The 68,650-nt window shown below is 43.2% G+C and overlaps 2 protein-coding genes across 3 annotated transcripts; both read right to left on the reverse strand.

Moving 5' to 3' along the window:
• Window positions 1-1,730: 1,730 nt before the first annotated feature.
• On the reverse strand, window positions 1,731-35,031 carry ppm1h (protein phosphatase, Mg2+/Mn2+ dependent, 1H). The gene is made up of 10 exons (XM_041938874.1): window positions 34,647-35,031; window positions 24,835-25,000; window positions 22,331-22,687; window positions 15,306-15,418; window positions 15,053-15,137; window positions 14,707-14,825; window positions 9,226-9,289; window positions 6,536-6,643; window positions 3,945-4,096; window positions 1,731-3,581 (listed from the first exon to the last, which is right to left on the reverse strand). Exons 1-10 carry the CDS (start codon window positions 34,877-34,879, stop codon window positions 3,434-3,436), a joined length of 1,545 nt encoding a protein of 514 aa, XP_041794808.1. The 5' UTR covers window positions 34,880-35,031; the 3' UTR covers window positions 1,731-3,433.
• Window positions 35,032-53,262: 18,231 nt separating this feature from the next.
• Window positions 53,263-56,459, reverse strand: avpr1aa (arginine vasopressin receptor 1Aa). Of its 2 annotated transcripts, XM_041938274.1 has the most exons (3): window positions 55,511-56,459; window positions 54,293-54,610; window positions 53,263-53,836 (listed from the first exon to the last, which is right to left on the reverse strand). In XM_041938274.1, the coding sequence occupies exons 1-2, from the start codon at window positions 56,457-56,459 to the stop codon at window positions 54,327-54,329; spliced, it is 1,233 nt and encodes a 410-aa protein (XP_041794208.1). In that variant the 3' UTR covers window positions 53,263-53,836; window positions 54,293-54,326. The 2 variants fall into 2 exon arrangements, with proteins under 2 accessions (XP_041794208.1, XP_041794207.1); XM_041938273.1 differs by having other exon boundaries at window positions 53,263-54,610.
• Window positions 56,460-68,650: the final 12,191 nt, after the last annotated feature.

Here is a 68,650-nt window from a genome sequence, read left to right on the forward strand (position 1 = left end):
GGCGCGGAAAACATGCTGACTCACACCAAACTTTTAAGCACTAGGATGTAAACAGTGTAGGTTTTCTGCTGCCAAAAAGCATCATGTTTCCTTTCAGTACCCACAATCCATGCACATTTTAATACATCAATCTTCATATGATACCTGTCATGGCACCAACTATGAAAGCTTTATCCTGTGATTTGACTTCCATCTTTTGTCTCTCAGGCATTTCAAGGCCTATTTGGTATCCTCATTGTTCCACACCCACTCGCCTTTACAGCATTTCAGCGAAAGACACGTTGAAATAGGGACGAACATCTCGCGCGCTACTTGTTTTTTTTCGGTCAAGTTATCAAGTTGTCTTTCATTGCTGCGGGGTGTGTGCGCGTCGGTGTCGAATTACGCCCCTTGCAGCAGCTTCCACCGTGAAATCTTACGTCAGGCTATTCTGTGAACTGATATCCTTCATGCACATATTGCTTTGGGGACTCACTTGACACAGTTTGTCTGAGTGGTTATTCTGTACAGTTACTGGAGTGTAAAGACAGTCTGTCCCCATTCAGGTCTAGAGTCCCTGCAACATTTCTTTTAAGATTTACGTCCCCTTATGGATTCGACAGTCAAATATTTGCATGTACAGAATTTAATTACATCTAAGAAGCAGTTTAACACTGTGCAGACAGGTGGTTGTGGATAAGGTATTAGATCTTTTAATTAAGTAAATATTAACATCCGGCATTTAAAATCTTACCTTAGTAAAAGTACGAGGGTATTAGTATAAACATTTACTTGACGTACCAAAAGTACTCAATATGCATGGCTCCTATCACTCTGCAAAGCCCCTCCCACCAAACCCCCAACTCTGACTGGCAGCAGAAGGAGGAGTCAGTTGCCCTCATGCCTCATAGGGTCTGCTCTCGACGGCGTGAGCCTGGTAATGAGCCCAAACCCTGCGTGGAGCAGCGATACGTTCACACGTTTTCTGTAATATATGTTGTCATAGGCAAAGGAGGTATTGGAAATTTATCACAAGTTTCAGGATTTTCGACCACTGAAGCAGATTTTCACCATCAGAAGGGATGAGCGTGTGCGCCCACATAGATCAGCCAATAGGAACGCCCTTTCTCTGAAATGACCTGTGATTGGCCGTTCTCCTGTCACAGGCTGTATTTTCTAAAGCGTGAAAACAGAGCCAAGAAGAGGTGCAGAAGTCTAGCTTTCTCTCAGACCACTTGGAATACAATATGCTGAAAGATTATTATTGAATATTTGCCCAGTGACACCAAAATATTACTGCCTACACTCCTTTAAGTGATGCATTAATGTGTAAACATCCCTTTAATGTGGGCTATTTTAATTACTTATACATTGTTGGGTTGCGTAACCTATTATAACGGATTATCTTATTTGTATTTTGTATTAATAATCTAAATCTGCAACTTAACAACCAGCTGTCAAAGTTTCCTCCAAAATGTTGTGGAGCGGAAATACAAAATAGCATAAAATAGAAATACTCAAAGTGCAATTACCTCAAAATTGAATATAAGTCAAGTAGTTGTGTAAATGTATTGAGTTACATCCCACCACAGCAGGCAGACTTGATTTTGGCTTTAGGTTTTAGAAACCCTGAGCTCATATCTGTTTTTTCTGTCTACTGTACAATTAGTACACCACCATCAGTGACAGCAGATTGAAAATGGTGTAAAAATGATGTGAAAAAAGGTTAAAAAGTCAGAAATGGTCTTTTTTTTTAATAGAGCAGAAAAGTGAGCATGTAAACCATTTTGTTTACATGGTTCTAGGTTTCCAAAACAGTACAAATTACGCATTTTGCTTTTGTTTCAGTAAGATGTACATCACTTACAGTAAAAGAAAGGAGAGGAGGAAAGTGTCCACTGAAAACATTATTTACATTTTTCTACAATGAAATTAAGTTACTCTGTTCCACGTTTCACCACTTTCAGCCACTCGTACAGCAGTTACAACATTTGTGCACAATTAGCAGAAGCTGAAAACTACAACTAAATGAACTAAACTGTGGAAGACTGAGTCAGGGAACGATCATGATTGTACAGAGACATAAGGTAAGTGTGTATTTAACTGTCTGCAATGATAGTCTTATTTCTACGTCCTTTTAAGTGACACATTAAAGATCGGAACGATTCTCACTATTTGAGGCACCTGCTATGCAAGAGGTTGGGTTTATCTTAATAGGGACAATACACCCAACTGATACAGAGAAAAGGTAAAAATGGGGGCATGACATTGGGGCTTTGAGCTTAATATATATAAAAAATATATTTTGTACAACAGTACGCCCTTCACACAGTTCCCTGGGAAGGTTATTTTTTGTTTCAGTGCTTTTCTGAAAAGATTTTATACAAATCTTGCAGGTAACAATGTAACCGAATAATGGCACAGGTGGCAGCTGACGATGCACCTGACGGAGCATGCAAACAGCCGAATGACAGCACGCGTGTAACACGATGAAGGGGAGAAAATCATGAGGTAGATGGCCGATGGTGAATGAGTGCAACAGAAAGACTTCTCTGTCATTCTCAAATCTGAATTTATGCAAAAAGCTGAACTAGATTTAATAGTGTAAGATGTTGGAGGAGGTGTCACATGTAGCAGACGCTGAAATCTGGAAGGTGGCTCCTCCTGGTAGTGTATTCTTCATAAATGTGTTTCCTCAGCTTCAAAAGAAGCAGCTTTCCTTAGTAGTGACCACAGTATTGGAATGCAAAGGGTACAAATGACCAAAATTAAGAACCACAGCATTAGTTGAACCAGCTGGAGAAGCTTTTCTCTCCGATAAACAGCAGATTAATGATTGCACATGACTGAACTTGTCTAATTTAAAAGCTGTACATGGGACAGAGAAGGTATGATTCAAATATGCAGGACATCAGGTTAGTGTTTTTTTTTTGTTTTTTTTTTACTCTGTACAGGAACACACTTATCAAATGTCTAACGCCTGGGAGTATTTACATTTTCACATTTATAAATATTGTGCATTAGTTAGTAACAGTGATCCTGAGATGCACGTCACCGTCTCATTTGTGAGAGTCCACGCTCCCGACACTCCCTTAAAACACGATTCAAGATGGCTTCCTCGAGATTGGAAAAAAAAAAATCAGTGGTTCAACTCTTCAACAGCTCTTTCACGTGATTCGGTTTCTTGAACAGTTTCTTTTCTATATATATATAAAAAAAGGACCAGACAAAGAGAGATCATCCAGATGAAGGTGATCAAGGGGACAACGGCCTGGACAGAGACCTCATCCCTGAACAGAAGCATCTTGGATCCCTCCAAGGAGGAGGGAGTCCACGCTAAAGCACTTTTAAAAAAAAGAGTAAAAGGGATGAGGGAAACTGCAGAAGTGACGCTGGGGGGGCGGGGGCCAAGGCAGGGTTACGTTTCCGTGGTGGCTGTAGTTTCATAGCTGGGCTAGTTCTGCTTGTTGCCGTACATGAGGGGGATGATGTAGACGGAGATGTCGTCTCCGGAGCCTAATCTGTCGTTTGATATCCTCCAGCCTCGGTCCTTCAGCACCCCTCGTGCTCTCATGACGAGGTCTTGAGCTGCCATTGTGTACCTGAAATAAGAAGAGTGATAAATGATTAATGCGCAGTCATAGCATGCTGATATATAATAATCTGTCACATCTGATACTAACTATGTGCAGTATTTGATATCTACCTGCAGCCAGATGAAAAAAAATAAGTCAGAAAATGTTGTGGTGGACTTTCAGACTACGCTAACAAGAGAAGAAGAGTCTGAGCGCCCTGTTAATAGCCTGACAAGCTTTTCCTCGACATCAGAGAAATTACTTATCTAAATGTTTGGAAATTTGCATAATTACAACAAGATAGCAACGCTCATCCTCCACAAATAAGGCAGGGGTGAGAGGAAGTTCAGGCCTGACTGGCAGCTGCAGCTGTGCGATGAGCAAACTTGCCTGTGCTGGTCGTCTGGGTCGCAGTTGGCCAGGAAACAGGTGACTGCCTCGGCTACTTCCTGGTTAGAGAGGACGTCCCACAGACCGTCAGTTCCCAGCACCAGAACGTCATCGGCTCCGTGCTCGCACTGCGCCAAAGGGTAGACTTTGACCTGAGGGTGAACGGGCGAAAAAAACAGGCAAGGGTTGAGAGATGGATGGTTTCTAGGAATTATCTGAACCCTCCACATGAATTTCTAACGAAGATATCAAATAGAAGGCTAGTGCTGCGTTCACACGTCGTCGGCAGACTGGGAAGAACGGGAAAAGCGGTGCTTTGAGCTAAATGCTAATAACCACAGGTTAACAAGCTCATAATGGCTTCCCACATCCACGCTACAAACTGAAATGGACTTCAGAAATCAAGTACTTATATTTTCGTTGTCTTTTCTGGAGTGTTCCTGTTGCTGTTTCACAAGTCTGCAATTAGCTAGACTTTTTTCCAGCCGTGAGCAGCTCTTCTGTTTCCTTTGAGCAATGCATTGTGGGAGAATAGCGTGCATCTCCTACACATTCATAAATCAAGTGATTTTTAGTGCACGTTTACTTGAATGTACTTTTCCACATGATGGAAACCTGCTTAGAATTAGCATGGACTCGGGACAAAGCTAGCCAGTTTAGCACATAATGCTGACGCCCTTAGTTTCATGCATTAGCATGTTAACATCTGCTAATCGGCATTAAACATTCAGCACACCTGAGGGTGAATGTTAGTTTCAATCATCTGGGGTACCTGAATTATCAAACAGTTATTGAGATATTTCAGCCTGAACTGAAGGGGAGGACAGACAGATGCTACGCTAGCTGATAGCATGGCTAAAGATTCAACAGCAACATCTGGATCCCCCGCAGACGTCTCTGTCACTGCGGTTTGTGTGGATTATACTGAGGAGGACCTGTTACTGTTGAATTTTCTAAGTAGAATTTTTCATTGAAGTGAGTACCACAAATAATACCTAAAAAAAAATAAATGCAGTGCTAGACACGACTTCTCTTTTGTAATTTGGATGAAATCACCCGTTAATTCCCACTTTCTCGGAACATCCTCCTCCGTATCTTCTTCTAAAAGCAGCTGAAGTAAAGAGATATGTTACTGTGGCAACTCTTGTGAGGCACAGCCTCTCAAATTACTATGCCTGAACAAAAGCACACTATAAAATAGAAAGGAAAATACACCCAGTGGCCTTGGACTCTGCAAATAAAAAAAAAGAAAAAGAAAACTGCCATAGTTTGGTTGCTTCAAGTAATTCCTGTGCTGCTGTGGGGGAGTTGCCTATTCACAGCAGGCGGATGCCAACTTGCTGCAGAGGCTACTGCGAAAAGAGCACAGCATGACCACAGCGGCTGTCAAAGCGGTTGTAATGGAATCAGAATGACCTCCGCATTGGATCATGAGCCCTCATGTTGTGGTAAACCTTGTGATTTAAGTCGAGCCTGGCGAGAGGGAGAAGGACCGAGGCTATCAACGCATGAAAGAGACGGCAGTTTGCAGAATCAATTTCAAAACAGGGATTTCAACAGCGATAAAATATCTCTGGGAGAGGAGTTATGACCAGAGCGTTTGATTTCTGACCCAACGGCGTGTTTGTTCTCATGACGAGCATCATGTGATGACTCTGAAGGGTCAAGGTTAGCTTGTTTCCGAGACTTTTTTTTTTGCAACCTGAGAGACATCGTGTTTACAGGCAGAGTTTTCACAATCCGTGCATGGCGCTCTCCCACCTCTCCCACACACACATGATTTCTTTATTTAGTCATTTTTCACTGCCCTAGAACATCCAGCGGGACCTCTCACGCTCAGGTCTGACATGTCTTATATACGAATAATATGTTTACGCTCAATGGTGACCACAAGCATCCGGGAGGAAAACATCAGAAAAGAAATACAGCATGAAAAAGGAAGCTGAACTATGACTGAACTCGGAGGAAAATGAATTAAAGATCAAGAGAATTTCATGGGCTTCGTGCCTGCTGCAATCACGTGCAGTGGACAACTGGGAAGGAAAGGAGTCATTTGAGAGCGACGGCCGGTGAGGAATGTTAATGTGCACGTTGACCACTTAGTTCACAGTGCAGACTCTTAATGGCTGAAGGCATTTTACACCGTTACCACTGCGCTCTCCTTTTATCAGGAGGCCGGGTTCAAATAAAAGGAAAGATCACTGTTAACACACTGCTATTAATGATGTGAGCCGCATTTCCACTATTGTATTTTGTATTTTCCATACACAGAAATGGCCAAAAATGTCCATGACATGAAGTCCTGACCCTCCAGATCTTTGAAACTTCACTTTTCGGACATTCGACAATCAAGCAGGAACAAATCCAGAGAAGAGGAAGCAAAGATTTCTTCACCAAATGCATCACATGACAGATGTGTTGTCTTCACCCCATATCTGGAAGATACTGTTTAATTTAAATAGTGGAAATGAAGGAAATCACTCACTGAAGTGACAGTTTGAGACGAGTGGATAAAAAAAATGGAAGGATCGTGTGATTTTGTACATACACGCTGTGCAGGAGGATGTCATGCAGGACAACATGGAGCCTACCTCTGGGCAGCAGGACAGGAAGGGCTTAATGTAGATGTTGGAGTCGTGCACTTTTAGATTGTGGTCTCCAAGACCTCGAGTGACCCCGATGGTCGCCAGCACACGAGCCTGCAAAAGATCAAGGGCATGTAAAGCACAACTCTGTGTGAGTCAAGCAAACAGACAACCGATTTAAATGTTCCACGTTCAGAGTGCTTCTTATTTTCTTTCTTTTCTTTTCTGAACAGAAAGACAGATGGGAGACAGTGCGACATGTTGAGTTTATTATAACTCAGGTTTTATTTGTGTAGCTTTCCGTAGGCTAACATTGTACACATCGAGGTAATATCTGAGACGTGGGCCTCAATGCTGCAACGCGTTCAACGAGATTATTATTACACCACTTTATTTGTAGGATTAAACCTGCGAGTGTGAGTGCAGCTGAAACGCACAGGAAAACTGTGCACGCACAAAAACAGCACGGCGAGCGCAGCGAGTGGAAGCCGAGCCAGGAAATTGGTCTGTGAGGACAGTTTGGATCAGAATTTTACAGTCTGCCTTTATTTTCTCTTCCAAGTAAGTTTGGCTAATCGAGGGATTCGTTTAAAGCTGCTCGTCTGATTGCTTGTGTTTATTTCCCTGCCTGACTTTTTTTTTTTTTTACTGACGTCACTGCACTCTCACATCGAAGCAATTAACTTGGTGAGTGTATTATTATTATTATTACCCTTAGGAATGATGGGCCAAAACTGAAGAAGCACAACTAAGGCCTAAATTGTGCTAAACTGGAGTTCTCTGTCCCTCCTAGAGAAGCAGACTTGTGGAAACCTGTCTGATATGTCAAGTCAGGCGTGATAAGCAGTTAAAGAACATTTTGACAGCTGTGCAGGTTCCTGTTCCCGAGCATGTAATTTAACCCCACACTGCTCTAATGACTTACTAGAGTGTGCCGCAACTGTGAAGATATTTTTGACCAAGAGCATATAATTCTCATCCTGGATGAAGGTAAGACTTAGCTCGTTAAAATACTATATGACTTCAGTGACCTTTCTGTGAGCTTCTGCATTCGTTCCTGATAATTATGAAGAATAACCTGCATGAGACATCCCTTCAGCCACATTTCACTGATGGTTACAGGCTGCTTCCAGTGGTAATCTTTACCCCGTTTTAAACACAGGTCCCACAAAACTGCCGTAAAAGACTCATCATTATGTCGGCTTTGCTTTTTTTTTTTTTAACGCTGCCCCAGTGTGTGATTTTAGATGCATGCCAGCGTGATGTGTAACATGGTAGCGTTGGCGTCTCGTCACTCTGGTTCCCCCATTTTACACGGACTGCCAGCTTAGCTGAACAACAATGGTCCCCTACTCTGTCTTCATACGCTTTATACAGAACAACAAGGCGGAATAACGGCGCAACATTCCCGCCTCGAAGAGGCTGGTTAACAGGGGCTTTTATCTGGATGGATGAGCAGCATTTAGGCAAATAAACACAAACTCGTCGTCAGCATCTTCCAGTTTTGTGAGTGCCTAACGATCGTTCCCCAATCCCCCGGCGCCATCAAACTCATTTGTAAGCTGTGCAAAACTCTTTTTGACTCCTACTGTCTGCACAGATCGTCACAGACGCTTCTAAAAATGGCTGCTGGCACAGGACCGGGGAACTGGGCTAATTGAATCTACTGTACAGCGAATGAGACGGGGCGGCACATAAGGACGGGGAGAGGAGCGCGAGAGGGCGAGTGAGGCCTGGTAGCAATGAGCCTGGATCAGTATGCAGGGCAGAGAGGTGGAGAGAGACGGAGACAGGGAGGTGGAGAGAAGGGAGAGCGTTTTAAAGTGGCGGCAAAGCTCCTCCGGCGGAGAAGGGGAAACATCCTGGGATTAATTGTTGAGCGTTGGGGCCCAGCGGGCTGCGCGCCGGGCTTTGAAGTGCTCTGGCGTTCCTCTCCCTCGCACAAAGCCCCCTCGCTCCATCTACCCATCCATCTCCGCGCCTCACTTCAAAGGGAGAGGACGCGACGTGGGCACGGCCAACTGTGCGCAGGGTAAACCCGAATGCGGTTGCCGGCAGAGAGCATGGTGGGGCGACATCTGCCCCAGTCATCAGTCAGACCTAAATCTACTGTCAGTCTGTGTTAAATAGAAAACCGGAGACGGCCAGACATGAGAATATATTCACATCTATCATGTTTCCTGTCTAACCTTTTCAGTGCAACAAGGACAAGACGCCACATGCACAGCATCACTGAAACAAAAGGAAATGTCACGAACAGTGTGCTGAGCTTTTTTGCCCTTTTCTCGTGTCAAAACAGTGACACGATTCTGCTGCGAGTCAGTGTTTCAGCCACGTTGTAATGCAATTAACACGTGGCACTTTTTTTGGACACTTTCCATCTGTCTGTCATCATCTAACGGGAGTCCCACCTTTGGCCCCCGGCTGTGTTCGTGCTACATTGTACCTGCAGAGGGACATAAAAGCACAGATCCATTAGCGCTGAGATATTTTCTGTGCCATAGGTCGGTGCAGGATGTGAATCCTTGTGGAAAAAGAGGCCAGGAATGCTTTCCACTAGCTGGCTGCTCCACACAGTGACAGGGGAGGATGGGGGGGGGCTGACTAATGGTGCCCTGGCGAGCTTTGATTACAGGCGAGGCGCACAAGGCCGTGGGAGTAACTCTGTCGGCAAGTGGCTGCCGAGCACCTCTTACCTTCTTCCCTTCGCCGTAGATCAGGGGAAACTTTAGGTCATCGTCCTCGATGGTTTTATACGCCCTGCACAGAGGAGAGAGGACACTTTAATGGGTTTTTGGTTTATGGCAGGCAGCACACACGTGCCCTGGAGAGACGCTGCCTCCGTACCCCCCCCGCAGGCCCCGCCGCCGAGGTGACTGGCACAGAGAGAAAGAGTATGCTAGGAGGGGAGAAGAGAGACGGTGAGGAAAAAAATCCACAGAGAACGGCAGAGAGCCTTAGCATATTTCTCTCTCTTTTTTTCCCTTGCTCTAACTGATCTTGTAAAAGTCTCCCTAGCGACAAAGAGTGAGATGTCTATGGATGTCTCTTGGATTACTGTTGGTTTTCTGTGACTGCCTGCTGCAGCTGTGTGTGTGTGTACGTGCATGTATGTATCTGAAAGCCTGGATGTAAAGCAGCTGAATGATGCAAGAGTATCCACGTTTACATTCCCCCGCTCTCAGAGCAGTGTTTAAACTTCCCCAACTAATGAATAATTTACAATCTTCAGACTGGAACCAGACAGATCTGCAGCACGAGGAAAAAGACTCTATCATGCTGCACGCATTCATGCCAGGTCTTCGCATACACTTTTCACCTCCACGGCTCAGACGCGTGCGGTGGAGAAACCCCTGCACTCCGGCCCACAGCGAGTGTAGCTTTGTTTCACCCATGAACACTTTTACTTCAGAGGAACAGCTGTGTCGCTTTACAGTATCAGAAACACCACAAATTTGAGCCAATTTCCAGCAGAGCTGCCAGGACAAAGTTTTCCATTCACAACTCACACCAGGTGCAACGGATAGAAAAATCAGGCTCAGAGCCCAAACCTGGATCAACTAACAGCTAGAAATACAGGTTATACTGCAAACTGGAGGGGAAAGAAGGAAGACATGCTCATTGAAGTGAATTAAGAGTGTTTTTGAGAGTAGAAAATAAAAGCTATCTAGTCTGAAAAGCTGCTTAAAACAAACCTGAAGGGTTATTTGCAAATATCATGTGACCCAGGCCTGCCCCACGCACCTTAGCCAATGTATTTCAGCTGCTGTGAAGCAGATTAGCAGGGACCGCGGTGGTTTTTACATTACTGCTGGTTCCACTCAGAGAGACCATATGTTTCCACCTTAGGCGAGCGCTATACTGCTGCACTCAGCACTTTTTTAACAGTGTGCAGAGCGAGAGCTCACGGAGAACGCAGCCCACAAACACAGAAATACAGTCTGCAGCCCGAGACTCTTCTGAGCAGAGAGCCGTGGCACAAAATAATGCTCTGTAGAAGAGTTTCCTCACTAATGTTTGCAATATTCATGGTGTGGAAAAACCTCTAAAGCAGCAGGTTGATGATGTAAGAGTTAAATTGAGCATTAATTGAACTGGGGCAGGTCTAACCCACTCTATTTTTTATTTTTCTTTAAAAAAGGAAACACCGTTTCTGCTGCCATATCACTCCAAACTTCTTTCATTTGAGAATTTCACCTTCAAAAAGCGTTGGTCTCCTCAAAAAGAAAAACACAACACAGAGAAGACACTTTATGTCATTATTTCAAAGGTGTCTTGGATGAAATCCCCAGAGCCTGCTGTCGGGGACACTCTCCCTCCCGAGACTTGTGTTTACAGCGAATCCATCCTGTCAGACTGGAGATAACAAGTGTGTGACAGAAAGAGAGAGATACACATTAATCCTGTTATAATACCTGCTTCACAATCAGGGACACAGACCCCCCCCCCCAAAAAAAAAAAAAAAAAAAAGACAAGGAGAGCTGCTCAAGGGCAGCTCTGTTTGACCACAACACTGAGCGCTTTCACATTCAAGGGCTGTTTGGACGCCTGATACGTTGCAGAGAGTGACTGAGAAGGAGAGAGCGGGGGAGGGGAGAGGAAGGGAGGTACGCAGGGAGGGAAGGAGGGGGTTGTATCATCTTCTCTGCAGGTGACGAGAGGCAGGCGGGAGAGGAGAGGAGTGATGTCATCTCTGCTCGGTGCACAGAGGGGTGACAGAGACACATTAGCAGTGTGTGCTCAGCATCCCCATCTGCGCACACACACTCTTATATACATCTCCACGCACAGAAACGCACACCCGTCGGCGCACTCCGAGGTGACATTGTGGCGGGCCTGTGTCAGCACCGGATGACTCAGACGAATTGGAGCGATTGACAGTCGGGCGCAAATAAACTTTCTGGCCAACCTTGACGGGCTCTTCGTGGCGGTGCGTTCAGGAGCAAAGCAAGGCCAAGGTAAATGGCAGCGACCCAGCTGAATGTCCAAATGTGAGCTTTAGGCCGAAGTGGCACCAGTTCAAAGGCACCAGAGAAGGAGCAGCTGGAGTGCAAATGTATGACAGTGATGAAGGTGTGCGTTAGTCTCCCTCTTCTCTCATTCATTGTCTATAGGATCAGGGGGAGGACAGACACCCCAGTGGGTGTGGGCACTAAAGAGGTACAGCTTGAGTGCCGTTCATTGTCATTTATCATTACCCTCCCATGTGGTCTGCACACCATCTTTTCTCTTCCCCAGTCTTTACATCTTAACAACCTTTTTCTTCCTCGCCTTTTCCTCTCCTCCTTTACCTCTATTTCTATCTTAGCAGCGTTCCTCACTCTTCTTACATTTCTCTTTGTCTTTGAGACAATTTCCTTCTCATTTGTTCTTTTTGTCCCCCACCCCTTCTCTCTTTTCTCTCTTTCCTCTTCAGCCTCCCACCCTCTTCCTCACCTTCCCTCCTCCTGGCTGGCTGTGTTCTGCCGCGGTGTTTGGATCTTGTCGGACATGGCCGACCGCTCCACATCCATCACTCCGGGAAGTCTCACAAACAAAACCTCCCGCCATCCTGGACGGCGTCCACCATTAGAGTTTGCGACGCCAAAGCCGGCTCACACACTCGCACTGGCCAAGGGAGGGGAGGTAAAGAAAGAACACAGAGCGAGGTGGGCTGCGGACCTGTATGCCTTCATTAGAGCGTGGCCTTGATCATGGATGCCTTTGAGGGAACTGGATGGCAGCTTACACCCACAGACACACAGCATGTGGGCACACTGGCTGCACATTGAAGTGCACATGTACAGACAGAAAGCTGCAGAGACATGACAAAAAAGGATCCTCTGTACCTATAGAACATCTGAACTGCACCTATAAAAGATGACACCCTTAAGTCACACCCACGCACATCAGAGCGATCAGCCAAGCTGGCTGACAGGTTACTAATTTAAGACCCAGACTTAGCCCGGGCGAAATGAGCAGAACTGGGTTATGGGTAGAACCTGATTAAAAATACATCACAGGCCGTCTGCACTGGTGAGACAGTAAGCAGGCAGACGGAAGGCTGAGAGTTCTGGGCCCAATAAGGAACACAGCCGCCGACTGACCTACATCTGCTGAACCGAGCGGCGCCGCAAAGCACAACCGCACGGAGGTGGTGTCAGAAAACATACTGCTCATCTCTCCTGAGTCACCGGCACCTATCACTCATTGATCTATATGCATATAAAATACTACACATGCAGAACACAGTTTCCACAGACATAATTAAAGCACTTCAAGAGCAAAGAAGTTCAATTTTAAGATAACCACAGCAAAAACCAGTGGTGGTGGTAGTACTAATACTACTGCCTCTATTTAATACAACTTTATTTCTAATCCACTGCAATTCATAGGCAATGCAATACATTTATCTGATAGCTCACCAGACATATTAAGACTTTACATACAAAACACCTTGTTAGATATATATAGTGGAACAGTGTCCAAACTATCTTCACCTTAACCAACAACAGCTGCATCAGTAATATTGGTCCGCTATGACATTCAATAATTCAGTTTGCTGCTTGAAGCACATTTTGCTGTTGATAAAATTTCACTTGGTGGTGGAAGAAATATCTAAATCAGCTACTTAGGTGAAATCAGCACTGGCCAGCGAGTAAGGCGTGCAATGAAAATAGTACTTGTATGTGGAAGTACAAAGACATCATCAGCAAAATATGTAAAAAATATTAAAGTTAGTTGAAGTGGAGCTAGTTTTAGCTGCCTGTATACTGTTTATTGACTCTGGAGCAATGCATCGCATTTTTATTTTAGGTTTTGAAAGCTTAATCCACAAAGTAAGTACTTACTACAGCTGTCAAATAAAGATGAGTAAAGGAGTAAAAAGTACAACATTTCAATGTGATATGTAGTGGAAGTAGCATAAAAGTAAATCAGACCTGTGCACAAATACATTACTTGTAATTACTAGTAAATATAGTTACTTTTTACCATTACCTTTACATACTGCAAGTAAGATTGTGAACACAGAACCTTTCCTTGTAATGGAGTATTTGTCTTATTGTGGTGCTGCTACTTTACAGCATCTGAATGCTGCTTCCACCACCAGCAGAAGCTGCTGCACAGGTGAGTTAGCTGTCTGTGTTTGGTAAATGTGTCCTAATGTAAACTCCTTACACACATTTAAAACTCATTTAAAACTATGAAAAGTGCTGATTGCCTCGGCTCTTTGATCGCTGAGATTCTCTGATTATTTTATCCGACACAGAATCCAACCAGTGCAGCGCCCGTTCATAACATGCCCGTTCCGATTGCTCTGATCGCTCGGCCTCCGGTATCGCCGCCTGCAGCTTTCACGAGAGCCGCTCAGGCAATCTACCTCATGCACGACACTGCGCTTCGCAAGCGCAAAGTTGATTCATGTGACGTCAGTAGGTCTTTGTAACTATGACTGTGTTAGTTTAGGGATTTTGCCTCAAAATTAAATGATATAATCCACCCTGTGGACACTTTCTACACTCTACTATTTTTCTCTCGCTTTCACATTTCCATCTGTTTGTCAGTCTTTACGTACTCTCTCTTTTCTTCCCTCTCACAGCATCACTCTCCACACAAATATAAAGAGCCGGGTCCTTGATGTGCCCACATATTCCTTCTTACCTCTTCACACACAGACACACACACACACACACACACACACACGCAATCAGAAGAGTCAAGGCCACTTCCTGGCCTCCTTCTGGCAGTGAACCTTTGAATGGCTTTTTTTACACTGCTGCACACTGAATGGGTTGGAAATTGCTATTACTGGCTATTTCCATCAGGGGTACATTATAGGAAATCACTCAAACAAAGAGAATGTCACAAATTAATGTTTCAGAAAGAAACGATTATGCAATGCTAGGTAGCAGAAATTATTTTCACACAAATTTCTCTCACAGGGCCCATAAATGGATTCAGATACACAGGATGTGTAAGGGTGTAAAAAAATTGAACAGATAAAGCCTTAAATAATTTATCAGGGAGGCAGAGGAGAAACCTACTGTCACACATACTGAAGGAAATGCAAAATAGGAAAAAAAAAAAACACCAATGGTATCCCTGTAGTTTGCATGCTGTGTCACTTGTGCATTGTATTTGACATTAAGAGATTAATCGTATCAGTAAATTAGTCCAAAAAAATTAATAAAACCCACCATCCTGCCATGGTGAAGTCACGGTACAGCATCCTCTTCCCCACCTCCTTCCTCTGGACCCTCCTTGGGAATTCCAGATGTGTAAACTCGTTCCCTAATAAGTGGGGCTGCATGTAGGCCTTCGATATGAAACGGACAAAAAAAAAAAAACAGAAAAAGAAGAAGATTGGCATACCCAGGGGATAGGAAAAACAATTCCATAGTCTATTAAGCTGGCAAAGAGAGCAGGCGGTGTAAGAGAGACAGAGCTAAGCATAGCTGGTGTCTCAACGGGAGGCGAGGTCAGCTCTGCTAATATCTGACAGCTGTGCTCGCTAGAGAGTAGCTGAGGAAGGTTCTGCCTTACCAGGAACTGCAGTCGCCGTCTCTCTGACTCCGGTGTGAACTCTGCTGACATGGGGATGACTTCGCCGGCCCGGACGATGATAGCTCTGAGGGAGAGCGGCAGACAAAACAAAATTCTCTTTACCTAAGCTGGGACACTGTCGCTCCTGCTGGCTGCAGGGCACCCGAAGGTGAGCGACAGGGAGAAGACGCCTGCATGTCAAGTGTGCGTGTGTGTGTGTAGGTTTGTCACTGCAAGCGTGTGTGTCTCTCACCTGCTGTCCCCAGCGTTCCCAACGTAGAGCTTTCCGAGCATATAGACGACCACTAGAGCAGTGCAGCCACCTGAGATGTTGTAGACTGCCTTCTCCTTTTCTATCTGCACATCCTGAATACAAACACACACACACACACACACACACATTAATCCTCTGATGAGAGCACATAATCCAGACCCATCCTCTGCACATAATCATCTTTCTAATCATCACAGCCTTCAAAAACTTTTTCCTATCATGCAGCTGCACATAGCATTTAAGCAATAACCTGATACTGAGTAAAATATTGCGCTGATACTTAAAATGATGCTATTATTAATTATAGCAACATAATGAATTCATTTATCAATAGCACCATGAGTCAAGGAGCAATAAAACGGAATGGAGACCAAAAAGATTGGAGTGAGAGTTTGGAGGGACTGCTGGTTATTACGCCAGTTAATTAGCCTAGATTAATTTGTTGCTAATTAAACCAAAAAAAAAAAAAATTGAAAAAAAAAAAACACGCTATCAGTTCATTAATTAGATGAATAATTAACCTGTCAGCAAATTAATCAAAATGCCAACATAAATTTCAACCGAGCCGCTCACACTTGGTTTAACCCTTTTATGCTCGGCATGGCTATTGTCGGTCGGCGGCGAAGAGCTCCTGAGGGGCCTTTCATCGCAAAACAGAAGCAGGAAGTTATCCCGGGGAAATGGATGGCCCCTCCGGCGCCTCCCTCGCATCCCCCCGTCGCCATCAACAGATTGAGTGGCATGAGAAATGTTGGAGAACACATTTGCAGCGAGGCCATCCCAAACATGTTTTCCCATGAGGGATGTTACCCCAACTAAATCATATCGCCTTCTGCTCCGCTGCTGACGACCTCCATCTGTCAATGTATGTGTGTTTGTGTACAGTATATGTGTGTGTGTGTGTGTGTGTGTGTGTGTGTGTGTGTGTGTGTGTTTCTCTGACAGTGGATTGTAGTGTGTGCATACATTGTGTGCAGACTAACTGGCGTGTGGGGTTGGATGCATGCACCCATCGTCCTTTCCATTTACAGAAAACACACACACATACACACATTTCTCAGGAGCGTGAATGAGCGTGTGTGCATGTGTGGATTGCTCACATTGTGGGGAAATAAATCTGTTTACACACTCGCATTGTGGGGACTCGCCTTCCTTAAAGGGACAAAATGCAAGTCCCCATGATATAAATCATTACATTTTAGTGTGAAGACTTGGTTTAAGGTTTAAGATTAGGGTTAGACAAGTAGTGGTTATGGTTATGGTGAGGGCAGGTCTCCAGGAAATGAAAGTAAGTCTATGTAATGGCCCCAAAAGTGATAGAAACACAACTGTATGTGTGTGCGTGTGTGTGCGTGTGTGTGCATGCATACGTGTGTGTGTCGGGGAGGGCGAACAAATGTGTCCTTCACCCTAAATGAATTATGTATCCAAAGTGAGCCAAACATATTTACCCTGGCTGTATCCAATACCTCTTGCTGCAGGCAAAGTCTTTAATAATGAAAATGTCTGCATAAACATCCACACCTTTCTCCTCTGCACTCCTGCCAGGAAGACTCTAACAACTGACGTAAATAGCAAGCAAGCAGATGCCCAAACACACACACACATCCCATTCCACCAAACTGCCATAAGTGCCATCCTAATGCAATAAAACGTTTCTGTACTTCTTCAAACTAGACTCTTTATTGCTTCCTTGAAAGAACAGAAAATATCACGACATGGGACTGACAAATCAGGAGCGGTCTGGTTTCACATCACTTCCACATCGCATCATATGACCACATCAGCCAGTGACAAAAATAACAAAAATAACAAGTAATCATCAAGTGAGTTAAAAGAAAAATGAATCTCCCATTTGAGCAACAAGTGAGAGGACAATAAAAGCAGATTCCTCTGAAATCCACATGAATATAAAAGCATGCTTTTCCACGCTGTCTGCAGTGTTACCTGTTAGCGAGTTTGCAGAATCAATGACAGCCTAAAGCTATCAGGCCTAAAAGCATTGCACAAAAAAAAAACTCAAAAGAGTGATGGCAGAAAAAGAGGCTGAACGTCAGAAAAGATGGAAAACTGATGACGGACAGTGAGACAGGTAATTAACTGAATTAATCATTTTAAACTAATTAGCCAAATCACTTGCGTATCAGCTGTTTTTGAGCGCAAGAATGACCTTTGGGCAAACTCTTAGAAAAAAAAGAAACAGCTAAAGTTCCTTTAATATAGAAAATTAATAACCTGCTGCCAGCACACACTCTCGCACAGTCACACACCTCGCCACTGTGATTGTTAATACTCAGCTAATGCATGCCCTGAGAAAGACTGCCAAATTGACCTGATTGTGGCCAGTTTCTCACCAAATTAAAGCTAGAAAATATCAATACATATACAAAATTGATAAGGTGTTAAACACATATACCTTTACACTCCTCTTGACAATTCATGAGATGCAAAAACAAAAAAAAATGCACGCAAAAAAAATGCACACGCCAGATTTAGTAAAACATTGTTAACATTCTGCTAATCTACCATTATGTCCCGACAAATGCTTCCACACAACATACCTCATGCTAACAATTACAGTAAGTCAAAGGAATAGTTCAACATGGCTCATGGCTGCAGTCAGGAGGCGATTAGCTTCTTTTTACGGTGTTCAAAAATGTGCGTGCAACATCTCTGAAGGTCGCTAATTAAAGGAGTGCTTTGACGTTTTGGGAAATATGTTTATTTGGTTTCTTGCCAAAAGATAATTACCATTCTCATATCTGCATGGTAAATAAGACGCTAGTGCAAGCAGCCAGTTAGCTTAGCTTAGCTTAGCACTCAAACAAGGAAGGAGAATAGAGGGGAACAGCTAGCCTGGCTCCATCTAAAAAGAAACAAAACTAGTTAAAATTATTTATCTGGTTTCTGTAATTTGTACAAAAACTGAAATCTTAAAACAGCTCGCTTCGGTTTATTGGGGGGGGGGTTATGTACATTTCTTGGCTGGGAGTGCTGACTTCGTTGCCCCAGCTACATGTAGCTGAAACTAGGAACTAAAGCTGTGTCGTTGTTTTGTTGCACCACAGAAACATAAGATTCATCTTAAATTCTCTTAGAAAGCTATCTAACCCATTTATTCGCTTGGCAAGACCATAACGTTAGCGTCTAACAGCAAACTTTGTCAATTTATCAGCTTTGCTTGCGCTGTAACAGAATGTAATATTATGTTGATGTTATCATACCGAATCATGTTACTATCACCTGTTACCAATGAACCTGTTTACATGTAGAATGTTCCTAACAGGTGTTTTTGGAGCGTTCCACAACTTTCCCAGCGACTGCATCGTGGTCCTTCTGTCCCTGTTGGGACGGGTTGTAACCGAATGTAATTTTGTTGCACTTGTGTAAGGACAATAAACGCTTCTGATTCTGATTCTTTTGTTGCTCCTGTCACAAATTGTTTCAAACGTGTTGCTGCATCAAATTCAGAAGAAGCAGATATTTACAAAAATCAATGAAGCAGATGAGGTCAAGCATTAAATATATTGTCTTTGGCCTGTTTTCAATTGAGTACATGTCAAAAAGGATTAGCAAATTATCTAATTCTGTTCTATTTATGTTTTAGATGGTGTCCCGGCTTTTGTAATCAGGGTTGCAAGACGTCATGTGACAGTCTGCACAAGTGGTACAAGGGCTACAAATAAATGTCTTATACCGAAGAGGATCAGACGAGGCCGGTGATCTCGTACCCTCTTGTTTCAGTCCCCAGCCAACTCACAGTTTGGCTGATGAGCCTTTGCCTCTGAGCTGCACATTGTTTTTGATGTTAACACAACCTTGAGTGATTATCAGGCTTCAGCAGCCACTCCACACACACACTCCGGCCGCTTCCATAGGAATGCAATGAGTCGCGTCAGAGCAGAATAAAAGGCGGGTCCCGCTGAGAAGATACAGAGGCTCGGCGAACCCTGAGACAAAGATTTAGAGTGATAACAACCCTCCCAAGATTCTCTGACACTTCCCATTTTCTTAAAGAATGAGCTTCATTAAAAAAAATAAAGCAGGGGGCTGTTTGGGGTGAGATTCTGCCAAAATCCACTTTTTGGATGGCAACTCAGCAAAAGCAGAAGTGAGTTTTCTTTTCTTCCAAGCGGAAATGTTTACCATTTGAACCAGACTGCATCTAATTTTACAAAAGTGATTACTGAAATGAAAATAAATGAGGGGGACTGTAGGCGCTGTAATTAGAGCCCACAGGTGAGGAGAACAACTCTGTAACCACCTGGAAAAACAATTAGTGAAATACTGAACAATGAACTGTAAATGCATTATATGCGCTTTGATATGTGCGGTCGCTCTCTGAAGAACAACTTCGGATCGCCATTAGGCAGCTCTGCAGCTGCGAGGTTTGAGGTACGCTGTGACATCGACGGCAACGTTTGAAATGGTGGATCCTGACGCGCTTGCCCTTTAAGAGAGCGAGAGGACACAGAGGGTAAAAAGTGCAGATTCAGAGCTGGATAAAGAGTTAGAGAGGCATGTGAGAGGAGAGACGGCGAGCTGAGCGAGACATGGATGCTTGCTGATTGCCAGGGGTTGTGAGCAGATACGCTCCTGACAAGGAAATCTTTTCCTTGTCAGATGATGCAAAAGAGAAGCAAACCGTTGCATTGCGAGTCAGAGTGTGTCCTGACTTCTCAGTGTAAAAGTGGATCATAATCGTAATCTCCTGTGATCCGATTCCTGCTCAAAAACCGGATTTCTGAGGATTACTGCCATGCTATTTTACTAAACCTTATTGTGACATAACAACACTGTCAAACTGTAGTTCTATTATTTCCGTAAGTCACTGAAAACACGACCCTGATGACTGTGTGAAACATCACCTTATCAATAACCCCAAATTCACAATAGACCTCTCAATTCCTTAACTGATCCTTACACAAGCATTAATTACACCTACACACACGCTAAGCTAGTGCTCTAGTGCACTATTTCTCATTTCATGGCCATGGCGTTTGGTAAAAATTGTTAATTGCACACTACCATCTAGTGGTTAAGAGGTGGAAACACCAGGATGAACTGAGAAATTGGTATTTTCTAATGAGATTGATCTGCACTGCCATCCATCAGGATCTCATTTAACGTCCCTGAGTGAACTCACCCGGAACGCAAATGTTAGCAAAGAGTTGGTGCTGTGCAGAGCTGGATCGAGCGGTACTGGACGATCATTCAGAGCGTCTGCAGGAACGTGTTTCTAAGGCCGGGTGGTTTGGGTTCACTGCAGCAGGACAGCTCAGATTACAGTTGGTCTGGTGACCGTCACAAAAATAGTAATGTAAATAGATTTTATTCTTTTTTATGTGCTTTTTTATGTCCTCAGCTGACACTATTAGTCCATAGTCCAAAAATTCTGTTTCCAGTTTCTCAGATTTGAAGACTAGAGTAACTGGAAACAGTTACTCTAGTCTTCCATGAGGGTAAACTGAATATGCAGTATGTGGCTTTGTGAACGGTAGATTAACTGATAATTAAAATAATCATTATCTTAAAAACTGTTCTTAATTGAGTGAATCTGCTTAAAATTTGCTGGCAGGCATCACACTGTCTACGTGGCAAACTATGAATTACTACGAGTAAAACTGCTCTGACATCCGAACAAGAAGAGTGGCTTTAATCTCTCAGTGTAGCTGCACGTAAGATCTTTGCTCTTTGGCAGCACAGCAGAAGACAAACATAACAGAGACTGTTGATCCAAATCCTGATGTTGAAACTGAGGCCAGTGACCTTTAACCTCTCCCCCTCAAAGCCTGTCAGGCAGGCCGCACTGTTTTGATTGGCTCTGGTCTGGATCTCTTGGCCTCTGCATGAGTCAACTCTCCAGCATCCACTTACAGCTCGGCCAGATGGCTGGTGTGTGTGTGTGTGTGTGTGTGTGTGTGTGTGTGTGTGTGTGTGTGTGTGACCTGCAGCAGCTCGAAGGGAAAATCACCTTTCCTGGTTCTTTCTGACTAGCTGACTGGCACCATATGCTTCCAGTTTGAGGGAAACAGTCATATTTTCTGACTTTGGAAAAGGTTCTTGGCCTACAGTGTATATGCGGCGTTTTAGTGTGTTTGTGTCTGTGTTGTTATTGTGGTTTTGAAGCTGTGTGCGAAGCTCAAGCTGACTACATTCACAGGAAGCTTTTTGCAGCTACCTTACAAGCCAACCAGCGAAGTGTTTTTAACACCCAAAATATCGATGTTGTTTGTTGTGTCATTTTACAGGTTTTAAGAGCTGAGATATGTAATAAAACAAAGGTGTTTGTGCTCTGTTCTATTTATTGCATCCACAGGTCAGCATCAACACGGAATGATTCATGTATGTCTGCTTCTCTTAGTAAACCAGAAGCAGGAAACGGTGAGGCCTATGTGCATCGACCGACTAATTACAGTGAATCAATATCAATTGACATAGTAAGTAGTTAGAGTTTAATGGATGCTAAGTAACCACACTGATTCCTCCATGCGTGCACAGATACTAATGGGTATTCTGTACACAATTTGTGACGTTCAAAGGGCATGACCAGCCTTTTTCTCCAAATACACACAACACTGGGGATGGAGGCAGCAACTCTTTGACAGATGGATGTCCAGTGTTGTTCTGGGAATTATGAGAAATCACTACCTGCAGTGGCAGTTCACGAAAATAACATGTTAGACATCACAAACTGGTAACATGCTGTATAGGAGTTTAGGGATGCAATGCCTAATTTTACAACGGAGCAAAAAAGTGACACCAAATCTCGGAATTTCCTCCAAACTCAACTGAAATATGTTCAGTTTTAAACCATCAAAGTTGAAAAAAAAGGGTTTTTTTTACGTCTGAGGGTGGAAAAATGCTTTTTGCTTGTGCAACAAGAGCATTAGCAGCGCCAAGCAAACATGTTTGCCATGTTCTGTCATTTCAATGAGTGTTAGTATTTTTACTGCTCATTCTATAATCGACTTTCCACTTCATACCAAGCACAAGCCTCTTACCATGTCTTTGAAAGCATTCTCGATGGCGCCGATCACCAGGCTCTCGTGTGAAACCTTCTTCTCGGTAAAGAAGCGCGCGGGCGGGGTGCTGGGCGAGCCCGGAGCCCCTGCGGCGCCGCGGAGCGAGGCCGCCCTGGTGAGGGCGCGCTGGGACGTCGGGGTCAGGTGGTGATTGATGGGCTCCTCCCCCAGGCACGTCGGGGGCAGCAGGTTTGGAGTGCAGAGGATCTCCATCACCTCCTGAAGGTGCAGGGCGATGTGGTGATGAAGCAGGCGGGAGGCCACCACGGCCGCCCCGGAACCAGCGTGGCCATCGAACAAGGCCCAGTAGTGCAAGGTGAGGTCTTCAGAGCTGTCCTGGATGCAGATAATCAAACACACATCAAACACAGACACACACCATCATCACCTGTGTCGATATTTGAATCTGCAGCATTGAGCATGCAAGAGGAAGAGTTTTGTCAGACCTCGCATTCACACTGATCGACCAACAAGCCATGGATTTCTATAGTCGCAAGCAGGCTTTAACATTTTCTTGTCGATCAATCAGAAGTCGATAACAGCCAAATATTTCAAGATTTAATGAGCATCTTTAAATGGATGATTGGACAACAGCTGCACAAAATATTAGGGTTCTAACTCCAAGAGCCAGGTTTTTATGAGTATTTTCAATAACAAGCTCCAGCATATCCTATTATCATTCAAAATGATCAATGTGTGAATGTCGGGTGAGTCAAAGCTTCCTTTCTCCTTGGAGTCATATGGCACTGCAGTGGTTCCCAACCTGGAGGGACCCCCCAACATCAAGATACTAAAGAGGCCTCTAAAACTGTTAGAGCATAAAGTGAAACAATCTGAGGAGGTGATGAACGGATGTTGTGAAAAGGGTCACAAGCCAAAAAGGTTGGGTACCACTGATGCACCACTGTCTCAGTGAACAGAAGAATAGCAGGTTGGTTCAGGGGTCCAAGCCGACTCATGAGGACATCAGTGCCTCCCACGTTACCCAAAGATAATGGCTGAAAGCTCCGTGCTTCTGACACTGCATTTAAATTCATACAGGTGCTCAGAGGGATTGCTTTGTATCATTAAAATATGCTCTGCTTCTACGCAGGTTTTAATAGACCCATTGTGACGCTCTGAATGTCTGCGCTGTCATCAGTGTTCACCTACAAAGAGCCACCTCCCACATAATAGATTAAAAGATTAGACAAAGCATCTTGTGATCCGCTTCATTCACTGCAAACCTTTGAGTCCGCCGCCTTCAAAAAGTGCAGCAACTCTGTGATGTCCCGCCCTCCTGGAGCTAAAGGCGGTGCTTGTTCAAAGTCTGTTAGATACAAAGTTAACTCCATTCTTAGTAATTAAGCCACATATATTTAAAGTATGGACGTGGAGTTGCAGGTGCACACATCTAACCATGCCGTGACGTGTGCGTGAAGCGAAAAAGAGGGCTGATAGGGTGCACGCTGAGTGCAGATCATTGCTAGCACATATTTCTGCAAACACACTAGGGCTCTGATTTTCTAAATATAGCGCGGGAAGATTCTACAACATGAGCCTATGAAGCAAGGAAAGAGCATTAGAAAGGCACCACACTACTCTTATTGGTCTAGTATCACTGCAGTAGTGAGTCATGAGGTACTTGCATGAGTTTGCTGTAGGCTCTGGGTGGGCCTGAGCAAAGTACTGGTGGGCTGAGGGGAAATTTTTAGCAGCAGTTTTACTTTATATAGACACATATTAAAAGTTTTTTTTAGAACGGTTAAAGCTGAAAGAACAGTGAGAAAATACAGAAATCACAGGAGGAGGAGAAAGACACACACAGTTTGTAGGTTTCATAGTTTTTTCAGTGACCAAGTGTGTCAGTGTGTTGCATGGATTTGGTCAAATGCCCGATAAACAGCAGTGAGCCGACATTTCATGATACAGTTTTCCTTTGTACGCGACATACTGCACTGAAGGAACTTTAAAGCCTATTTGTGCGTTTCTGTGAGCAAGCGTGCTCGCATTTGCCTGCCCCGTATTAGTGGCTGTCAAGCGCCGTTAAAGGCCACTGTGGCGTGTGAAGGACGCTGTGCTGCACGCCCCAGTAAGCTGCTGACGGGACAGGACAAGGGGACAGTGGGTCCCAAAAGGAGGCCACATCGAGGGCTACATCCACCCTGATCATTACCTGGATTTCATCAATGAGCTTCCAGTCTGTGACGCACATTAACATTATATCAAACGGACAGCTCACCCGGAAACCGCGTGTGATTTTACACTCCTGAGCTGAAGCATAAAATTCATATTTAAGTTCATGGTATTTTTTTTTTTACTTCAACACCCAGAAAACACACACAAATGTCTCCATCCTGTCAGTGTGAGGTCATTTCTCAGGATATGAATAGACCCATCACTTCCTGTGGTCTTAAACTGTGTCTGCAGAATGTCATGCAAGTTGGATAAGGTGGAAAAGGCGGATACTTCCGAATGGAACCAGACCCATTCGTTTGACTGACCAGGCACTCCCGGAGGCCCAGACCCTCTCCGTTGGGCAGGGAAGACCTCCTGCGGGCCGTTGGGGTCCGGTTGGCCGTGGAGCTTCCCGCAGGTCTCCTTTTGACCACTAGCACCTCACAGCAGGCCTGGTCCTCGTTTAATGTGCTTTTTCCTGCGTTGATCACCCTGGACAGAGAGGGGATAACAGGACACAAGAAGGGGATTTCAGTTTAACAGGACATCTAAGGAGAGATGAGAAAAAGTAAAAGTAAATAAGATATTTAAATGCCATGTACATATAGTGCATATTACAATACTTCAGTAAATGAATTGTGCAAATATTTTTTGGAAAAGAAATAGAGATGCAATCATGTGTTTCACAAAGTGGGGAACCTTGCTCCATCCTCGCTTGTCAGTGTGAATGTGAATATATATAAAGTCCCTAACAACACCTGAGGCATCTGAGGGGTTGAGATATTTCCAAGAAACTTGTCACCTCCACTCACATCACTTCAATCACACCTTTTCATCCCAAACAAAAAACAGGCTATTGACAGTTGTGTCCTGGATTAAACTTCCAAAAAGGCGATTGTGCCCTCTGCATGTTTATCACAACAAAGACATTACATTTCCTGCGTGTTGGCGGTGAAAGATGATACACAGCAGCACCTAATTTAAGAGGTTCAATATCTTCCTTAATGTTTCAACTGAAGCGGTGACCTTTACTCCACTGGCTGTACTTAGGGGACTTTAACATCCTTCCAAACTGAACTTCTGTGCAAGTTTCCCTCCACAACAGTCGTTTTATCGCAATTAACAAAGTGAGGCCACGCGGGATAAAGTCAGCAGATACACACTCTTTAAATGCACGCTTCAGTTTGAGACCCACACATGTAGGGCAGAGGACAGAAAGACACATAAATACTGCATTATACAACACCTGGCAGATGGCGCACTGCTGCTGCGAGCTGCTGTAGTCATGGACAAGCACACGCTGCTTAACAATACTCCAGGCATTCTCAATTTAGCCACGCTGTAGGAGACGTTCGGGCTGCAGTGGCCTTATTAAAACCGCGCATGTAGTCGCTTATGAAAGTAGAGCTCGAGAGGTTAGGTAAGCAAAGGGCACGCCAGAACAAAACGTGAAATATAAAGATGTATTTTCACTTTTTATTGTCTGTTTCTGACCGTCATAATAACATACTGCTATCATACTTAGAGACATAAAGACCGGTAGCACGTAAATGAGACATTATATGGCCACATGTTGACAGGTGAGGCAGATTACTTTCCAATTGAGGATCTGATATCAATAAGCCTAACTAGTCATGTGGATGAACGTGCAGGGCAAGGATCGTCTGTCTCCAGCCAAGAAAACACTTGGTTGTAAAACTGATACTGACTGGGCGCACCTTCAGTAATTGGAGCGGTACACAATGGGCTATTCACCACTTCCCGATCCTAAAAACTAATAAAAGCACAGTGTGTCCCTGCAGTGTGTCAATAAGACAGAGAGGTTATTTGCAGACACAGCCACCCAACTATGAATTTTAATGACTCAATAATAATTTAAGTCATTTAGCCACACAAATGTCAAATATTGTTTGCTGTTTTATATCATTTTAATTTACATGAACATTACATATGACAGCACATTCGGGTCTGGGAAATTGTGACGGCCATTTTTCACCACTTTCAGACATTTTTCAATTAATTAAGAAAGAAAAATCAACATGGATTGATAACATAATTAAATGGAATGTCCCAATCATTAGCTGCATACGAGGAGTAAAAATGCAGCGGTCACATGTGCACATACTGTACATGTCACACATATTTTACACCGAACTCGTCACTTCTTCAGCTTATGAGCTGCACTGACTTCATGGTTCATTAAGCAGTATTTTAATAATGTTCCCATCAGCAGCAGAGGCACTGGGACAGCTTCCACGCTTTTCCACTTACAAGCTTTTTTCTGTGGCTTTTAACCGCATCTCATGGTCTTCATCAACAGCTGGGGTTGGCTCAATTGCTCAGAGATGTGGTCGAAAACCTCAGAAAAAGTATAGCAAGTAGACCTTGAGTTAAGATTTCTTCTATGAAACTACTATTTCCAAGGTCAGGATGAACTTTTATACTGACGCTGTTAGAAAATTGGCTTATTTTGCCTTGAAAATGCCACCGTTTTTTTGTGTTAAACTATTATTATACTATTATAACTTTAGCTTTGATCGCTGCTTTAGTCACAAATATTTCAGAGAAATATCTGAGATTTTAAACCAGGTTTTTCCATTTCATTGCACGCTACCGCCGACTATTTCCCACTGCATACCAAGTGTCCTTAGATCCAGTTGAAAGAGGTTCTCTGCTCCTCCACAGCTGAATTAGGTGCTTCTCAGCTTGAGGACCGCAAACTTCAAGAGGACAAAAGAGTTTAGAGCGCACCGATTTATATCGCAGGCTTTTAATGTGCAAACAGACTTTCGTTACAACACTCAGAGTCAAGAAAAATCACCTCAAAACTCAAGAGGCTTCTATATAGTAAGAGTTTTCAACAGGCTTTTAAAATCAGCCTTTCAAACGATGGCATGATACACAGCTAACAGGTTAAAATATGCTAAATCAACAGCATGCACCATTAACTCCATTCTAAAGCTTCATATGATGAATAGAGGCCACAAGCTTCATGCACCATCCTGCGTGTCTGAGACCAAAGCACTGCAGGGACTGACGCTCATTTGACCCTGGAAGATCACGAGATTAACAACAGTGGCGCTTTCGAGCCTTTCATCTCTGATACGAGAGGAAAAGCCATCCACACCCCGAGGCACGAGCTGTGTCCGAGAGCAGGGGCTGTCATGTTCGGTTATCTCATTTCATTTCTTCACATTTGAGACAATGGGATGGCCTTAATTACCCCGTCAGAGCGCTAATCTGCAGTGAGACTTCTTTTTGGGATTGTTTCTTTTCAGTCACACTTGACCTGAAGTTTTGCTCCAAAGGAATTATCAGACTCCATCAGGTCATTTTAGGGACACTGTGATATTATATGTGTGAATTATGTGCCAAAATGAGTAAATACTTTAATCATCAATCAATTAATTCCAGCTTTTTAAATGTCTTTTGCTTTATATGATTATAAATTTAACTGCTTTCTGTTTGACGTCATGATGGGAATGTGTGAGCAGCGTTTTTTTACTATTTTAATGATTTTTTTAGACTGAAGAATTAAAATGGAAAATCACTTTTACCTAAATACAGCTGCATTTTGAAAACTGATCCTTGCTCTGTTCTTGATCGTCCTTTGTTGCCAACTTCTTGCACAACCAAAAGCACACATGTGATGCCAAGTTGTGAAAAACCTCACCTGGAGGCAACGATTACTACACAGGTAATTATAGTTCTTCAATTGAGCTATTGAACCACTGCACCGCCTAAACTCTCTACTACATTCATCCAGCACTTCATTCAATGTCATCTTTTGTGTTTAAGCAAATCCTGTTCAAAGTTTTTTTCTTTAAATCTACATCATCTACATACTGCATGTTTGCATATATGCAGCACATGACTCTTGTTGACACGAGAATGCGGTCACATTTTGGGTATTTGTAGCACGCGGTACGCTCTTGCTACACTCTGCTGCGACATCTCCGCTCCCACAAACAGATCATTTAAGATCATGATAAACGTGATCCTATAACGTGATAATTATGCCTTCCTTCAATGGTAACTCCTGGTTAAAACGTACGCTAAAAAGGAAAGCTGGCACTGAACTGAAACAACATTATGCTGTTTCTGCCTCGGAGCGATGTGGCGTGTTGATGTTGCAGAATCAACACAAGAACATGTGCTGTGTCATGTGATGGAGCACTGGGAGGCTTTGTAATGTAAAAAGTGCTGCTCATGTGCTTCCTCTACACAGCTGAGGAAAAGACTGAAGAAAAGACAAACAGTATTATGGATTAACCTACAATAAAACAGAAGGAAGACATACATATTTACAGCATTTTAATCTTGAAAATATTTGCTAAACACGAATGCCAAATGTTCATTCTGAAACTCCTGCTCCACACTGTGAAACACCCTGGAGCTGCTGCTTTCTTTTCTCTGTTCCCTTAAGTTGGATATTAATGCAGAGAATGCCAACCTGCAGCCTTCTAGTCATAAGCCAAAGCCCTCACACACGCACGTGGTCCGACCTGCAGACAAAACATACAAAGTGCAGCGGGGACGCTAGCGTTTCGCCTACAGACACGCACATTGATTAAGTATTGATCGGAATGCTGCTGAGGTTGCAGGGGTATGTACTACTGGTACTGGGTCAGTGGAGTGAGTTAGTGGATGAGTGGGTGGGAGAGCTTCGTCACAGCGTCTTCTTTACCTCCTCAGTGCCATGACTCTCCCATGCAAACAAGCAAGACGGAGGAGGTGAAGGGAGGAGAGACGTGGAGGCGACAGGGGGCTAAGGTGAAGCCTATTTGGACCGTGATCTTGCAACAACATCATCAAAATTGGATCTCTGCTATTGAAGTGGCTCTAACAGTTCTTAATGAACCTTTTCTTCGGGCTACTTAAGAAAACAATGAACTTTGGCATAATCATTGCACCTCTACTGTATTTCATGTTGCCAGCTTTGATTTGTTCTCAAGATCACAAATAAGCAGAACCTACTTCCATCCAAACTAAAGCTACAAGAAGCAGAACCCAAAGCTTTTTCACTGTTCCTTCTCCCTCCAAACAGGAGGACTTGGAGCAAACAGGGCACAGGCTAGAACCAAGCAGTTAACGGAAAAGCCGACCGCACCACTGAGATTTCACTGAACCCACACCAGGTTAAGTGATCATGCAATTAAAGCTTCAACTAATTATTACTGCCAAAATCTGTTTTACTGCCAATTATTTCTTTGATGAATCGTTCACTTTTTCATTTGACTGCACCCAAAGAATTAAGTGGAAGGGACCAGGAGAGAGGGGGGGTTTAAGTTTAAAGTGGTAATGGCTATTAATGAGGTGGCCTTTAATACCTTAAATGAGAAGCCCCTCTAAATATAATACAGTCCAGCACCGCAACACTTTTAATTATAATCTCAGTAATAAACATATCACCTCTATGCTTAATACTGACATTATATGACAATCATTTCCAACAATGTCACCAAAAATTAATATCATAATGGTAGAATTTACTTGCAGAATTGTTGTATTGAATTGAATTAGATTGCATAGGTGTACCTAATAAAGTGGCCACTGAGTGTACATGACTTGGCATTTTTGGTTTTGGACGATGGACACGATCACAGCAAAGTCAAACCCTCCAAAACCGAACAGACTTCCTGAAGAGAGCACACCTGAGTAAACTCAACTGAGGGTGCCGTCAGGAGCGTTTTGGCTCTTTTCCTCCACTCTTAGAAACACCAGCAACATGGCAGCACTGCAAACTGCACGCTGAAATCACAAGGAGGAGACGTCAGTGGTCAGCGCTGGTGTGTACGCTATTGGGTGCAACACAACTGCAGAAAAACGCAGCACTAAATGCAGCCAGTCTGCAAAAGACAGGCCTGTAAGCAAGCGTGCTGGAGAAAAGAGGGTGACACAAGTTAGAGTGAGCGATACTCACTGATCATTTCGAACGGCCGCGCTCACTGGACCTGACAGTCAGTGGCAGTGCACGCAGTCAGAGACGGCGCATCAGAAAGCTCCTCGAGAAGCAGCACTGCTCGTCCTGTCGCCACGGGGAGCTACGCGATAACCCAGGATAACCCCGGCAAGCTGTGAGAGGCCGACAGGCAGACAGGCAGCGGTACGACGGAGAGACATGCAGCTCAGAGTGGGGATCTACGAAATTCATCCTGCGTGATCCTACAGTTAGATTTTACTTTACATTGCTAGTGATCCTCAAACGCCCTATCATGTTATTAATAATGTGGGGGGGGGGGGGGGGGGATTTAGAATGTTGAAATAAGATGTTTCTCAAATAATGTGAGTACGAGTGTAACATTTTCCCCTAAATGTCAGGATACACACTCCAGAGCTTCCCTTCAAACCACACTTTCTTCAAAGCAAAACAACCGAATCAAAGTATCTGTTTCCTATTCCTGTTAGCCCTTCATAAATAATGCATGTCACATCGAATGTGTACGGAGAAAAGATAAACAAGGGTCGACAGCCACGCCGGCGGCTCTGCACTGATGTCATACATGACGGATGGAACAAGAGAGAGTCTCAAGTTAACAACTTGTGAGCTACAACTCTGACCTTATGTTGAGCATTATTTTAACTATATGGTACTCTTAAGTTATTTTATTTACCATTTGCACGTTTGCATTTACCCTTGGCACACACACACTTGCATTTGCACATTTAATTACAGTATTACGGTAGTTTGTAACTTGTAGGTTTTTGTTTACCTGTTTTTTCAGTATTTCATCCTTCATTCTAACTGCGTGTTGAGCAATTTGTGCCACAACAAAGCAATTTGCCTGCAGAGATCTAGAAAGTTTTCTGCTGATTACAGCTGGTTGTGTGAGGATTAAAATACTGTGCATGGACAACATATCACCATATCTGAAGTATTGAATGACGTACTTGAGGCATCAAAAATTTGTTTTTGTTATAGTTATTTTTGTTATTTTCAAGTCAGAACTCGTAGCTGCAGGACTCCCATATATCCTGAATGCGGAATTAGGCCCAGCGGTGTTTTGAGCTGAGTGCTAATGTTAGCATGCTAGCGGGCATGACATTGACTATGTTGACCATTTTAGCTTAGCGTGCTAGCATGCACACATAAGCACTAAACACAAAGTGCAGCTGAGATTCAAACGTCACCCGTTTTGCACGTATTTGCTCATAAATCGAATTCATTTTGATGTTAACTGACCCCCCCCCCCCAAAAAAACGTCGATCTCATGGTGGCGTTAGAGGAAAAGTCAGAGGATTATCACAGATTTCTGTGCAAAATTCTATGTTAGCCTGTGAGATATTTCAGCCTCAACCAACATGGTAGACCACCTGTGCAACACTGTTATCCATAGAGCTGCTAGCACGGCTGAAAGGTGCAACAAGTAACTGTTCACACATAATCTAAGTGTGATTGCAGTATTTACAAAAATTAGAAGACACTTATCCAACTCAGAGATTCCCTTCAAACACGTTCTTTTCAAAGAAGCAAATCAAAGTGTCTGTCTTGTATTGTTTTTAGCCACAGTCACGAAAACTGTTCGTACGTCTACAACGCGTGTAGAAAGAAGAATAGCTGTTAGCGCCGAGCCTTCAGATGCACTACGGCCTGGCTTTTCGTCTTATCGGAGGGATCACATCACATGCATGGAGCACATCATCTTGTATGGACGCAGGTTTTCTCGGCCGACAGTGAGATTTCACTACAACAAAGCCTGCTGGTCAGCCAGCTGTTGACAAATCCCCAGTATGGCTCAGTCCTGGCTGATGCTACGCCAAGCTGGAACACGCACACGCACACACACACACACACACACACACACACACACACACACAACTGGCAGCAGCGTCACATCTATCCGTGATGTGTAGGGCTGTTCAAGTGATCCTGTACCATCACATATCCCATTAAAGTATGTTTTATTCTATAAGCCTCAGTGTTTCAGTCATAGTTATTAACTATAATAAATAATGAAATGCAAATAAAAATCAGGATTGCCATTTCAACTTCAATTATCCGACCCACTTTAGAAGGCACAGTATACGAGTGGGTGTCGGTTTCCCAGCAGCGAATTATCATCCTTTCTTTTCCGATTTGAGATTAAAAATTCTTCACGGCAGATTAGCACGAGGGAGCACGGAGGAGGGCGTGTATGTGAATGCAGCCGTTTCAAAGGATTTTTCATTCTATACGCAGCGCAGATCATACACATCTCTCTTCACACTGAAGCGGCCGATCAGTCGATCGGGCGCCAACAGGAAATGAATTGACGAGAACTTTTTGTTTTTGATCAAGCAAAATCGGCAAATTCTCTCTGGTTTCAGGGTTTGAAATGTGGAGAATTTGCCGCTTTTTTGTCTTTTATATCATAGCAAATTGAACATCTTTAGGTTCTCGAGCTCTGAGAAATAATTTTTTCACTACTTTCTGACATTTTATGTTTCAAACGATTGATCCGTGAATAGGAAAACGAAGCGTTGTTAGCTGCAGCCTTCATCTCTCTCCCTCTCTTTGCTGGTAAAGTGTCTCTCCTGTTTATTTCCTGTAAACCATGAAAAATTGCCTGAGGGAGTGAGACTGAACTGGTCAGCTGTGTCAAAGCCCTGGCTGACTTAAGATGACACATTTGCACATCTAAACTGGGTTCCCGGCAGGACGGCTGAAGTAGAAGCATGAGGCGTAGAGAGGCAGGAGGAGCGTTCTTCCTGAATGTCTAATGTTATCGACTTCACGGTTATGCTCAAGCGGAGAAGCACTCTATCATAACAGCTGATCCACAGCATGAAGATGCGACTTTATGTCAAAGAAAAACAGGAAAGAAGAACTCTTCTTTGTGGATTGATGAATTCAGGGCACTAAACTGCCGTGTCACACGCTGTGTAGCTGCCTCGAGGACTGAACTGTGACCTCTGTAGTTATGAGACAGCCTCACAAACCATCAGACCGCCCCAACTTTATGTGGGGCTGCATGAGCAATAATGAGAACAAGACTTTACTGTGTGTTTTTTAGCTGTTTCCCACCAAAGGTAAATGTGAACTTTGAAATGAATAGTAAAAGTAGCTTCTGTTTGCATAGTGCAGGTCTTGTTTGAGCCTGAGGACAGATCCAACACGCCTCTCTTACCAGCACGCAACCTAACTCATTACTTCTCGTTCTTCTTTGTTGCCATTAGTCAAAATCTTTCTGCATTTTCTCATGTTCTGACTTTTTTTTTTGCAGCTGCTCTCCCATCCTAATGGCACTAAATGCTGTTTGGGATACATCCTCTTAAAACACATCACAGTCGGTTTATTACAGCCTTGGCGGGAGGATGCATGGAGCCAGATGGATTGTGCACTCCTGAATGTAACATGTGATATCAATAATACAACAGATGATCCTTAGGTCCGGTTGCGATGCTGATCTCGGCTGTCAAGTGGAGGTGGGGTTGACTTCTAGTGTCTGATAAGGCAAACACTGAGTGAGCAAACACGCCGCATGTTTGTGCATTCGATGTTGCGGTGCATCCCTGCAATAAAGGCTTCCATCTCCAAGGTCAGGTTTCACCGGTTTTACTGACACATGAGCAAAAAGCAAAGGAAAAACAATTCATACTCGACAATGCGCACGACATCGTGCAGAAACAGGCCAAGTGTCAAACCTGGTAACTACTCCTGAGAGCTTTCCAGCCTCATAAGTGCCACTAAAACATGTCAATGCTGTTTAAAAAGAGATCTAGCTTTGAGGGTGCAGTTTTACTGTTGATCTCAGAATAAGCAGCATGATCTCATATATTACAGTGAGTCTGCACCAACAGGAAGCTCACAGTGACCTTATTATATCCTACTTTATGGTATTGTTCCATCTATTGCGCCATCAGTAATAAAGCATCCCTGTGCGGCCACAGAGGCTCGATGATAGCGACCTGATGTGTTTGGTTGAGGTATGTTTATGTCCTGTGGTCTTGGCCTCCTCCTACTGCAATACTGTAATGCAGAGGGGGGGAAAGACCAGCTGCTGTACCTTTTAAATCAATATTTACACGAAACCTGCCATAAAAAATAATATCACAGGCGGCTGGTGCTTGTGGTTACGCCGAAGTGGTCCAGGAAGGACGCGCTCACTTGCAAAGGATGCTGTGTGCAAGAAAAGATGGACGCATACAGGTTACTCACTCTGCGTAGCCGGTGGACCACGGCAGCCGCTTGGTCTCCTTCAGTATGAGGATCGGTCTCGCAATGTGATCCGCCGAGCACTCAATCTCGTCCGGCGACAGTCCCAGGAACTCCGGTCTGCTGTAGGGGAATCTCAGCGGCAGATCCGAGCCGCCGGGATGGTCCCCGTTGGAGCCGCCGGCCATCATACCTCCCATGAAATTGGCCACCGCCGACTTCACCCGCGTGAGCATGGTCCCGCAGCGGCGCGGCTCCGGCCGATGCGTTCGCGTGAGCTTCCCCGCGCCCGACAGATCCCCGCACGGACACGCAGTTTCGCGGCGTGGAAGACGGACACGCAGCGGCCGCGGAGACTCATTCAGCGCCGCTCTACCTCCGTGAACGCGGAAATGAAAGCCACACAGGCACGGAGCGCGGCGCGCTGGTCATGTGACAAACCGGCTGCTGCTGGTGGATTTGGTCTCGCTGGCGTCTCAGTGAGCGGCTTAGTGTTGACACAGTGCTGGAGGTCAAAGGTGCGTAATCCAAGGGGCGGGGGGCGAGCAGCTCCTGGGCAAGGTGCACCCTTGTCATCGACGGATTGAGCCATGCGCTGAGAAGTGGGCCCTCACACAGAAACACACACCCCCCCACACACACATACCTAACACAAGATAACACATCTCACCCGTTAATCACAACTGGAATTCATATTTAATGTAATCATAATATCTTTAACTGGAGGGTCCCACTGACTCCACACATAACTTCTCTTCCGTCTCCATCAGAATCCAGTATGTGGGCTAGGTAAGTGAGTAGGGCTAGTCAACCTTTCTCATTTGATGAAGGTGATAAAAATCATGTTTAATATATTATATGAGCTTGTGCATGAACACATAAACAGGATTTCTTATGTGTGACAAAAAGTCACTCACAGATGAAGACGTGTGGGCGTTGTGCAGATGTTATGTTCTCGGTCAGTTAGAACCTGGATAGGATTATAAATCCCTTTAAAACCTTTCAACTCTTATTAAGTTCCCATAACAGAAAAGAAAATAGCATTGTTTGGGATTTGGTAGGGACAGAAGGCTGCTGGGTAGAAAATACTGTCAGCTTCAATCACAGATGTGTAGCTTATGGAAAGCCATTGTGTTTTGCTGTGTTTTACAGCTGTGCAAACAGAAGCAATGCTTAATTACCTGGAGCTGACTTCAAAAAGGGTTCATCAGGTTTACGAGATATTCTCATAAAACTGGGAAAAGTCAGAAGTCAGAGGTGTTAAGCTGATGAAACAACAGTGAGTGATTTTTTTGAGCTGTTAAAGAAGACCTGGCGTCTCCAGGCTGCCAAACAAATCTCAGATTTACTCAAAGCACGAACAGTTGGATTTAATCCAAATCCTGTTCATGGTCACAACCTGTGATCACTCTACCTTTCAAGGAATGAAGAAGCACCTGAAATGATTCTTCAGTTCCTCATATGCAACTTATTTGTCCTCGCTGTCACCCTGACACACTCACACACACACACACACACACCAAAACCAAACACAGGAGGACAGTGTGATTGCAGTCAGCTGACTGTGGCAGGCTCTCTGTACCTGATAAAACATTCATTGTAAATAAGAGGAGTGGACAACCAGGACTGCAACTGATAACCAAATAAGCAGTTCATCTATGAAGTGTAACCTGAGTCACAGTAACACTAATGACGAAGAGGGCAATAATTAAAGCAAATAGAAAAGAAGAGGTAATTAAGCATAAGATAAGGTGAGACAAGTTACAGAGGGAAAACTAAGATAAATAAAATGACAGTGAGTCAAATAAAGGAAAAGATAAGAATATTTCAGTATGTGTAAGTATGTTTTCAGAAGAGATTTAAGACATGATCCTGACAATGGCAGCCACATTTCCTCAAACTGAGTTCACTGTGCAGTTTCAAACTGACACCAGACCGAACCCACAGGAGCAAACTGGGCTCTTCTATTCACTCAGCACACAGACATCAGCCTTTTTCCTGGTTATGATCGATAATCCGCTTAAAACTAGAGATATTACTGTAAATGTGACCCATGTGACCAGTTTTCTGGAATATCACGTGCCACGTTCTGTTGCCACTTTGGTGTTTGTGTTGTTTCAAATTCTTGTGTCAGTTTGTTCTGGCCTGTGATTGGCCGGGCGTGCAGCCAAGCCACCAGGATGTGTGTCTAGACGTCGTGAACTTACGAACGCACTCACGAGCTGCATTTTGGAGAAATGAACCTCACGAAAATGACCTGTTATACAATACGACAGCTTGCGGACCAGCCAGCCCGCAGAGCAGACCCACAGGCTTCTTTCTGTTCATGGGCCGGCAGCGTCGGAAGGTGAAGATAAAAATCAGGACAGTCTGGGAATAACTTTTTAAAAAACACTCAATTTATAATGATAGAAGAAGACTGTCACAAATTGGCACCGTTAGACTCATCTGGGAATCGATTCAAATCCATTTAGTCCAAAGGTTCAAAGGCAAATGTCTCCATTATTCAAACTGAGTCGGCTTCTATCAACAAGTCTGACGTCAAAATTTGCTTGAGTTTACTGTGAGCTGGCAGACGTCTAAACAGCCTTCAAGCAGAAGTGCACATGTTTAGCATCATAATCTCAAGCGTAACTGATGGTGATGGGACACTTTTTATATCTCTCATGATCATGTTTGTAAGGCTTTACATGGACTTTTATTCAGAATATCTGCTCTTTACTGTATCGCTCTTTGTACCTGCTGTTTAAGTCTATAATTCTCCAGAATGTGAGAATTAAATGTGCCTTATGTATCACGCGCAAAATACATTTCACATGTTTATCACAAATTCATGTTACACACCCGTGAGATTTTCAGATTTTTCACATGTGAAATGTCCCAAAAATCTCATCTGTGGGTGAATTTGTGCTCAACATTTACACCGAAGCATCTGTGCTGTGAAAACTCGAGTCTTCTCCCACCCAGGTTGCATGTTTAGGAATAAAATGGCAAATTCTGGTTTCTGTGGTCACATTTAGACAAATGATGCCTGTTTAAGGATATGAAAAAGACTGTGGCCATGATTAGATGTTGAAAAAGTAAACACTGACTGACACACATATGAAAAGTCGTGTGCTTCGTGCATCCATCCAAGCATCCAACAAGCACCTCTCTGTGCTTTACACTGAGGTATTGTCTCAAGCTACTTCCTGCTTTGGAACAGCGAACATAAACTGGACAGTATTATGTTTGCTGCAGAACAAATTAGCAGGCGAAGCTCAGCTGCATGTGAATGTAACTTGTAGGAGACAGGGCTGTACAAGCGATTTGTCTGTTTAAGTTACAGCTTTCCGTGAAGTTTTCCAAACCGACAGTGTAAATGATCATCAAAAAGCATCATGTAAGGGTTTTGCACTAATGTTTTTCATGGCGTATTCAATTCTCAGACACGGCATGAAACTTTAAGCTAATTTTGAACATTGTCAGACTGTGTGGCTGGAGACTCAAAGGCTTCCTGACAGAGTGGCCCAGTGTGAGGGGAATTCGTTCATGACCTCAGATCACATGTGCAGCTCTTGCTTTCACTGTAGGCTTTCACAACAAATCCATGTACCAGTGTTTGGTTTTGGCTACATTTCAGTGAAGTAACATTTCATTATCAAACAGGGAATGTGGCACGTGAGATGTCTGACAACAAACACACAGTTTGTGGATTGATCACACATGAAATGCTATTTTACATCCAATACGTCACATGGGAATTTTCTTACATTTCTCATGTGAAGCGTTTGGAAAATCTAGTGTACCTCAATTTACCACAAGCGGATGTGAAATTGTGCTTTTTTTTAATGCCGAGGTCTTCTGCATGTGACTCTTTAGAGATTATAGCACCTGCTTTATATTCACCAACATACAGTTGGATTATTTGCAATCTTTCTAAATTCACATGCCCATTAAAACTCTGAGCTCACTCATTATACAGAGTGTCTCCAGAGAAAATGAATGAACTCCAGTGAAAGTGGAGTTGCCAAATTGGCAGACTATATCCAATCAATAATTCATGAGTTTGCCAGGAAAGAGCTCTACTGACCTAATTACACACAATAAACCAGTCTGAGAGCTGGGATGCAGGATGTGTACTCCACCTATATGTGATCATCTATAGTTAGTAAACATTAACCAGAGCACTGAATGGGACTCTACAGAGATACAGTAAACTGACAAACCAGTCATTCATCAGTCATTCATCTGAAACATTTTGACCTGTTGGTGGCACAAGATGAAAAGACAGAATATCACCAAAGTCGTTATGAGTCATCCTTCAAGGTAATTCATCTTATCAGACTCAGAATCAGAATACTTTATTGATCCCTAAGGGGAAATTGGGTCAGGTGCTCCCATTGTACAACAGTAATAAAATAAAAAGAGATAAGAAATATCTTTAAGAATGTAAAAATATGTAATAAATATGTGAATATGTCCGCTACACAACAATATAAATCAACCATAATTTATAAACAATATAAAATATGCAAATTATGTGTATTATGCTGCAATAAATAGCAACTGTCTGTATAGAAGAATATCAGTTTAACATTTTACATCAAGTAACAAAATGCTAGAATACTGCTACTGCTCATGCCAATACTATAATAATGACAACAATAACAATACTAACAATAATGACAATAAATATTTACATATAGTAATAATAGTATATAGTAATATATAGTAGTAATAATAATATAGTAGTAGTAGTAGTAGTAGATATAGTTGGTATTATAGCTGTATATTATATATATTCTGTCTATGTGGACAGGAGTGTGCCTTTAGACCAGGGCTGTTTTTAGAGGAAATGTGGAAGGCCCGTTCCTGTTTCAACATGGCATTGAAATGAACTGAAATACTGTGAGCGAGGCCTTATCACCCAACACCATGCCCAACCCCAATGATGCCCAAATAGGTCCCAAAGCCTTGTGAAAAAGACCTTTCCAGATAATAAAACTTGTATAGTGTATACTGACCAGATTAATGCACACGGATTTGAGATGAGATCAGTGTAATACATATATTATTATATATAAATTATATCATCCAAAAACAAAAAAGAATCGTTATATATACTGTACATGAGGAAGTTCTGTAAAATAAAACCAAATCATTTAAAGGTCACTTTCCCTTTGAGAGACACATAATATGTAATAAACACCTGAAAAGGTAATCGTATACTGAAAACTGAGACTCTCTTTTTGTGTCAGCAATCTTGATTAAACTTCAACCTTTTTGTGGCTTTAGATTGTTTCCCCCCTGGACAGATTACATCATTTTGCAGCAATGGCAGTCAAGTATGTACCGCAATTCAAATGAATGGGACTGCACGGTGTTTCTGTTTTTTGTCCACCTCCTGCATCTCCCTCCAGCTCTGTCTCTGACTTACTCATCACAGGATTATGACGGCGATGACAGGATCAAGATGGCTTGAAGATTGTCTTTGTCATACCAGCCCTATGTGTGTGTGTGTGCGTGTGTGTATGTGTGTTCATGTGTAATCAGCCCACTAGTCCAACTGAGGACTGACTCACCGATAGACACAGACGGCTGCCCACACGCGCTCATACCAGACCAGAGGATAATCTGGAGGTGTGAGTATGGAAGGTTGGTGTCTGTTTATGTGTGTGAGAGTTCATCCTGTCACATTCACGTCAGCACTGCATGCATCCTTCTTTTAACTGAAACACCGCAGTGCTGCAAATCCAATGCAGCAATGCAATAAAATCTGCTACCACTACTTACTCACTCACTGTACTAGTACAACTACCACAATACTGCTGCTACTAACTAGTACTACAACTACCAGCTGTGATGCATTTACAGAGAACCTAGGATTAAAATTGTTTTATTATGTGACTCAGATTTAAAGTATAACTACTACATCTCTTTAACAGAATCACACAGGGAACTATTCAACCATTTAGAGACACATAGAGACCAACAAATTTTCTCGCCAGTAGTGCAGCCTATATGACACGTTATCACGTTTTCTCCACTGGAAGTGCACCCAAGAGGCCACTTTATCACGTCTTGCACATTGGACCACCATCGAGGGCTCTTCATCATGTTTTATCAAGCATGAGGGCATCCAAGAGGGCACTTCCACAGCATCGCACTGGGCCCCAAGAGCTGCGTGTGGCTTATGAGCAGCCATGTGGCCATGAATACATTGCTCTCGCTGTTACAGTAACTTCATCTCTAACTACAATACTAATGCTTTTACTCCTTCTAACACTGCTGCTATTGCGGCTGCAGCACATTACGGCACGTCACACTCAACACTGTCAAGCTGAATCAACATAATTCCGGTCATCTCACTGAAACTAAATATTTAACACACCTAAGTACACTATCCAACTATTTATTTAGACTACAACAGACCAGTTCCCTCCCTTCCCATACTGTAAGAGTGTAGTACTCTACTTGCACATTACCATGCTTTGCAAGCTCTGGCCTGCTGATGGCTAATCCACCCTTGAACATGAATCACTCTATTCTATTCACTAACATTTGGAGGCAAGTCATGAATTGTGCACAGCAGCAACAGAATTGTGGTGCAGTGGAGCCCGCCCCCCCCCCCCCAGTGCCCTAGGAAACTAGGTGAGTAGCGTTTAGTATGTCTCTAACAAAACCAGGTGTGGTCCAATCTCATCCATACTTGGACATACCCGCATACATTCGGAGATACTGGGTTCTTCTCATTCTTTATATGATTGATTATTATGTATTGATAATGGATGTGGTATGGCAGGATTGGAAAGATAGCTCCATGAAGTTCATTGCAAACTTACTATTCATCAGTTTTACACATGTTGAGATTTTGGTAAGCAACAGTAATTGTACATACTAGGCAGCTTGTTGTTTCAATCTCTGGCCAGCAGATGTCACCAAGGTACTGAGAATACTTTTCTGTTCACTGTTTTCAGAGTGAGGCATGCTGTGTGTGTGCGTACACGTTTGTGTGTGCGTATACGTATATGTGTTTGTGTGTTTGCGTGTGTGTGTGTGTGTGCATGAGTTGCCTTACGTACATATACACATGTATAATAATGCACATGGGTTTCCTTGTAAATGTGTTGGATACACATTCTGTTAATGTGTCCAACGCACATACAAAAACACATATGGTGTTTTCTCGGGTGACGCAATAAGGGAATTACACCAGTCGCACAACACCATCAGGGGCTGGTGCTGGTGTTAAACTGTGAATGTGTAGGATTTATGGGTGTCAGCAGGTTCAGATTCCATTCCCATCTGGCCCATCATGCTCTGACAATTTGTCTTTGTTATTGCCTTCCTCACTTTGTGATACAAAACACCTTCCTCCTCCAAAGTTAATGTTAGTGTTTGCTAATAAACAAACAGGGTTTGTATGTTGTCGTCGAGGTTATGCACATGTATATGGCGATTTTGGAGAACACTTCCGCCAATCACACAAGCTCTGATCTTATATTGTTTTTTGCCTCATCAAAAACGATAACAGAGAATGTGTGATAATAATGTGTTTTTGTATTTTTCATGATGCTAGTAACTGTATCAAGGAGAGTGAGCTATCATAAGAAAGCACTAAGTGAAAGCTTTGAAAAAGAAAACTACAACTATTGTTACGGGGCTAACTGGTGAACCCAAGGGCAGACACAGACATGCAGAGATTTAAGGCAATTTATTGCAGGGCAAATGGGATGGGAATATGAGCCAAGCAGGTCCAGAGCAGAATGTGGTCTTGGGGAAGTGGCCAGGGAGCCAAAGAATGGAGGACTGGACAGGGGTGGAGCCGGAGACCTGAGGAGGGCAGAGCAGAAGGGCGAAGCCACTCGAGCGGGTGGGCAGGAGGTTGATCAGACATGCAAAGTCGCAGTGGAGGATGGCCCAGAAACTGAGCAGGTGGGCGAGACTGGTGGTGAAGGCAGGACCTCTCTGAGGGCCTGGCAAGAGGCAAGCGAGGCTGGGCAAGAGGGTGGTGTTTCCGGTTCCGAAGGTGGGACCCTTCTGGAGGTCGGGCGGGAGAGCTTGAGTTGAAGATGGAACCTGGATAGGAATGGGGGCTGGCAGCAGGGCCGTAGCCCGGCAGCTAGGAGACTGTCAGGGGAGGCTGTTGCAGACAAAGGAATTGGTATCGGCTGGACAACTAACAGGGAACCAGGAGCAGGTGTCGTCCGGGCCGCCAAGAGACTAGCAGGCTGGTGAATAGCCAGTTCAGAAGCTGGCAGGAGGCTACAGCTGCCTGGCCGACTCAGGAAGTGGAGCCGACAGGATGCTAGCCGGCCAGAGAGAATCTGGTTTGCTACGAGCTGTCTGAGAGGTAGACTCTGGACAAGAGGGCTGCAACCTTGCCAACCCAAGCCAAACTGTCCTCAGCGCTGGCTTGCAGCTGGCTTTCCGAAGGCTAGCAGACTGGGATGGACTAAAGGCTAGCAAACTGGTGAACCCCAGTGCAAACACAGACACACAGAGATTGGTGAGAGTTTGAAGGTCATTTTTTGCAGGGCCAGTGGGACGGGAATATGAGCCGGGCAGGTCCAGAGCAGAATCTGGAGAGCTGCAGGGCTGAGCTGGGATCAGAGGCAGAGGAGCAGAACAGACAAAAAGTGGAAGCAGTCTGCGATCTGGCCACGTGGAAGTAGCAGAGCTGAGTCTCTGTAGGAGGCTTGATTACAGGACGGGATGCAGCAGGTGAGGCTTTGTCCTGGCTTCAGCACACCTGTTGCCATTCGGACAATCACACAGACTGACAGGCAGACAAGAAGAAAGAGAGACAGGCAGGAGCACAGGAGACACAGTGGAGGGGAAAAGATAAGAAAACACAAGGGAAAAAACTGGGACACGGAATATGAAATCAGTTGAGTGTCTTATGGAAATTACTTGCAGCAAAAGCTCAACAATGTGGTGGAAAGCCATAGTTTAGCCTGAACAGTCACATGTGGGCAGAAAATTTTATCTTTTAGTGTCATATCATTAGAAGGTGCATTCTCATTTAATACTCATAACGTACCATTGAGTTTACAATTTTAAGGTAACTTCTACTATGATGTTGGGCTACCTCATGCTACACATTTGATCTATCAAACAAGAATGCTATTAATGCATTTGCAGTTAATTTCCAATAGACATCCAATGAACAGTTTTCTTATGTTATCCATCATTTGTGAGAGTTCATGTTCCGCTTTGATTATTTTGGTGTCTTTCTATGTGACTGGCACAAATCATCGTAATAGGATTCCGCGTGTAATCACAGATAGCCCCTAACAAGTGTGCAGAGGAATGAATACTGATCAGGAATAACACTCCACTGCCTTTGTTGTAAATGGAGAGCTGGAACATTGACGTTGGAACATTAATGGAACATTAATTTTACTTTGTGTGATGGAACAGAAAAGTCTTCATTTAGTCCGAGCCTTTTGAATTTTAGTGAGCTTATGCAAATAGGCACCAATAGCCCCTTCATTAAAAGACACACAGCTAACTCATACAGCAAAATCATGCATTTAAAGTGCCCTGCAGAAGGCCTGTACTATATTCATGTTTTGGGATGCGTAGTGTACTCCATGCACATTCTATATAGTTTATAATGTAAAGTTTGCTTTGTTAGTTTTGTTAGTCTAAAATAGATCATCAGAGGATGGGTAGCCACATGGCCCACTGGCACATGTTTTATAGTGGTGTTTTTTCACAGCGCAAAGTGACACCACTGTACATCACAGGATAGGAAGTGAGCTGCTGTTCATCTACCACCACCAGGTTATAGTTTGTTTGGTCAAAATGTGCACACACACTCGTGGGTGGCAGATCTGTGTCATACGTGCAATTTGCATGCAAGTCTAAAGTCTTGACCTTCAAGTCTCAAGCAAGCCCTAAATTACTGTGGTGAGAACCAAATGAGTGAAGTCATTGCTCAGGTCAAGCAAGTCACAATTCAAGTCATGCAAAATTAAAACAGCAGAGAAAGCGGTGCAGTGACATGCCATGAAAAGAAAATATTACACCTGGAACCATTGAGTCACGAGCACGCAACTGTGTTAGAGAGTAACATGTCTGCATAGTTTAACAGGTTGTATGGGCCTGAATCAGTCCCCCGATTGTCTTTTATATGATTTCTCAATAAAATGCATTATCAATTTAAAGCCAAGTCTAACATAGCTTAAACTAAAATGTTTGACCAGCCAGAAGTTAGCAAAAAAAACCCCACACACATTCATCTCCCTTTCTTTGTTGTTTCTGTAGTGACGGATGAAGTCAGATGTTGTTGTGCTGGTCGTGTCACTGATTTTTGAGCTGCAGCTCTTACTTACGGCTGTTCTCTCACGTCACTGACAACACAGTCCTTGAATTCCTATTTTATTATTTTTGGACTTGCTCCCTTCATGGTTGCTGCTTCGTGCTTTGGCCTCTGCTGGTCTGCGGCGTCGTAGTGGGTTGCCAGGTTTGCACACATTGCACTTGAACTCATGTTCCAAAACCAAAACTTACCGTCTCAATATCTAGAAAAATGCTAATATTTAATTAAAAAAAGTCAAGTCCTTTCAAGTCATCTGTCACAAGTCCAAGTCAGTCTCAATCAATCAATCAATCAATCAATCAAAATTTATTTATACAGCACTTTACAACACTCAAGGTGACCAAAGTGCTTTCCAGTTAAAAACAAACAGTGAAATTAGAAATGAAAAACAGATTAAAAGATAGCAACAATAGAACACATATCAGGGAAATAAAAAAGAGATTAACTGCAAATAAAATAAGATATGATAAAATAAAATAAAATAAAATGTCACCACATTACTGTGTATTAAAAGCCAGTCTAAAAAGATATGTTTTGAGCCGAGTTTTGAAGAGGCCAAAGTCTGTGATGGTGCGCATGTCAGGGGGTAGTTTGTTCCAGAGTCTGGGCCCAGCAACGGAAAAGGCTCGATCGCCCCAGTGTTTATACCTGGCCCTTGGGACTTCCAGTAATAACTGATTTGTGGACCTTAGCGCCCTGTTTGGGTTTCGGACAGAGAGAAGTTCTGTCAAATAAGTAGGAGCTAGGCCATTGAGGGCTTTAAAAACAAAAAGTAAAATTTTAAAATCTATCCTAAACGAAACTGGAAGCCAGTGGAGGGAAAAGAGGACTGGGGTGATGTGCTGACGCCTTGAAGTGTTCGTCAGGAAACGAGCTGCTGCATTTTGCACCAGCTGGAGGCGGCTCAGGGCAGACTGGGAAACACCAACATAGAAAGCATTACAGTAGTCTATTCGTGAGCTGATAAAAGCGTGAATAGTCCTTTCAAGGTCGGTGCGATTTAAAAAAGGCTTTACTTTAGATAAAGTACGGAATTGATAAAAACTCGCTCTACCCACGTTATCTGTTTGACGAATGAGAAACTGCTGTCAAAAATAACCCCAAGATTCTTTACAAATGGTTTTAGCTTCAAAAACATAGAGTCCGAATCTGCAAGAACATTGTCACCAAATAGAATGAACTCTGTCTTGTCCTCGTTCAAATGAAGGAAATTGCTCTTCAGCCATGACTTGATGTCTCTGATGCAGTCTGTGAGGGACTGAAGAGCAACACTTTTGGTTGGGAACACTGGTAAATACAGCTGGAGGTCATCAGCGTAGCAGTGAAATGCTAAATTATGTCTCGCTATAATTGACCCCAGCGGCAACATATACAGTGAAAAAAGTGAAGGTCCCAAAATAGAGCCCTGGGGAACTCCACAAAACAAAGAGGCAACAGAGGAGGACAGGTCACCAATCATTACAGAAAAGGTCCTGTTGTTTAGGTAGGACTCAAACCACTTGAGTGCAGTACCACGGATACCAACATAATTATTTAAGCGGGACAAGAGAATGGAATGGTGTACTGTATCAAATGCTGCCGTTAAGTCAAGCAGCACAAGGACAACAGGACGTTTAGCAAGTCATGAAGTCGAGTCTTCTATCAGTATTAGTCAAGCAAGTCTCAAGTCTCAAGTAAATTTCTGACTTGAGTCTGATTCCAGTCAGGTCATGTGACTGGAGATCGCTCTGCTTCCTGTGTGTGTTTTACTGAACATCCAACATGTGGCTGCTGCAAGATTTAATCCTGAAAACACAGAGAAATGCTGCGTGTTTATCGATCTGTAAAAAGCTACATGCAGACCTTTAAAAACAGGCCAGCTAGTCAGCCTACATCCATTCTCTGACAGTGAAGTCGGGTTTTGAAGAAGCTTTATCGATGCAATTTTTGTAACAGCAAAAGAAAGAACTGACCAAAATCCAGCCAGTTGTTTTGATTTTTAAAAAGGAAATCTACATTGACTTCTCTGTCATCCTTGGGCATGGCACAGTTTAGCCATGGACCTAACATCCAGCCACATCGCCCTGCCTGATGCAGCCGACGTTTACTGGGCAGGAAGGGATTAAGAGCAACACCCCATCTCTCTCCTTAGTGACAGTACTGTGCACAAATAAGGCTTTCATAATTAGAGGAGGTCAGTTTTCCCCTGACCTGTGGACATGAGCAGTGACAACTTGACGCTTCATTAATCATTGTCCACCGAGCCAATTTAACCTGCTATTGGTTTCCAGGCAACAACTCCGCTGTGAAGGCATCACACACTGCTCATATTTTAGTGGTTGTGGTCTGTGATTGTGTGTGTCACTCACTTGTATCTTAAATAGTCAAGTCTGTCTATTTATATAGCCCAATATCACAAATCACAATTTGCCCATCCTCAGACACCCGATTTGAATGATGAAACTACCCCCCCAAAAAACCCTTTACAGGGGAAAAAAAATGCAAGAAACCTAATTGTTGAGCTTTTTTCAGGGAAAAGCATGTTATGTTTGATTGCTGTGTATGTTCCGTGTACCCAGGTGTGACGACATGCAGAGGCAGGGTGAAAGATAACGTGTCCAGCAGCCTCTCATCTCACCTCCCTCGCTTTGCCTTTGATCCGAGCCTGGTTTGACCGTTCACAGAGCGAATCACCTGTGTGCAGCCTCCACAGGGCGCCATGCTGTGATCCTACGTCGCAGCGAGGCCCAAGCCTGATTAATAAGATCTGGACGTGACCTTTCCACTCCTTTGAGAGACGACACTAAAGGGCTGCCCGTGCAAACAGCTGCGTGGGGCTGTGAGTCAGAGCCAGAAAACCGAATTGTTTGATAGATGTGAAAAAATGGAAAGACAGCTTAGTTTCCTCATCATTTTTCAAAGCAGGTTGTGCTTTTTGGAAATTTCATAATTTGTTATTGTTTGCATGCAAATTGTGAGGTTGTTTCCCCACCACTACTGGGGGAACAATGAAATGCTGGCCTAAAGGTGATGACAAATTGTCAAAATTAACCACTTGTTTATTATTGTTCTCAGCAAACTTTACGTTGCTTCACGACGTTGAATGTTAGTTAATTATTGCTAACCCGACCGCGGGGGCCCTGCACATTGAAAAATGACAGTAAAGGGCTACCCAGTGCTTTAAAAAGTGATTCCAAGAGGCTCTGAGCAAGCATGTACATGACGAGTTGCGAGTGAGAGTGTGTTGTATGAGATGGTCAAACTACATTAAACCCCCTCCCCCATCTCCTCTCTGATTGGCCAGGTGTGTGCAGGTGATGACTTCAAGCACTTTCTTTGTATTCGTCACACAACTACAATTGTTTCTTTTGTCATTCGTGAAACTTTGAATACTTTTGAGGACAGGTTGAATCAAAGGTGTTCATCATCACATCTTGCCCCTCCGTATGCCTGCAGGCTTTTTGCAGTCTATAAACAGCTTTGCAAGCAGTAAGAGGTTCAGACTCCAACTGTGTCTCCTAAAAAAAGCAAACAGCAAATGCATTTTGAAAAAAGCGCAGAGTAACAGCGCCCAAATTAGACTTCACCATCCAGGGTATTTCCCCCGTTGCTTGGTACCACCATCCACCCTGACCACCTCTTTATCACGTTGTCAGCATTAGTGAATCCTCATTGCTTGTGATCGTGGTGTAGTCTATTCTAAGACAGGGTGAGTCATTCTGGAGAAAGACTGTGCTGTGTACAAAAAGCTGAATATCTTTTTTATCTTCCTCACAGAGTGGACAACTAGTAGACCTTGAGGCACAACAATCTTTCTCCAGAATGAACCAGAATCTTTGATTTATTATAGCTTTTTTTTTAAATAGCATTAAAGTTTACTGATCGCTGGGAGAAAACTGTAGTAGTCAGCGTTCTAGATTATTTCAAAATATCACAATGATTTCCTGATATTCGAACATGTAAGCAGGTTCACTCCGAGTGTGAAGATTCATTCTCAACCTTGGGAATCATAGTTTGAAAAAAATCATCCTAACTCAAGTGTTTGACGTGTTTTTTCAGCTTACTTGAGTGATTTATTGTGAGTATTCAGTGTCCATCATTTTCATTAATAAGGTGTTTAAAAGCTGTCTTATAATAGCCTGTTTTATAGTATTTATATTTTACTTAAATTCATAAATGATTTTGTTTCTCCCTTTAAAATGTTACTACCATGTCACACACATCGTGACCATAATTAGGATTCAAATTCCTCTTGTTCCCCTTTCAAGGGGACAAACACACCAGGAACGAAACCCTTTACTGGTAGGAAATAATGACTTAGAGACTCGGAGGTGGCCTGAGAGATGTGCTGAGAGTTGAGCCTGGAAGTAGACAAGAGACAGGCAACTGTACACAGATTCCACAAAGCCAAACAGTATTGATGACCAAGATAAAAAAAGGTCATGTGAAGCAACGCTCTTCTGGACGGCTAAACTAGGACAAGTTATACATCACTTATCAGCTTCCTCATGGAGGGCAATGCTGTGAATATACAGTCAATTGCCTTTGTTCCCAAACTGGTTTCTTGGATAATCTTCCAGCTGTTCTTTACATTTCTTTCTATTCTGCCTCCCTCACACTGCCAGGACCTGACGAGTCTCAGACCACGATGTTTGATCGAGTTCCAGACTTTGAGTATCAGCATGTTTGGACCTGCTTGTTTGTATGAACTGAATGACCTCTGGGAGCGATTAAACCACACAATAGTAAATAGAAACGTGTGTTATTTTCAAGGGCAATAGAAGGAGAACAATGGAGCAGGAAGAGGAAGGCCGCGTGGAATGGAGGCAGATATGCTGCGAGCCTCGTCTCATCGAACTCCGACCAGAGTGCTGAAGAGCTTCCTGCATTTAAGGCCTGCTCATGTCTGACCCACTAATAGCCAACCAGTCGGTCACCACTGACCAACAGCAGTCTCTGTGAGCCAAAAAATCTCTATTTGTTCATTTCTTCCAGACTAGCAACTTCGTAAACAGTGTTCATGCTGGCTGGCCAGTAACAGTGTGTGCTTTGGGTCGAGGAAAGGCCAGGGTGTCGGGTGGAGGGACGCCAGCTGTGGCCACAATTGTCCCGATCCACAGAAAACAAGAGTTGTTTCTCGTCAGGAAACAATGGTGCACGCTGTTCACCCGCTAAGAAAGGAAGCCGGGATCTTCTTAGAACACACAGTGCACTGTCAAAATGTTTTTCGTTTCTCTGAGCAGTTCTCTCAGCTGCTTCTAGACCGCTTGGAAGGTGGAAACGGATGCTTGAAGTCGTTTCTCACGCCTGCGGGACGGCTGAGTGAAGTACGTGTGAAGTGATGTGCCGGGAAACGACGACCTTCACGCACGCACGTGCAGCTCACATCTATGTTCAGACCTTTGCTCGACCTTTCGCTTCCTTCCATTGGTGTTTTCGTCTGAGGTGTTACAGACGACACATGAAGGATAAGCAGGTCTTTGTTGCTGAGCGCTGTCAGACCTGGCTTTCTTACTCCATCCGTCTCAGCAGCTCAGTACATACCGTATCAACGAGAGACTGCAATGTAATAGATTTTCTGATACATTTTTCCTTTTTTCTCTGGCGTCGTAACCATAAACATGACATAAATGCATATATATGTGGATATATCAGTGTGTGCAAAAGAAACCAATGCTGAAACAGATTAAGTTTGTTACATACTTGAATTTAGACCCCAGTTTCTTGGCGGTGCTGCTTGTTTTATGATCCTTATAAAAAGATCTGTCTGTTTTTTGGCTGCAGAACTCGGAGTCATCGTCTTTCAAACCTCTGCCTCCTGAAGTATTTGCTTTGTCTAGACCCTGACTGATGACCCTATAGCCCAGAACAGCCGTTTGGAGGCATGCTACTTAATGAGTGGCATGTCTAATGAGATGCAGGCTGAGAATTTCAGATATGTCCGTTAAAACTACAGCAGTACTCCTTCCATGGTGCCTTAAGTGGACATTGTAGCTGTGTAATCCCAGTTGACAGCTGGGATTGCCTGATGCTTGTTTTATTCTCCTTTCTGCTGCAGACAACGACCACCTCCATCCTTTATAGAAGGTCTTAACGCCCTCTACGCTATTTGAAGGACTCACATCATTTCCTGTGGGACTCCCCCACCTCATACAACTCTGTGATATGACTACCAGACCCGTTATAAGGTCAGATGGGCAGAGATAAACTGAACCATGGAGGATCAAGGGGAGGGTTTAGTTGCTATTAGGGAAACCTTCAAAAAAGGTCGATATGACTGGCTCTTCATAACAGTGTGTGTTAGCAGAAAAATGTGACATGCTGGAATAGTAACCAATGACAAAAGCTGGATGAAGTTATTTCGCTGCATTATTAAGTTACACAGTTATGATTTCTTAAGAGGTACAACACATATTTTAAGCACGAACCAGAATATTATGATAACTCAGTTAGACAATATCATTAAACAATCAAATGTAAGTATGTTGCACTCCTGATTGGGTCTAATAGATAGTTAAAGCATCAGATCACTGAAACTATACAAATATTCTCTTACTGAACTCAAGTGGTATGTAGTCATGCATATTTGCTTCTATTTGCCAGGATATCTGCCTGCTCCAAAACACACACCTCAGTGGAGATGAATTGTGCTGTGGTGCTTGAGACGTCAAAAAATAAGATTTAAAGGAGGGGTGTGTAACATTTAGGCCGATCTATCAGCAGAATGTGGCAGAAATAGAATGTAGTGTTAAAAATTAGATTTTAACTTGTGTATAATCGCCTAAAAATAAGATGTTGCCTTGAAATTAGCTTTTTATATCTACGGAGGGAGCAGGTCATCTTTCACAGAGTCCAGTATATTGCAGCGCCATGTTTCTACAGTAGCCCAGAACAGACAAACCAAACTGGCTCTGGAGAACACCTTTCACGATATTTCACACGGTATTCAATTGGTTGCAATCTGCAACCTCACCACTAGGTGCCGCTAAATCCTACACACTGGACCTTAATAAAAAACAGCAATGGTTCTTCTGTGGGCTCTACAGATCAGGTCAGAGTAACAGAGAAGTTGTTTCTGGAAATGTGCTTCACTAAGAGTTTGTATGGTAAACGTGAAGCTACAGCCATCAGCCAGCTAGCTTATCTTAGCATAAAGACTGGATAAAGCTTGTCTGGCTTTGTTAACACAATCCACCCACCACCACCTGTTCTAGCTTGTTGGCAACCTCACAGCAACCAGAAGACTCCAGGAGGTCACTGCTCTCGGCCGAGAAATAGTCCGACCCATGACGTCCGACACGTTTACACGCTTACATGCGTACACCGTTTTTGATTAAACAAATGAGATATAACATATTGATTAGTGAGCTTTAGATCTGTATGCTAAGCTAAGATAATGCAGTCATGGTGCTGACTGCAGCATCATATTTACTCTACAGGCATGAGAGGTAAGTGGCCATCTTTATCTGTGACTCTTGGCCAGAAAGTGAAAATGTGAAAAATATCCCTTTAAATAAAGCTTCACAAATGAAATTCTTTTGTTTTGGGGTGGCTGAAGAAAACTTAGAGACACATTCCAGATATCTCAAATCATGAGCGAGTAAAAGCAAGCAATTGCTGGTAAACTGACCCTTTAAACGCAGTGAAATTGCTTTATCCAGCAAGACACTGCACTAACATTTTTATTTGTTATATTTAAACTTATACACAGAAGATCCGTTCATATATTAGAAGTTCTGCAGTGGAAGACAGCTTGCTGACGAGAAGCATTAGCACATCTCATTAACAGAACTTCTTTTTCACATTATTTTCAACTGGGTGGTCATTGCGTAACTCAGAGTCTTGCAGACTGTAAGTGCTTAGATTGGCTATAAAGAAGCTCAATATTACTCAATTTTAAGCCAAAATAACCAGAGATTTCAACAGTTGTGTAGCAACTGCATGGAACATAAACAGGAGACAAAGTCAGTGTAGTCTTCAGTGCATCAATATGTATATTTCAACATATATATATTTATATGATATTTAGATTATTTTCAATGTGCATAAACCATTACAGACAAATAGAATTCATGTTGTACATATTTACATATATTACTCCTATTTACAGATATTTAAGTGCCTTTTATGTACAGATATACTACACACTCAGATAGAAATGTCTTGATATATTACAACATACATGTTCTTATGGGGTTCTCATGGTAATCTGACAACCATTACGGTGCTTCACGTCAGTGTGCAGAAAGTTGTTTTTGTCTGGAGTGCATGTCAAGCCAAAAACCAGCCCCCAGCCCCCCAAACCCCTATCTCCCCCCCCCCAATGGTGCAGGATGTTAGGGGAAAAAAAGCAATCAGGAAGTGTGTTGACGTAGAGTGTGTGGAATGTGTGAGATTTTCCTCAACGTTTTGTGAAAGCCATGGGAGGGGTCTGCGGCTGGTTTCACTTCATCAAAACCCCTGCCAACCCCACTATGTGTGTGTGTGCGTATGTGTGTGTGTGTGTGCGTGCCTTTGAATGTCCTGCTATTTTGAAGGGAATCTCATCTGCCTCTGCTATACAGAAATGAAAATCACTCTTCAAAGGCCTGCCTGCTGCAACATGACATAACTAGAAAAATGTGAATGCACAGAAGGGCCTAATTAATAAATGTAGCCTAAACCCTGCAGCCATTACTTTTTTTGTGATGGATCAGAGGAAATGATATATTTTTCTACATAAACCACTCAAACCTGGCTCTGACAAAAACAACAAGATTTAAAGCCAAGCACAAAGTATGAGGTGCCGCCTTCCCTTCAGAGATGTGTGGTCTGGAAGAGCTGTTTTCACTGACCCACACCTCCTGGCTGCTACGTAAATTTTTATCTTTGTACACACTCGAACAGGAAAGGGTGTTTGGCGGCACTGTGGGGAGACAAAACCACCAGTAAAAGCATCAGTATTCTTGGAAATCTGTTGAAAGCATTGAAAAGAAGCACGCTGGAAAAAAGCTGCTGGACTACATAGGGCTGCTGATTTTTTAAGTATCGAACAAAATTATGTAAAAACCCATTTCGGCATCTAGGTAGTGCTTTAACAAACAATTGTGGAGATACAAAAACATGATACATTTTAAGTGAATCTTAACGATTTTTTGCTGAGGATATGGGACAAGGAACATGTTTGCACACAAAATCCAACAAGAAGACACAGGTAATGTGTCCATATTTTCTGTCCTTGTTGCAAATTCTCAGTCTGCACCATGTTTCTTCACTGCTTCCCATTTTCCTCATAAAATGCTTTATCTGCTTAGAGTTTGGGGGGCATTCAATCAGTGTCGGTCATGCCCAAAGTAAAGATGAATTGATACCGTATGTGTACCTTGTGTGCCTCCCTAGACAGCCTGTCTGCCTGTTTACTCTGCCTGAATGGAGGACTTGGGAGAATTGTCCAGCTCTCTCCAGTTGCCAGAACTGCCCCTTGGGCTCCGATTGGTCATCTTAGTCAGTAACGTTGTTCTGCGGAGACTGCTGTCTGAGTCCTCCTTCTTGAAGTCAGAGTTCAGCCTGAGGCAGCAGGAGAAGCAGTGCACAAAGTCTTGGAGGAGGTGACCGCTGAAGATCATGTATATCCACGGGTTACAGCAGCTGTTGAGACTGGCAAGTAGCGCAGACAGAGTCACTGCTGTGTTCTCAGAATCTGGAGAACAGAGAGAGCAAAGAGAAACAGGATGATTAATCTGCAAAACATCTGCAGCGTTGGCAGCAGAAACGTCCGTCTAAGTCAGTTTCTGCTGGTGTTGAAATGTAAAGCTGGTTTTCCTTGAAGGAAGAGAATATCTGCCAAATGCACAAGTTCAAAAAGTGAGAGTTTCTGTTGCAAATCAAATTTGTGTCAAGACTTTTTCAATCAGGTGTCATTTTCTTGACAAAAGTGAAGTAAGCTGTCACGGTCTTGACTTTGTCTCAGAAAAGTTCATAAAGCAAAATAATCTGAAGAGAGTTCAACAGTATTTTTGTTTCAAGACAGAATATTTTAGACAGAATATAGAATAGAGTAAACTTTGTTGAAGTGAAGGATGATGGTACATCTGACAGCCCATAGCTGAGGAGACTGACAGCCCATAGCTGAGGAGACTGCCATTCTTAAAAAATGTAAGAGTAAATTAATTAAATTCCCTAATTAATTCATCAGGGAACCCAGATTTCCCCTCACTGATTTTAACAAGAACGTTTCTGCTTTGAAATTTTTATTTTGAAATGTCATGGTGCTACACTCGGCTATTTCCTGCAAACAAAGTGGCTTGTAAATAATAGATCATTTGATGTTTTTTTTTTTTTTTTTTTTTTTTTTTTTTTTTTGCTGTATTTATTCTTCTTTACACCATTTACGCATATCTTCGGTTTTGTATGCCAAATAAATGCATGCGTAAAGGCGGTGCGCCTTTGCGCACAGTGTGTTTTTCATTCTGTGGCAAGTGTCCAAGTGCTCTCTCTGTGTTGTCATTTTTTGGCTGTATATCACATCATTCCTAAAGCTGTAAGAGTTTTATACTTAGTCACGATTACACATTTCTAGCTTTATTTCTTCCGCACTCACCAGCCCACTGGAAGTTTTCATCCCACACAGACCACATCTGTACTATGAAAAACGGCGCCCAGCAAACAATGTACGCCAAAACTATCACAAAAGTCATTTTAACAGTCCTCAGTTTGGCTCTTGATATAGTTGTAACGCTGCTGACTGAATTCTTCCCAATTAGCCCGTTCTTGCCCGCAGCGCCAGCCATCGTCTTCCTTTTCTTGTATTTGATATTTTTCCATATGCTGTGGCAGATGAACCCGTAGCACATCATGAGAATGACCACGGGCACGAGGAAGATGCCCACGGTTATCCAGGTGATATACGCCTTGGCGCCCCATGGCTCGATAAAGTGCGCCCAGCAGTCGTAAACGTCTGAGCCGTTCTTGATCTCGCTCAGGGAGAAGATGAAGTACTGCGGAGTGCTGAGCACCAGGCTGCACATCCATGTGGAGATGATCATGATGTAGGAGCGTTTGGTGGGCTGCTGGAGGGTTTTCAGAGGGTGGCAGATGGCAATGTAACGGTCCAGGGTCATCATCACCATCATGTAGGTGGACGCAAACATCCCCATCACCTGGAGGTGCTTGACTATCCTGCAGAGAATGTCTGGACCGTAGAAGCGGAAGGTGATCTCCCAGCAGAGCTGCGGCAGCACCTGGAAGAAGGCGACCACCAGGTCTGCCAGGCTGAGGTGTTTGATGAAAAGGTGCATCCGCGACATCTTCTTCTTAGTGTTGTACATCGCCAGCAGGACGCTCACATTCCCAACCACAGCAACCACGAAGGTGATGCTCAGGACCATTATCTCGATTTGGGCAACCTCCTCGTTTCGCGCAAACGGATCGGATCCGTTCGGGTGGACGGTGCTGTTTCCAGGTGTTCCCATCGTTAAGTCATAAGTGGGACTGAAACCCAGAGACTGGTTCCCTTCGCTCAGGAGCGGCGCATAGTCGGTAGTGTGCATGGCACTGCCCCTCTGTGCGCCCTAGCAGATACAGAGCCAGAGGGGCTGTGAAGTGCTTCTCCAATCCGTATATGGAGCCACCTTATGTTCACAGACGGAACACGTTGCTCTGTAAGTGGCTGTCGCTGTCCAGGCTTTTTAAAGTCGAATCATATTTCAGACAGCGTGTGCGTAAAGCGGATACACTGCAAAAAAATGAACACCTTAAGTTATATGGTGCAGCGATAAGCCCTAAACACGTGTTCCCTCAAGCAAGGTCTGTTTACCATAAATACATTTATTAAAACACATTTTTAACGAAGTGATATAGTTTGATTTTCCAGTGCAAAAACAATGTTTAGCGTCACATTTTCTTCACTTCTCTGATTTTGGGGGACTTTTTGAATCAAAGTATGTTTAAACAAGAGAAAAAACTTAAACAATTGTCATTGTTGTTTTTAGTCCTCCTTCTTGATTTTACTTTCATGCTTTGGAATTTTTTGAAGTTCATTGCGATGGATAAGTATTTTTTTTGCAGCGCGCAGCCAAGCCCTTCCCTGTGATGTGCACAACCTCCACATCACCACTGTTCTTCCCACTCATAGCGTGGGCCACATGTTTAGAAAGAAGTTTTGCACAATTACAAGGGAGTAAGGTGAGTAACACACAGTTTAAATAGGCATCTTATAAATGATTAAAAGGTTATATGAAGGGCCCTGAGTAAATTAAATATATATATATATATATGTATATATATATATATATATATATATATATATATATATATATATATATATATAAAAAGACATACTTCCGTCCATGTTTAGTTGAAGCATGGTTGCAACATATTTAACGCATTTGTCATGCGGTTCTTGAACTGTGATGCTGCATCTACTCCAACAGGAATGCATTGACCAATACAGTGGAATGCTGTTTGTGTTCACCTCTGCAGGGCAAGGCCTTGTGCAATGATGAACTCTTTAAAATTGTTTATCTGAAGTTGTTTGCTTAAAGAATAGCCAGCCGTGATTTGTTTGGTGTCAGTGTTTCCTATTTAAAGTTGCATTTCAAACTGCATGAGGCTGAATCTGACGATTCTAGTCTTCAAATGAGGTGTGTTTGTTCGTGCTGTGTGTATTCAAGCACCCGCACCTTGAGTTTCACATGCTTTGTCTGTATGCCAAGCCCACTTGTAACACAAAACATAATACTTCTACTGGTGACCAGCCAGATAGTTTTGGTTGTATTCGTCCAGGTTTTGAGATCTCTGCCACTGTCCTAATAAAAATGCAGGTAAGCAGAATGTAGTTTGCAGTGCTCACAGCATTGAAAAACTATTAGCAAAAATATTCCAGTCTTTTCAGATTTCTTTCCAAAATCAATGTCTCGATTTCTTAGGATAATCTGCAGACCTCACAGCCAACAGTTTTCGCTGGAACTGAAGGAAGAGTCCCTCTGAAAACCTTTCACAGTGTGTTTTTGAGGATTACCCTTTATAACTGAGACACCGTTTTGGAAAAAAGTTGCTGTTGAATTTTTTTTAAATGTCAATTTTCAGCAGACCACAAACAAAATCCATTCACCTTAAATACACTGGTGAGGAAACAGAAATCTCAGAGGTGGATATCTGGATGAATACCACCAGTCTGCACATACATAATTCTGCACAAAGAAAGTCAAGCATCCAAGTGACTTAACAATAAGCAGAACCCATCTGAGCGGAGGTAGGCTTTATTGTTTGAACCTGACGTTACCATCTTGCCTCTTGAAGTGTCTTCATGTTTGATGTTCATCTCCTCTCTCTTCCCTCGTTACAGCATCTTTCCAGTCTCCGCTGCTTCGCGCTCTTCCAGCCGTTCTTCGCTTCAGCATCTTTAGTGACGCTGCCTCAGTTTCTAAGTGAGCCGTAACAGTGTAAATTGCTTATTACAGTTTCCATTGCGAAAGCACATGATTGCCAACTGGCCGTGGGTATCCGGCGGCCTTTCAGCTCATCTGATCCATGTGCTGATAGTGAGGATAGCTATCTTTATTGTGTTGCATTCACCCTCCAGATCTCCTTTCTTTCATTTCCGATGGACCTTTTAGTGCAAACTGGAACCCCCTTCCTAAGATTTCCTGCTGGCTGCTTGAACTGGCTTAGTGGTATAATGAAGTTTTCTCAATTATGGCTGTGTTAGTCTGCTAATCTTCCCATCAGAACCCCAGCCAAGGAAATTTCTAATGCTGTGGGCTTCTGTTGATGAGCTAACCAGCCTCCTCCCATGGGAGCCCCCCCCCACCTTCCACTCTGTTCACAGTGGTGTCTTGTCCTGCGGGGTTCAAGGACGGCAGAGCGGAAGTTTCGCTTCACGCTGGACTGAACCACGTTTACCTTCATCTCCTGTTTGTGAAGACGTTCACCTGAGATGTTCTGTGCCGTTATTGCAGCTCCAGGCTTGGTTTGTGTCATCATCTTCAGAACACGGAGACGCTGCTCACTGTTCTCAACTGTGCACAGCATGTCTGGGCTCGGGAATCATGGGAATGCATGTTGTGTCTCCCATAGCCGGAGCAGTCAGGATGAATCATTTCCGTGATGCTTCCCTTGCATTCACGGGCCTGAGGCTCAGTAAGAGCTCTTTAGACTCTCTGGGACTTTTTTTTTTATCCTTGGGGATAAACAATCTTGTTAAAGAGTCTCTTCTTTTCTAAAACAAAATGTCTCTCTCACACGAATTAAATTTATTATCAGAAAGCTTTGTGACTGTCGAAACATCTTCATTACGTTTTAATTAAACTACGTGGCTTGATTTAAAGTCAAACTCTGGTATTCAGAGTGGGATTTCCAGTCTGTTTTTGTTTTGCTTCTTTTAAATTGTAAAGTCCTTGTGAAGTCTCTGTAATTTTAAATTAACTGTGCAGGCACAAAAGCAGATGTCATCTCTCCTTCTTGTAGCTGATGCAGTATGTCAGTAAGGGTTACTGTGTGCTCTGTTGCAAAACAAAATGCTGCTAGAAATTGAACATTATGTGAGGACCTTTTTTTTTTTTTTTTACCTCAGTGCATTGTATAATCTCATGCATGAGAAGAATGTCCACTCTCAACAAACTACATAGTGTGCACATTTCCCCTGTTCTGGCTTACATCACGAATGCCTCGAGCGTTACAATACCCCGTCAGTTCATCATCCTACATGACAAATACTGTGCTTTTGACTGACATCAAGACGGAGCAACCTGTTTTTTCTTCTAACAATAAGTATAAATTTGTCTTCTGGACATCACATCACTTTAAACAAAGCATTTAATTATGCACTTTATGGGTGAAGTTATGACAATAAACAGGAGCTCTGCAGAGGTCACCCATAATAGGTTCGTTATGTAAGTTTATATGTAGGTTTGCATCCTCTCCTTCGGCTTTGGGGTTTATGATATTGCATTGCTTCAGTAAACATGACATTCAGGTTTATAATCGTAAAAATCTGTACCAAGTACACATCGGTTATGCAACCTGGACCCACATAGAGGAGATGTAATAATGAAAGCTTCAGTCCAGCTGCCTTGGTTTGAGGCCACTTTTTTCTCCACGGAGGCCAACAAAAAGATTAACAAACCACAAATTCTTATTATTGGAGTAATGATTTTGTTTCTGACCATTAATATATTGTATATAAATGTATGTCACATCTTTCTCTGTAGACCTACAGGTAAAATAATTCACTCCACCACAAACACTGCACAGGACAGTGAAGCTTTTAAAAAGCCTTTACAGGGGACCATACGAAGAGGAACGCCAATTAACGGTTCTTGCTGTATAAAAGGCATTATAAACACCACTTTAAAAGCAACACGAGGCACTTTAATTAGTTTAAAATTGAAAGCAACTTTATTCCCAAAATACACCACATGATAAGAAGCATGTGGACACCCCCTGTGTATACACTTTTGCATGCCCAAAGCCAACCCTGCCTCCTATAGTTACATTTACGTCTTGCTAATTCACAGCAGCAAATGCGTTTTGCCCCAAGATTACTGTTTTTATCAACATAATGAGGAAATGTTATTAATTAACGCATCTGACGAGTCGCCAAAGCATATCTGCGTTGTGTTCACCAACGTTGGACGTAATTTGTTTCCCCTATCTCTGTTCTTCTTCCGCTTGGACGCACTTGGTTTAAGTTAGAGAAAGATTGTCGTCTTGCTTTAATATGGAAAGAAACCACAGTGAGTGGAAGCACGAGACAAGGATGCACCTGCGACTCAGAATACGAACCACCGTCTCCAGTGTCAAAGACTGGCTCTTCATGCACCCACCATCCACCTCGACGAGCCCCGTCGCCTATAAATCAGGTTTAATCACATCAAACTATTTTACAACAGCAATTATGTTGTGAAGTTTAGAACACAATAAGGCAAAAAGTTCACTGACAATGTATTTAATTGTTTTCCGCCAGAATAATCTATCTTGCAACAGATTCTGCTTGCATGCAACATTATCAAACCATTTATGTTTGGTTTACTTAGTTCAGGTTAGGAGAAGACAGTGGTTTGGCTTGATGCATAAAGGCTTGAGACAAAACACCTAAACATCTAACTGAAACCTTGATCTTTCCCGAACCTTTACCACAGTGCTTTGTTGAACTGAACCCTGGACTCTGGTGACAAAATCCAGCACTTTGTATGCTCACCATCCACCCCAGCCACCTCCCTGTGAGTAGATAAAGGTAGCGCTTCGTTTACTTAAAAAAAAAGCCCCTGAGCATTATCAAGGCAGTGATTAGTCTTGTCACCACAGCGTAATTATGAAGACAATTTAACAATATACAAACAGAATTTGTAGGAGACAGGGCCGTGCAGCCAGATCCCCAAATCCTGTGGAAAACCTTATAAGAGTGGACGTTGTTGAAGCAGTAAATGATGCAGCTGGTTTTGGAATGAGGCGTTCTTATTGGAAAGAGAAAAATGTCAAAGAAATCATCAAAGACAAAAGTTGGAGAAGTGTCCCAAGTTTCACAGTGATCACAAGCTCATAGGCGAGATAATGAGACACACCAAAACTCTCAATGAAGTGTTGTATTAACACCTCTGTTACAGCCGCAGCACCTGCACATTATGACGCTCAGAGCTGATGTTTATGGCAGCACTTCCGTTCAGAAGCTGCTCGTATCTGAGGTCTGTGTGGAAAGAATGTAAATCCTGGATCCTGGACTTCAAATGAGCTCTTAGATATCCGATAGATGATTGAACCATAACCCTAATCCCAACCGGGGATGAATGATGTCACCACTTCCCTCACAAACGTACAAAGACCTGACAGAGTTGTGATGTATTCTTTTGCTTCAGGTGTTGAAAAGCATATCATTCTGTTATCATGAGATAAGGGTAGTTCTTGACATCAAACTTGCTTAGATGTGATTCTAAACTAGCAGCAAAGGGGGAATGATCACTGTGTAATGGGAACCTTTTAACAGGTCTTGGTAGTAATGTTCCTTTGATATGAAATCACTCCGTTATGAACGGAAAAAAGAAAACACAGGAGAAGTTTTTTTTCTCTGTCCAAGAATCTCTGGGTGTCGTAGATAATTTGTTCAAACAAGAACAGACTGGCAGAACGCAACGGTTCCTACGTTCTCAATGAGTCATTGAGCTGTTCGAGACCATTTCCTGAGCTGGACGCAGACTTCAAGGTCCACTCGTCCCGCGTAATGAACAGCTGTCCTGCACTCACACGGACACGGGCCTGTGATCCCGTCTCATGCGAGATCCCTGAGCCATTAATGTTTCTCATTAACTGATTTCTCTCCACATTTCATTGCATTTTGGTTTCCTGTACAATCCATTGCTTTACTAGATAACTTAAAGTTCACTACGAACGAGAATGGATGGCGAGGAACAGAAGTCGTCATTACAGCAAATGCTGCAGTTTCATTTAATGCTATACATAATATGCTGTAATTAAAGCTCCATTAAGGAATATATTTTTAGCCATGCTAGCGGTGTGGCTCTGTGAGACGGTCTCTGTGTCGGTCCACCACTTTGGTACGGGCTGAAATCACTCAACAACACTTGGTCAGACTGCAGTGGAAATTTTAACAGACATTCACCGCCCCCAGTGGATGAATATTATAATAATCAATAATAATCAAACTTAAATTTATGAACAAATACCTGCAAAACCAATGACATACCCAGCTGCCTCGGCTGTAATTTGGTGTTTAGTGCTGGCACATGTTGGCAAGCTAGCAGAGGGTAGACAGACAAGAGGGTAAACATGGTAAACATTAGCTGCTAAACATTAGCATGTCAACAAAAACAAGACGTCGACCTGGTGTGAAGTATTGTGCCAATCAGAAGAGCTATGCTTTTGTACCTGTCCTTCAAGTGTTATAGAGTTTTACTATTAAAATAATTGCTGTAACTAAATTAAATATACAAGTAAAGACACACATCATCACAGGTGTGCTTAAACCACTGCTGCATAGCTTCTTTATGGGTCAGTATGTTTGCAGGAACGGACATACTAGCTGCAGCTTCACCTGTGGGTCTCGTCTCCTCCTCTGCTTGACTGAAAAGGCGAGCTGGCGACTGATTTTACTCGTCGATCTTTGATAGGTCTCACAGGAAATCAGAGATTCGTTCTTGGCAGTTTTGCACATGGTGGCGCTGTTTGCCGGCAATGCTACCGAAGGTTGATGGGAACACCTGCAGCTGTGGTTCTGTCACAGGTGGCTTAAATAAAACACTATGAACACTAACTGGAGTGCTCCCACTCCTGCTTCTCCACTCAACACAACAATAGGAGACTGACATGAAAACTTGCTTGAAGAGATTTGGGATTTAAACTAAAAAAATAAACAAATCAAAACTTATTCTAAGGCATGAAGAAAGACGGTCAGGTGTATATTTTCTACTTAAATACCACTTTGAAAATACTGAAGAGACCACTGTAGAGACAGAGATGACAGGAGCAATGAAACATTACTGTAGAGTGTGTTCTTATTACACACACAGTATATCACATATATACAGTAGCCTATAGCCATCTCTTTGAGATCAAGAAGGCATCACCCACAAAATAAATCTTAATTTGATTTGTCAGTGACATGTCAGTGATCCACGGTGACTGCCCTTTCAACCGTGCCTGATTAAATGTCTGATATATACCGTGCTTGACTGCCACAGATAATACAGTAGGTGGTGTAAGAAAGCAGTATTTTTCTGCGTAGCTGCACAGTCCAGTCATTTGCACTTTCATCTTCGCGAACATCTGTTTTGAGGTACGATCACGTTGTCCTGCGCGTGATTAGGACTGTCACTCCATCTTCTCGGAAAATGCTTTGAAACCACTGCTGCAGTCAGCATCAGTCAGAGAGCCGAAGCTGTTTGATGACTGAGAGGATTTCATTGAACGGAGGGACTCTTACACCACCCAAAGAGGAAGGAGCAGAGCCTTGATCTTTTTGAGCAAAATGTGGGGAGAACAATCATTCCGGCAACACCTGATCCCTCGCAGGTTGCTCCCGCTCGTGGTTATGATCCACGTTTAAACGTCCCGCATCAAGCAGTCGGCGTGAGACATTTGAAACGGATGCACGCGGTGCTGGTGAGAAAGTTGCTTCCAATATAAACAGTGAAAGCCGAGTTATTTATATGAAGATGGATTATCTGAGTGGGAAGTCTAAGGGCATGTGGGTGAGTTTTATGTGCAGACATGTGGCGCATGTGGTGGTTCCTGTGTGTGCGTGTGTGTCCTGCAATCAGAGTTTATGGGAAACTCGCAGGCTTTGACATGACTTATCATCCATCAGGAGAGTAGACAGCAATGTTCTCACTGCCGTTCCTTTGAATCCACACACTGTGACTCAATAACATCAACCCTCTGGGGGGAGAATCCGAGCCTCACTCTGATCCTGTTCTTTAATTTAGCGAGGAGGCAACTGGACTGTTGGGATTTATATATATATAAAAAAAGATGTCTAGAACACGAACTGTTGTGTTCAATTATTTAAAGATTGTTGTCCTCGTCTTCTCCCTCTCTACCATCGCTGCTGCCTGTGACTAATCGTATATTTTTTTTAAGAAAGATGCATAAAACTCAGCCAAATTTTAAGCCTATATGGGTGCATGCTTGATACTTAAAAATAGATTTTTGGATGGAGGCATCACTGAATGTCCCGGGATTTATTTACATTCTCACAATCGCTATCTGTAGGAAACAGATGGGTCCATGCATCCCACACAATCACGTACACACACACATGCTGCTGTGTGCATTGTGTATGCTTCCACTAATGCGGACACCAGTGATGGTTTCAATTCACTTTTAATTCAACTCTTGCTGCAAGTACATTTTTCTGAGAATCAGAACATTCAAGGTAAATAAGACTATTTTCATGTCCCTCTTTTATCGTATCTTTCTCCAGCCTCCAAAGTAAAAACAGATGTTGCCAGTAAGTGAATTTCCCTTTCAATCTAAATGCTCAGTCAGCAGCTGAACAGATAGTATTGAGTCCCATCCCTCTCTCTGGATACATACAGTACATTAACTTCCTGCCTGAAGTCTGCAGCAGCTCAGAGGAGACCCGTTATATATATGGACGCAGGCCAGGACACAAAAGAGCAGCAACCCCAAAAAGCAGGGGTTTACAGATTGATGATTATTTTCCTTCAGACCCCCCTGTGTGACATTTTTAAGGTTCCTCACTCACTGGGACTTTGACCAGGAGCTGAACTAAATCTCTGGGTCCTTAAATGGAACATAAATCTGTGCACTGGAAAAAATAATGATGAAGAAATACACCAAACCACTACAGCAACATATGCTAAATGTGATCACTGTAAACAGAAGTTGAGGGCTTTCTGCACATTTAGTGGATCATCACAGCCTCTACCAGCCAAAACAAGAGGCTTGGAACTCCACCCTGAATCCAGTTTAAAAGGTACATCAACCTCCATACTTTAGACTCCTGTTCAGATTTTCTTTGCATGTTATATAGGTGTTGGTGACTTGTCCTGCCCTGTGATGCCCTATCGAGAGAACTGAAGGGCTAACAGAAATAGACGTGTCAGAGTTTGGGGCCACCTTGCTGATAATGGTGCACAGAGCACTTCAGCTTGGCCTTTCACCCAATTACAATCCTCCTTCTCTTCCCTTCTCGCTCTTATTTTATGTGGTATCGACTCACTGTTTCCTGCTACATGCCGCCAATGCTAGCTGAGGTAAAAATTAGACTGGTTTTGCGCACCAGCAGAGTGTCTCCGTATTTTTTCGTACAGCACGTATATGATTGTTTAGACTGCATATGCATGAAGTGTAGCTCACATGGAAAGAATCCAGGCTCAGACACAGTGAGGGATGTTGTCAAAAGCTGGAGTCCTACATGGAGTTGTTCCAGAAACGCTTACAGGACTGTTAATCTGGAATTTCTAAAGGCAGGATTGTGTCTCAGTGGTCATAGGCCCCCAAGAACGTCATTACTGGACACGTCTGCTTAGCCAAAGTTAACACTCACTTACAATGTATCCGACAATGTTGTTTTTTTCCCCTTTTTTCTCACTTTTTACAGTGCATGGTATAGCTAGCAGGCAATGGTTAAGGCAAATAAATTAAGGTTACTTAGGCAGGTAAAACACTTGGTTAAGGTCAGGGAAGGGTTGTGTTTACAGTTAATTAGAAGGTCAACATCAACTGAGGTCTGTGACGGCTGACTCCAGTCTCCTGCATGAAAGTCAGACGGACTACACACCCAACCACCACCTCAACCTGCACACCTTTCCTATCCATTTCGCTCACTGCGTAAAGGACACACTGCCTCCCAGACTGACACTGAATTTTGGCAGTGCATGTAATCTGTGAGGTGGGACGTCATTCCTTGGATACCAGACTGAAAAGGTTCAGTCTCTCCTATCAGCCTTAATGTCTTTACTGACAACCATCAGTCTTACTGCAGTGTCTTAAGACAAAACATCAAAGGCAAATCTTTGCATAACATATATTTGGCACTTGAGTCAAATGCAAAAGCAATATCATCCAAAACTGGAAGCTTTCCAGCCTTCATCCACCTGGAAATATTTGAAAAGATATGGAAATATATATCTCCTGAGCAAAAACCACAAAAGCTAAATGTTAAAGCTCCACATGAGGCAAGAAAACAGGAAATCAGGAATAGGAAACCAGCCAACTTCACGCTTGAAGAAGTCTCAGGATGGAGCTAATTTCTGTTCTCTTATTGTGTGATTTGGTGGCTGCTTTGCTAAGAAGAAATTGAAGGAGTAGCTAATTGGCAGCTGACTGCAGCCATATATTTACTGTTCGGACGTTGTTAAGGCACAGTGCGTAGGGAATGTTCAGGTGTGCTTGCTTAGTTGGCAGGTGTGTCATCCTGTGAGTCTCAGCCATCTTGTCTTCCCTCACTTCCTCTCTGTTTGTGCCTAAATTTGGTTTTTCTTGCGTCAACTAACTGAACAAAGCCTGTGACACACAAAATCTCACTTTAAGAAACCTGAGGCCTTCACGCGGACACTGTGTTCGTGTTTTCCTGCAACTTTGGTCTTTCCCTTCAAGGCAAAGGGGAAACAAATCCACCGAGGAAACCGAGCCAGATTTGCTCTTTGTACATCTGTTCAACATGTGAGACATATTTCAGCAGCACATTAGTCTAAAAGCACCCAGTGGGGTTTTGATGACGCTGAGCTCGCTGATGAGTTGTTTTAATTCACTGGCTCAGCTGTTAACCATATTTTAAATTCAGAATTTGAGCTTTTACTGTCCCTTACTGGTCTGCCTGCGTCCTTGGTGATTGGATTATGTCCTGGACGGTCTTCAGCCTTTAATGACCAATCATGGCAGCACAGCATTACTTTTCCTCTGCCCGTAAAACACAAGGCTAATGTGATTTATGCATGAAACTACTGATTCATACACATGCTCTCCAGTACAGGAAACAAAGCAGAGCGGTGATTTGTGTGAAAGTGTAAACACGCTGGTGAGAGGTTGACTGGACCCGGGCTGGTCACAGTGAATGATGAAGCAGCCGCTGTTCCTCTGCTTTCCGTCAAGGATGACCCGGGGATCCGGTTCACAGAGGAAACCGCTGGGTATTCACGGTCCACATTGTCCTCAGAGGACTCCCCCACCATACACACACAGTAAAGAAAAAGGAGGAATAAGCTATGGGAGAACGAGACTTTAAGTCTACAGCCACAAAAACAGCACTGCACTGCACTACAATTCACGCCGAGGGGACCTGAATGTCTGCACGACCTGCGCAAAAGTTGTAAAGATATTAAAGTTTGGACCAAAGCGACATTTATTTTTGGCTTTAACGCTGAAACTTTTATACTTTTCTTTGGTTATATTATTTGAAGTAACAACTGAAGACAGCTAAACTAAATGAACAGAAACCAAATGATGCTTGCACAGTGTTTATTTTTAAGCTTTCACATCCTCCTTGTGTGCCAGTTGGAGGCAGCTGATTCGCCAGAGTGAGCCGACAAGCAAGTCGCCACATCTTGCCTCATCAGGTTTCTCGCTTTCAGTGGCCGTTCGACCAAAGTGTTTTCTGCAATTCTTCTTCAATGGCACACTGTTGAACAGATCAAGAGACAGGAGTGAGGCAGGGAAATAGAAGACAGATTTCGGCTCTCCAAGTCAAGAGGAAGATTGATGTTTTCCAGGTAACTGCACAAAAGTCCTTGGAGCTGTCTCGAGCAGACACGACATCGCCTCGGCCTGGCAGCTTTGCAGTTATCGCTGTGTCTCATGCCGCAGGGCTCGGCTAATCTGTGGGATCGCCGATCAAGTTGTTCCTTTGTAGTGTGTGCCACTTAGATCTGCAGCGGCTTGGCTTACTGTTGGATCAGCGGGCATCTCTGTGAGCGCCGGGGGGAGTCCGTCTCATTGCAGTTGTTGGACTCCTAATCCTTGCCAAAACGATTCCTGCAGGAAGCTTGTGAGCCATCGCAGCCATTTGGCCCTTTGACATTGTGTGACTGTGGATTCCCAAAAAATGAAAATGAAAAGCTGATGAGATGCACGTCACGCCAAACGGCACTCTGTTCCGTGGGACCGTGCAAGGACTTCATGTTATGAGAAAGAAGCAGAAGCACAGCAACAGAAAAACAATGTCTATTGAATTTTTGGTTGCAGTCTTTACAAAGCGTTTTTCAGATAATTGATATATATCTTTCTCTGAGCTTTTCTGTCCACGTTGCTGCTGTTCTTTCTGCTT

Source organism: Chelmon rostratus, chromosome 6 (genome assembly GCF_017976325.1).
Source record: "Chelmon rostratus isolate fCheRos1 chromosome 6, fCheRos1.pri, whole genome shotgun sequence".
Classification (NCBI taxonomy): Eukaryota; Metazoa; Chordata; class Actinopteri; order Chaetodontiformes; family Chaetodontidae; genus Chelmon; species Chelmon rostratus.

Excerpts from the sequence above, each read along its gene's own strand:
- avpr1aa (XM_041938274.1), bottom strand. The coding sequence starts at position 56,459 with ATGCACACTACCGACTATGCGCCGCTCCTGAGCGAAGGGAACCAGTCT. Across the intron at positions 54,611-55,510 it reads TGAAAACTTCCAGTGGGCTG|ATTCTGAGAACACAGCAGTG; the intron begins GTGAGTGCGGAA and ends TCTGTTCTCCAG.
- ppm1h (XM_041938874.1), bottom strand. The coding sequence starts at position 34,879 with ATGCTCACGCGGGTGAAGTCGGCGGTGGCCAATTTCATGGGAGGTATG. Across the intron at positions 15,419-22,330 it reads AGAATGCTTTCAAAGACATG|GATGTGCAGATAGAAAAGGA; the intron begins GTAAGAGGCTTG and ends GTTTGTATTCAG. Across the intron at positions 14,826-15,052 it reads GACGGCGACTGCAGTTCCTG|GCCTACATGCAGCCCCACTT; the intron begins GTAAGGCAGAAC and ends TTCATATCGAAG.